Below are 72089 nucleotides of genomic sequence, written 5' to 3'. Positions count from 1 at the left end.
TAGAATGGACAGTGCAGCACTCCCTCAGTGTAATGTGAAATAGAACAACACTGACAGTGCAGCGCTCCCTCAGTGAGTGAGATGTGAAATTGAACAGCACTGACAGTGCAGAGCTCCCTCAGTGTAATGTGAAATAGAACAGCATTGACAGGCCAGTGCTGCCTCAGTGTAATGTGAAATAGAACAGAAAGGACAGTGCAGCACTCGCTCAGTGTAATGTGAAATAGAACAGCACTGACAGTGCAGCGCTCCCACAGTGTAATATGAAATAGAACAGCACGGACAGGGCAGCACTCCCTTGGTGTAAAGCGAAATAGGACAGCACTGACAGTGCATCTCTCCCTCGGTGTAATTGAAACAGAACAACACTGACAGTGCAGCGCTCACTCTGTGTAATGTGAAAGAGAACGGCACTGACAGTGCAGCACTCCCTCGGTGTAACGCGAAACAGAACGGCACTGACAGTGCAGCGGGTCCTCAGTGTATTGTGAAATCGAACAGCACTGACAGTGCAGCACTACCTCAGTGTAATGTGAATTCAAACAGCACTGACAGTGCAGCACTCCCTCGGTGTCATGCGAAACAGAACAACACTGACAGGGCAGCACTCCCTCAGTTTAATGCGAAATAGGACAGCACTGAGAGTACAGCGCTCCCTTGGTGTATTGCGAATGAGAACAGCACTGACAGTGTGGCACTCGCTCAGTGTAATGTGAAATAGAACAGCACTGACAGTGCAGCACTCCTGCAGTGTCGTGTGAAATAGAACAGCACTGACAGACCAGCACTCCCTCAGGGTAACGTGAAAGATAACAGCACTGAGAGTGCAGCACTCCCTCAGTGTAATGCGAAACAGAACAGCACTGACAGTGCAGCACTCCCTCAGTGTAATGTGAAACAGAACAGCACTGACAGTGCAGCACTCCCTTGGTGTAATGTGAAATTGAACAGCACTGACACTGTAGGGCTCACACTGTGGAATGTGAAACAGAAGCGCACTGACAGAGCAGCACTCCCTCGGTGTAATGTGAAACAGAACAGCACTGACAGTGCAGCACTCCCTCAGTGTAATGTGAAATAGAACAGCACTGACAGTGCAGCGCTCCCTCAGTGTAACATGAAATGGAACATCACTAACATCACAACGCTCCCTCAGTGTAATGTGAAGGGGAACAGCGCTGACAGTGCGGCACTCCCACAGTGTAATACGAAATAGAACAGCACTGACAGTGTAGCGCTCCCTCGGTGTAATGTGAAATAGAACGGCACTGACAGTGCAGCACTCCCTCAGTTTAATATGAAATAGAACAGCACTGACACTGTAGGGCTCCCACGGTGGAATGTGAAACAGAACAGCACTGACAGTGCGGCACTCCCTCGGTGTAATGTGAAACAGTACAGAACTGACAGTGCAGCGCTCCCTTGGTGTAATGTTAAACAGAACAGCACTGACAGTGCAGTACTCCGTCGGTGTAATGCGAAAGAGAACAGCACTGACGGTGCTACACTCCCTCGGTGTAATGCGAAAGAGAACAGCACTGACAGAGCAGCACACCCTCAGTGTAATGTGAAATGGAACAGCACTGACAGTGCAACACTCCCTCAGTGTAATGTGAAACAGAACAGCACTGACAGTGCAGCACTCCCTCAGTGTATTGTGAAATCGAACAGCACTGACAGTGCAGCACTACCTCAGTGTAATGTGAATTCAAACAGCACTGACAGTGCAGCACTCCCTCGGTGTCATGCGAAACAGAACAACACTGACAGGGCAGCACTCCCTCAGTGTAATGCGAAATAGGACAGCACTGAGAGTACAGCGCTCCCTTGGTGTATTGCGAATGAGAACAGCACTGACAGTGTGGCACTCGCTCAGTGTAATGTGAAACAGAACAGCACTGACAGTGCAGCACTCCTGCAGTGTCGTGTGAAATAGAACAGCACTGACAGACCAGCACTCCCTCAGGGTAACGTGAAAGATAACAGCACTGAGAGTGCAACACTCCATCAGTGTAATGCGAAACAGAACAGCACTGACAGTGCAGCGCTCCCTTGGTGTAATGCGAAAGAGAACAGCACTGACAGTGCAGTACTCTGTCGGTGTAATGCAAAATTGAACAGCACTGACACTGCAGCGCTCCCACGGTGTAATGTGAAAGGGAACAGCACTGACAGTGCAGCACTCCCTCGGTGTAATATGAAATGGAACAGGATTTTCAGTATGGCGGTCCGTCAGTGTAATGTGAAACAGAACAGCACTGACGGCGCAGCACTCCCTCTGTGTAAATTGAAATTGAGGAGCACTGACACTGCAGGGCTCCCTCGGTGCAATGTGAAAGAGAACAGCACTGACAGTGCAGCACTCACGCAGTGTAATGTGAAGGAAAACAGTACTGACAGTGCCGCGCTCACTCAGTGACATGTGAAATAGAACAGCATTGACAGTGCAGAACTCCCTCAGCATAATCTGCAACAGAACAGCACTGCTGCTGCAGCACTCCCTTGGTGTAATGCAAAACAGAACAGCACTGGCAGTGCAGCACTGCCTCGGTGTAATGCGAAATTGAACAGCACTGACTGTGCAGTGCTCCCTCAGTGTAATGCAGAACAGAACAACACTGACAGTGCAGCACTCCCTCAGTGTATTGCGAATTAGAACAGCACTGACAGTGTGGCACTCGCTCAGTGTAATGTGAAACAAAACAGCACTGACAGTGCAGCACGCTCGCAGTGTCATGTGAAATCGAACAGCACTGACAGACCAGCACTCCCTCAGTGTAATGTGAAAAAGAACAGCACTGACAGTGCAGCGCTCCCTCAGTGTAAGTGAAATAGAACAGCACTGACAGAGCAGCACTCCCTCGGTGTAATGTGAAAGAGAACAGCACTGACAGTGCAGCAATCCCTCAGGATAATGTGAAAGATAACAGCACTGACAGTGCAGCACTCCCACAGTGTAATATGAAATAGAACAGCACTGACAGTGCAGAGCACACTCTGTGTAATATGAAATCGAACAACACTGATAGTGCAGAACTCCCACAGTGTAATATCAAATAGAACAGCACAGACAGTGCAGCACTCCCTCAGCGGAATCTGCATCAGAATGGCACTGCCGCTGCAGCGCTCCCTCGGTGTAATGCAAAAGAGAACAGCACTGACAGTGCAGCAGTCCATCAGTGTAATGTGAAACAGAACAGCACTGACAGTGCAGCACTCCCTCAGTGTAATGTGAAACAGAACAGCACTGACAGTGCAGCGTTCCCTCAGTGTGACGTGAAATAGAACAGCACTGACAGTGCAGCACTCCCTCGGTGTATTGCGAAAGAGAACAGCACTGACAGTATGGCACTCGCTCAGTGTAATGTGAAACAGTACAGCAATGACAGTGCAGCCCTCCCGCAGTGTCATGTGAAATGGAACAGCACTGACAGTGCTGCACTCCCTCAGGGTAATGTGAAACAGAACAGCACTGACAGTGCAGCACTCCCTCAGTGTAATGTGAAGGAAAACAGTACTGACAGTGCCGCGCTCACTCAGTGACATGTGAAATAGAACAGCATTGACAGTGCAGCACTCCCTCAGCATAATCTGCAACAGAACAGCACTGCTGCTGCAGCACACCCTCGGTGTAATGCAGAACAGAACAACACTGACAGTGCAGCACTCCCTTGGCGTAATGCAAACGAGAACAGTACTGACACTGCAGCACTCCCTCGGTGTGACGCGAAATAGAACAGCACTGACATTGCAGCGCTCCCTCGGTGCAATGCGAAATGGAACAGCAGTGACAGTGCAGTGCTCCCTCGAGGTAATGTGAAAGATAACAGGGCTGACAGTGCAGCACTCCATCAGTGTAACGTGAAATAGAACAGCACTGACAGTGCAGCGTTCCCTCAGTGTAATATGAAATGGAACAGCAGTAACATCACAACGCTCCCTCAGTGTAATGTGAAACAAACCACAGACAGTGCAGCACTCCCTCAGTGTAATGTGAAATAGAACAGCACTGACAGTGCAGCACTCCCTCACTGTAATGTGAAAGAGAACAGCACTGACAGTGCAGCGCTCCCTCAGTGTAATATGAAATGGAACAGCACTAACATCACAACGCTCCCTCAGTGTAATGTGAAGGGGAACAGCACTGACAGTGCGGCACTCCCACAGTGTAATACGAAATAGAACAGCACTGACAGTGTAGCGCTCCCTCGGTGTAATGTGAAATAGAACAGCACTGACAGTGCAGCAGTCACTTTGTGTAATGTGAAAGAGAACAGCACTGACAGTGTAGCGCTCCCTCGGTGTAATGTGAAATAGAACAGCACTGACTGTGCAGTGCTCCCTCGGTGTAATGCAGAACACAACAACACTGACAGTGCAGCACTCCCTTAGTTTAATATGAAATAGAACAGCACTGACAGTGCAGCGCTCCCTTGGTGTAATGTTAAACAGAACAGCACTGACAGTGCAGTACTCCGTCGGTGTAATGTGAAATAGAACAGCACTGACAGTGCAGCACTCCCTCAGTTTAATATGAAATAGAACAGCACTGACAGTGCAGCAGTCACTTTGTGTAATGTGAAATAGAATGGTACTGACAGTGCAGCACTCCCTTGGTGTAATGTTAAACAGAACAGCACTGACAGTGCGGCACTCGCTCACTGTAATGTGAAAGAGAATGGCACTGACAGTGCAGAGCTCACTCTGTGTAATATGAAATCGAACAGCACTGACACTGTAGGGCTCCCACGGTGGAATGTGAAACAGAACAGCACTGACAGTGCGGCACTCCCTCGGTGTAACGTGAAACAGAACAGCACTGACACTGCAGCACTCCCTCAGTGTAATATGAAATGGAACAGCACTAACATCACAACGCTGCCTCAGTGTAATGTGAAACAAACCACTGACAGAGCAGCAATCCCTCAGTGTGACATGAAATAGAACAGCACTGACAGTGCAGAACTCCTTTGCTGTAATGCGTAAGAGAACAGCACTGAGAGGGCAGCACTTCATCTGTGTAATGCGAAACAGAACAACACTGACAGTGCAGCACTCCCACAGTGTAATATGAAATAGAACAGCACTGACAGTGTAGCGCTCCCTTGGTGTAATGTGAAATAGAACAGCACTGACAGTGCAGCACTCCCACGGGATAACGTGAAAGATAACAGCACTGAGAGTGCAGCACTCAGTGTAATGTGAAATCAAACAGCACTGACAGTGCAGCACTCCCTCAGTGTAATGTGAAATTGAACAGCACTGACAGTGCAGCACTCCCTCAGTGTAATGCGAAATCGAACAGCACTGACAGTGCAGCACGCCCTCGCTGTAATATGAAATAGAACAGCACTGACAGTTCAGCACTCTCTCGGTGTATTGCGAAAGAGAACAGCACTGACAATTTGGCACTCCCTCAGTGTAATGCGAAACAGAACAGCACTGACAGTGCAGCACTCCCTTGGTGTAATGTGAAATAGAACAGCACTGACAGTGCAGCACTCCGTCGGTGTAATATGAAATGGAACAGGATTTCCAGTATGGCGGTCCGTCAGTGTAATGTGAAACAGAACAGCACTGACGGCGCAGCACTCCCTCTGTGTAAATTGAAATTGAGCAGCACTGACACTGCAGGGCTCCCTCGGTGCAATGTGAAATAGAACAGCACTGACAGTGCAGCACTCCCTCAGAGGAATGTGAAATGGAAAAGCACTGACAGTGCAGCGCTCCCTCGTTATAATGCGAAATAGGACGGCACTGACACTTCTGCACTCCCTCAGTGTAATGTGAAATTGAACAGCACTGACAGTGCAGCGCTCCCTCAGTCTAATGTGAAATTGAACAGGACTGACAGTGCAGCGCTGCCTCAGTGTAATGTGGAAGAGAACAGCACTGACAGTGCAGCACTCCCTCAGTGTAATGCAAAAGACAACAGCACAGACAGTGGAGTACTCCATCAGCGTAATGCGAAAGAGAACAGCACTGACATTGCAGCACTCCCTCAGTGTAATGTGAAATCGAACAGCACTGACAATGCAGCACTCCCTCAGTGTAATGTGAAATCGAACAGCACTGACAGTGCAGCACTCCGTCGGTGTAATATGAAATGGAACAGGATTTCCAGTATGGCGGTCCGTCAGTGTAATGTGAAACAGAACAGCACTGACGGCGCAGCACTCCCTCTGTGTAAATTGAAATTGAGGAGTACTGACACTGCAGGGCTCCCTCGGTGCAATGTGAAAGAGAACAGCACTGACAGTGCAGCACTCCCGCAGTGTAATGTGAAATAGACCAGCTCTGACAGACCAGCACTCCCTCAGGGTAACGTGAAAGATAACAGCACTGACAGTGCAGCACTCCCTCAGTGTAATGTGAAGGAAAACAGTACTGACAGTGCCGTGCTCACTCAGTGACATGTGAAATAGAACAGCATTGACAGTGCAGAACTCCCTCAGCATAATCTGCAACAGAACAGCACTGCTGCTGCAGCACTCCCTCGGTGTAATGCAGAACAGAACAACACTGACAGTGCAGCACTCCCTCAGTGTATTGCGAATTAGAACAACACTGACAGTGTGGCACTCGCTCAGTGTAATGTGAAACAAAACAGCACTGACAGTGCAGCACTCTCGCAGTGTCATGTGAAATCGAACAGCACTGACAGACCAGCACTCCCTCAGTGTAATGTGAAAGAGAACAGCACTGACAGTATGGCACTCGCTCAGTGTAATGTGAAACAGTACAGCAATGACAGTGCAGCCCTCCCGCAGTGTCATGTGAAATCGAACCGCACTGACAGTGCGGAACTCCCTCACTGTAATGTGAAAGAGAACAGCACTGACAATGCAGAGCTCACTCTGTGTAATATGAAATCGAACAGCACAGACACTGTAGGGCCCCACAGTGGAACGTGAAACAGAACAGCACTGACAGTGCAGCACTCCCTCGGTGTAACGTGAAACAGAACAGCACTGACAGTGCAGCAATCCCTCAGTGTGACATGAAATAGAACAGCACTGACAGTGCAGAACTCCTTTGCTGTAATGCGTAAGAGAACAGCACTGAGAGTGCATCACGTCATCTGCGTAATGCGAAACAGAACAACACTGATAGTGCAGAACTCCCACAGTGTAATATGAAATAGAACAGCACTGAGAGTGTAGCGCTCCCTCGGTGTAATGTGAAATAGAACAGCACTGACAGTGCAGCACTCCCTCGGCGTAATGCGAAAGAGAACAGCACTGACAGTACAGTACTCCGTCAGTGTGTAACATGAAAGAGAACAGCACTGACAGTGCAGTGCTCCCTCAGTGTAATATGAATTGGAACTGCACCAACATCACAGCGCTCCCTCAGTGTAATGTGAAAGCGAACAGAACTGACAGTGCGGCCCTCCCTCAGTGTACTTTGAAAGAGAAGAGCACTGACAGTGTGGAACTCGCTCAGTGTAAAGTGAAAGAGAACAGCACTGACAGTGCAGCACTCCCTTGGTGCAACGTGAAATCGAACAGCACTGACAGTGCAGCATTCCCACAATGTAATGTGAAATCGAACAGCACTGACAGTGCAGCGCTCCGTCAGTGCCGTGCGAAATGGAACAACACTGACAGTGCAGCGCTCCCTCGTTACAATGCGAAATAGGACGGCATTGACACTTCTGCACTCCCTCAGTGTAATGTGAAATTGAACAGCACTGACAGTGCAGCAAACCCTCAGTGGAAAGTGAAATTGAACAGCACTGACACAGTAGGTCTCCCACAGTGGAATGTGAAACAGAAAGCATTGACAGTGCGGCACTCCTTCGGTGTAACGTGAAATAGAACAGCACTGACACTGCAGCACTCCCTCAGTGCAATGTGAAAGAAAACAGCACTGACAGTGCAGCGCTCCCTCGGTGTAATGCAAAAAAGAACAGCAATGACACTGTAGGGCTCCCACAGTGGAATGTGAAGCAGAACAGCACTGACAGTGCGGCACTCCCTCACTGTAATGTGAAAGAGAACCGCACTGACAATGCAGAGCTCACTCTGTGTAATATGAAATCGAACAGCACTGACACTGTAGGGCTCCCACAGTGGAACGTGAAACAGAACAGCACTGACAGTGCGGCACTCCCTCGGTGTAACGTGAAACAGAACAGCACTGACACTGCAGCACTCCCTCAGTGTAATATGAAATGGAACAGCACTAACATCACAACGCTGCCTCAGTGTAATGTGAAACAAACCACTGACAGAGCAGCAATCCCTCAGTGTGACATGAAATAGAACAGCACTGACAGTGCAGAACTCCTTTGCTGTAATGCGTAAGAGAACAGCACTGAGAGGGCAGCACTTCATCTGTGTAATGCGAAACACAACAACACTGACAGTGCAGCACTCCCTCAGTGTAATATGAAATAGAACAGCACTGACAGTGTAGCGCTCCCTTGGTGTAATGTGAAATTGAACAGCACTGACAGTGCAGTGCTCCGTCAGTGTAATATGAATTGAACTGCACCAACATCACAGCGCTCCCTCAGTGTAATGTGAAAGCGAACAGCACTGACAGTGCAGCACTCCCTTGGTGTAATGCAAAAGAGAACAGCACTGACAGTGCAGCACTCCCACAGTGTAATGTGAAACAGAACAGCACTGACAGTGCAGCGCTCCCTCAGTGCATTGCGAAATGGAACAGCACTGACAGTGCAGCACTCCCTTATTATAATGCAAAATAGGACAGCACTGACACTTCTGCACTCCCTCAGTGTAATGTGAAATTGAACAGCACTGACAGTGCAGCAACCCCACAGTGGAAAGTGATATTGAACAGCACTGACAGTGCAGTGCTCCCTCGGTTTAATGTGAAAGAGAGCAGCACTGACAGTGCTACGCTCCCTCAGTGTCCTGTGAAAGTGAACAGCAATGACAGTGCAGTAATCCGTCAGTGTAATGTGACACAGAACAGCACTGACAGTGCAGCGCTCCCTCGGTGGAAAGCGAAAGAGAACAGCACTGACACTGCAGCACTCCCTCAGTGTAATGTGTAATAGAATGGTACTGACAGTGCAGTGCTCCCTTGTGTAATGTGAGAGAACAACACTGACAGTGCAGCACTCCCTCGGTGTAATATGAAATGGAACAGCACTGACAGTATGGCGGTCCATCGGTGTAATGTGAAACAGAACAGCACTGACAGTGCAGCACTCCCTCAGTGTAATGTGAAACAGAAGGGCACTGACAGTGCAGCGCTCCCTCGGTGCAATGCGAAACAGAACAACACTGACAGTGCAGAACTCCCTCAGTGTAATGCGAAACAGAACAGCACTGACAGTGCAGCACTCCCTTGGTGTAATGTGAAATAGAACAGCACTGACAGTGCAGCACTCCGTCGGTGTAATATGAAATGGAACAGGATTTCCAGTATGGCGGTCCGTCAGTGTAATGTGAAACAGAACAGCACTGTCGGCGCAGCACTCCCTCTGTGTAAATTGAAATTGAGCAGCACTGACACTGCAGGGCTCCCTCGGTGCAATGTGAAATAGAACAGCACTGACGGTGCAGCACTCCCTCAGAGGAATGTGAAATGGAAAAGCACTGACAGTGCAGCGCTCCCTCGTTATAATGCAAAATAGGACGGCACTGACACTTCTGCACTCCCTCAGTGTAATGTGAAATTGAACAGCACTGACAGTGCAGCGCTCCCTCAGTCTAATGTGAAATTGAACAGGACTGACAGTGCCGCGCTGCCTCAGTGTAATGTGGAAGAGAACAGCACTGACAGTGCAGCACTCCCTCAGTGTAATGCAAAAGACAACAGCACAGACAGTGCAGTACTCCATCAGCGTAATGCGAAAGAGAACAGCACTGACATTGCAGCACTCCCTCAGTGTAATGTGAAATTGAACAGCACTGACAATGCAGCACTCCCTTGGTGTAATGTGAAATCGAACAGCACTGACAGTGCAGCACTCCGTCGGTGTAATATGAAATGGAACAGGATTTCCAGTATGGCGGTCCGTCAGTGTAATGTGAAACAGAACAGCACTGACGGCGCAGCGCTCCCTCTGTGTAAATTGAAATTGAGCAGCACTGACACTGCAGGGCTCCCTCAGTGCAATGTGAAAGAGAACAGCACTGACAGTGCTGCACTCTCTCAGTCTAATTTGAAATCGAACAGCGCTGACAGTGCAGCGCTCCCTCGGTGCAATGCAAAATGGAACAGGAGTGACACTGCAGCACTCCCTCGGTGTAATGCGAAACAGAACAACACTGACAGGGCAGCACTCCCTCAGTGTAATGTGAAATAGGACAGCACTGACAGTGCAGCGCTCCCTCGGTGTATTGCAAATTAGAACAGCACTGACAGTGTGGCATTCGCTCAGTGTAATGTGAAACAGAACAGCACTGACAGACCAGCACTCCCTCAGGGTAACGTGAAAGATAACAGCACTGACAGTGCAACACTCCCTCAGTGCAATGAGAAATAGAACAGCACTGACAGTGCAGCACTCCCTCAGTGTAATGCCAATTAAAACAGCACTGACAGTGCAGCGCTCCCTCGGTGCAATGCGAAACAGAACAACACTGACAGTGCTGCACTCCCTCATTGTAATGCGAAATTGAACAGCACTGACTGTGCAGTGCTCCCTCGGTGTAATCTGAAACAGAACAGCACTGACAGTGTGACTCTCGCTCAGTGTAATGTGAAACAGAAGAGCACTGACAGTGCAGCACTCCCACAGTGTCATGTGAAATCGAACAGCACTGACAGACCAGCACTCCCACAGGGCAACGTGAAAGATAACAACACTGACAGTGCAGCACTCCCGCAGTGTAATGTGAAATAGAACAGCACTGACAGTGCAGCACTCCCTCAGGGTAATGCAAAACAGAACAGCACTGACAGTGCAGCAATCCCTCAGCATAATGTGAAAGATAACAGCACTGACAGTTCAGCACTCTCCCAGTGTATTGCGAAAGAGAACAGCACTAACAGTGTGGCACTCCCTCTGTGTAATGTGAAATAGAACAGCACTGACAGTACAGCACTCCCTCGGTGTAATATGAAATGGAACATGATTGACAGTATGGCGGTCTGTCGGTGTAATGTGAAACAGAACAGCACTGACGGCGCAGCGCTCCCTCTGTGTAAATTGAAATTGAGCAGCACTGACACTGCAGGGCTCCCTCGGTGCAATGTGAAAGAGAACAGCACTGACAGTGCAGCACTCCCTCAGAGGAATGTGAAATGGAAAAGCACTGACAGTGCAGCGCTCTCTCGGTATAATGCGAAATAGGACGGCATTGACACTGCAGCACTCCCTCAGTGTAATGTGAAATTGAACAGCACTGACAGTGCAGCAAACCCTCAGTGGAAAGTGAAATTGAACAGCACTGACACCATAGGGCTCCCACAGTGGAATGTGAAACAGAACAGCACTGACAGTGCGGCACTCCCTCAGTGTAACGTGAAATAGAACAGCACTGACACTGCAGCAGTCCCTCAGTGCAATGCGAAATGGAACAGCACTGACAGTGCGGCACACCCTCGGTGTAACGTGAAACAGAACAGCACTGACAGTGCAGCACTCCCTCAGTGTAACGTGAAATAGAACAGCACTGACACTGCAGCACTCCCTCAGTGCAAAGCGAAATGGAACAGCAGTGACAGTGCAGTGCTCCCTCGATGTAATGTGAAAGATAGCAGGACTGACAGTGCAGTGCTCCCTCAGTGTAATATGAATTGGAACTGGACCAACATCACAGCGCTCCCTCAGTGTAATGTGAAAGCGAACAGCACTGACAGTGCGGCCCTCCCTCAGTGTATTTTGAAAGCGAAGAGCACTGACAGTGTGGAACTCGCTCAGTGTAAAGTGAAAGAGAACAGCACTGACACTGCAGCACTCCCTCAGTGTAATGTGAAAGAGAACAGCACTGACAGTGCAGGAACCCCGCAGTGGAAAGTGAAATTGAACAGCACTAACAGTGCAGCACCCCCACAGTGTAATGTGAAAGAGAACAGCACTGACAGTGCAGTGCTCCCTCGGTGTAATGTGAAACAGAAGAGCACTGACAGTGCAGCACTCCCGCAGTGTCATGTGAAATCGAACAGCACTGACAGACGAGCACTCCCACGGGATAACGTGAAAGATAACAGCACTGAGAGTGCAGCACTCAGTGTAATGTGAAATCAAACAGCACTGACAGTGCAGCACTCCCTCAGTGTAATGTGAAATTGAACAGCACTGACAGTGCAGCACTCCCTCAGTGTAATGCGAAATCGAACAGCACTGACAGTGCAGCACGCCCTCGCTGTAATATGAAATAGAACAGCACTGACAGTTCAGCACTCTCTCGGTGTATTGCGAAAGAGAACAGCACTGACAATTTGGCACTCCGTCAGTGTAATGTGAAATAGAACAGCACTGACAGTGAAGCACTCCCTCAGGGTAATGTGAAATAGAACAGCACTGACAGTGCGGCACTTCCTCACTGTAATGTGAAAGAGAACAGCACTGACAATGCAGAGCTCACTCTGTGTAATATGAAATCGAACAGCACTGACACTGTAGGGCTCCCACAGTGGAACGTGAAACAGAGCAGCACTGACAGTGCGTCACTCCCTCGGTGTAACGTGAAACACAACAGCACTGACAATGCAGCACTCCCTCATTGCAATGCGAAATGGAACAGCAGTGACAGTGCAGTGCTCCCTCGATGTAATGTGAAAGATAACAGGACTGACAGTGCAGCACTCCCTCAGTGTAACGTGAAATAGAACAGCACTGACAGTGCAGCGCTCCCTCAGTGTAATAGGAAATGGAACAGCACTAACATCACAACGCTGCCTCAGTGTAATGTGAAACAAACCACAGACAGTGCAGCACTCCCTCAGTGTAATGTGAAAGAGAAGAGCACTGACAGAGCAGCAATCCCTCAGTGTGACATGAAATAGAACAGCACTGACAGTGCAGAACTCCTTTGCTGTAATGCGTAAGAGAACAGCACTGAGAGAGCAGGACTTCATCTGTGTAATGCGAAACAGAACAACACTGACAGTGCAGAACTCCCTCAGTGTAATGCGAAACAGAACAGCACTGACAGTGCAGCACTCCCTTGGTGTAATGTGAAATAGAACAGCACTGACAGTGCAGCACTCCGTCGGTGTAATATGAAACGGAACAGGATTTCCAGTATGGCGGTCCGTCAGTGTAATGTGAAACAGAACAGCACTGACGGCGCAGCGCTCCCTCTGTGTAAATTGAAATTGAGCAGCACTGACACTGCAGGGCTCCCTCGGTGCAATGTGAAATAGAACAGCACTGACAGTGCAGCACTCCCTCAGAGGAATGTGAAATGGAAAAGCACTGACAGTGCAGCGCTCCCTCGTTATAATGCGAAATAGGACGGCACTGACACTTCTGCACTCCCTCAGTGTAATGTGAAATTGAACAGCACTGACAGTGCAGCGCTCCCTCAGTCTAATGTGAAATTGAACAGGACTGACAGTGCAGCGCTGCCTCAGTGTAATGTGGAAGAGAACAGCACTGACAGTGCAGCACTCCCTCAGTGTAATGCAAAAGACAACAGCACAGACAGTGGAGTACTCCATCAGCGTAATGCGAAAGAGAACAGCACTGACATTGCAGCACTCCCTCAGTGTAATGTGAAATCGAACAGCACTGACAATGCAGCACTCCCTTGGTGTAATGTGAAATCGAACAGCACTGACAGTGCAGCACTCCGTCGGTGTAATATGAAATGGAACAGGATTTCCAGTATGGAGGTCCGTCAGTGTAATGTGAAACAGAACAGCACTGACGGCGCAGCACTCCCTCTGTGTAAATTGAAATTGAGGAGTACTGACACTGCAGGGCTCCCTCGGTGCAATGTGAAAGAGAACAGCACTGACAGTGCAGCACTCCCGCAGTGTAATGTGAAATAGACCAGCTCTGACAGACCAGCACTCCCTCAGGGTAACGTGAAAGATAACGGCACTGACAGTGCAGCACTCCCTCAGTGTAATGTGAAGGAAAACAGTACTGACAGTGCCGTGCTCACTCAGTGACATGTGAAATAGAACAGCATTGACAGTGCAGAACTCCCTCAGCATAATCTGCAACAGAACAGCACTGCTGCTGCAGCACTCCCTCGGTGTAATGCAGAACAGAACAACACTGACAGTGCAGCACTCCCTCAGTGTATTGCGAATTAGAACAACACTGACAGTGTGGCACTCGCTCAGTGTAATGTGAAACAAAACAGCACTGACAGTGCAGCACTCTCGCAGTGTCATGTGAAATCGAACAGCACTGACAGACCAGCAATCCCTCAGTGTAATGTGAAAGAGAACAGCACTGACAGTATGGCACTCGCTCAGTATAATGTGAAACAGTACAGCAATGACAGTGCAGCCCTCCCGCAGTGTCATGTGAAATCGAACCGCACTGACAGTGCGGAACTCCCTCACTGTAATGTGAAAGAGAACAGCACTGACAATGCAGAGCTCACTCTGTGTAATATGAAATCGAACAGCACAGACACTGTAGGGCCCCACAGTGGAACGTGAAACAGAACAGCACTGACAGTGCAGCACTCCCTCGGTGTAACGTGAAACAGAACAGCACTGACAGTGCAGCAATCCCTCAGTGTGACATGAAATAGAACAGCACTGACAGTGCAGAACTCCTTTGCTGTAATGCGTAAGAGAACAGCACTGAGAGTGCATCACGTCATCTGCGTAATGCGAAACAGAACAACACTGATAGTGCAGAACTCCCACAGTGTAATATGAAATAGAACAGCACTGAGAGTGTAGCGCTCCCTCGGTGTAATGTGAAATAGAACAGCACTGACAGTGCAGCACTCCCTCGGCGTAATGCGAAAGAGAACAGCACTGACAGTACAGTACTCCGTCAGTGTGTAACATGAAAGAGAACAGCACTGACAGTGCAGTGCTCCCTCAGTGTAATATGAATTGGAACTGCACCAACATCACAGCGCTCCCTCAGTGTAATGTGAAAGCGAACAGAACTGACAGTGCGGCCCTCCCTCAGTGTACTTTGAAAGAGAAGAGCACTGACAGTGTGGAACTCGCTCAGTGTAAAGTGAAAGAGAACAGCACTGACAGTGCAGCACTCCCTTGGTGCAACGTGAAATCGAACAGCACTGACAGTGCAGCATTCCCACAATGTAATGTGAAATCGAACAGCACTGACAGTGCAGCGCTCCGTCAGTGCCGTGCGAAATGGAACAACACTGACAGTGCAGCGCTCCCTCGTTACAATGCGAAATAGGACGGCATTGACACTTCTGCACTCCCTCAGTGTAATGTGAAATTGAACAGCACTGACAGTGCAGCAAACCCTCAGTGGAAAGTGAAATTGAACAGCACTGACACAGTAGGTCTCCCACAGTGGAATGTGAAACAGAAAGCATTGACAGTGCGGCACTCCTTCGGTGTAACGTGAAATAGAACAGCACTGACACTGCAGCACTCCCTCAGTGCAATGTGAAAGAAAACAGCACTGACAGTGCAGCGCTCCCTCGGTGTAATGCAAAAAAGAACAGCAATGACACTGTAGGGCTCCCACAGTGGAATGTGAAGCAGAACAGCACTGACAGTGCGGCACTCCCTCACTGTAATGTGAAAGAGAACCGCACTGACAATGCAGAGCTCACTCTGTGTAATATGAAATCGAACAGCACTGACACTGTAGGGCTCCCACAGTGGAACGTGAAACAGAACAGCACTGACAGTGCGGCACTCCCTCGGTGTAACGTGAAACAGAACAGCACTGACACTGCAGCACTCCCTCAGTGTAATATGAAATGGAACAGCACTAACATCACAACGCTGCCTCAGTGTAATGTGAAACAAACCACTGACAGAGCAGCAATCCCTCAGTGTGACATGAAATAGAACAGCACTGACAGTGCAGAACTCCTTTGCTGTAATGCGTAAGAGAACAGCACTGAGAGGGCAGCACTTCATCTGTGTAATGCGAAACACAACAACACTGACAGTGCAGCACTCCCTCAGTGTAATATGAAATAGAACAGCACTGACAGTGTAGCGCTCCCTTGGTGTAATGTGAAATTGAACAGCACTGACAGTGCAGTGCTCCGTCAGTGTAATATGAATTGAACTGCACCAACATCACAGCGCTCCCTCAGTGTAATGTGAAAGCGAACAGCACTGACAGTGCAGCACTCCCTTGGTGTAATGCAAAAGAGAACAGCACTGACAGTGCAGCACTCCCACAGTGTAATGTGAAACAGAACAGCACTGACAGTGCAGCGCTCCCTCAGTGCATTGCGAAATGGAACAGCACTGACAGTGCAGCACTCCCTTATTATAATGCAAAATAGGACAGCACTGACACTTCTGCACTCCCTCAGTGTAATGTGAAATTGAACAGCACTGACAGTGCAGCAACCCCACAGTGGAAAGTGATATTGAACAGCACTGACAGTGCAGTGCTCCCTCGGTTTAATGTGAAAGAGAGCAGCACTGACAGTGCTACGCTCCCTCAGTGTCCTGTGAAAGTGAACAGCAATGACAGTGCAGTAATCCGTCAGTGTAATGTGACACAGAACAGCACTGACAGTGCAGCGCTCCCTCGGTGGAATGCGAAAGAGAACAGCACTGACACTGCAGCACTCCCTCAGTGTAATGTGTAATAGAATGGTACTGACAGTGCAGTGCTCCCTTGTGTAATGTGAGAGAACAACACTGACAGTGCAGCACTCCCTCGGTGTAATATGAAATGGAACAGCACTGACAGTATGGCGGTCCATCGGTGTAATGTGAAACAGAACAACACTGACAGTGCAGAACTCCCTCAGTGTAATGCGAAACAGAACAGCACTGACAGTGCAGCACTCCCTTGGTGTAATGTGAAATAGAACAGCACTGACAGTGCAGCACTCCGTCGGTGTAATATGAAATGGAACAGGATTTCCAGTATGGCGGTCCGTCAGTGTAATGTGAAACAGAACAGCACTGACGGCGCAGCACTCCCTCTGTGTAAATTGAAATTGAGCAGCACTGACACTGCAGGGCTCCCTCGGTGCAATGTGAAATAGAACAGCACTGACGGTGCAGCACTCCCTCAGAGGAATGTGAAATGGAAAAGCACTGACAGTGCAGCGCTCCCTCGTTATAATGCAAAATAGGACGGCACTGACACTTCTGCACTCCCTCAGTGTAATGTGAAATTGAACAGCACTGACAGTGCAGCGCTCCCTCAGTCTAATGTGAAATTGAACAGGACTGACAGTGCAGCGCTGCCTCAGTGTAATGTGGAAGAGAACAGCACTGACAGTGCAGCACTCCCTCAGTGTAATGCAAAAGACAACAGCACAGACAGTGCAGTACTCCATCAGCGTAATGCGAAAGAGAACAGCACTGACATTGCAGCACTCCCTCAGTGTAATGTGAAATTGAACAGCACTGACAATGCAGCACTCCCTTGGTGTAATGTGAAATCGAACAGCACTGACAGTGCAGCACTCCGTCGGTGTAATATGAAATGGAACAGGATTTCCAGTATGGCGGTCCGTCAGTGTAATGTGAAACAGAACAGCACTGACGGCGCAGCGCTCCCTCTGTGTAAATTGAAATTGAGCAGCACTGACACTGCAGGGCTCCCTCAGTGCAATGTGAAAGAGAACAGCACTGACAGTGCTGCACTCTCTCAGTCTAATTTGAAATCGAACAGCGCTGACAGTGCAGCGCTCCCTCGGTGCAATGCAAAATGGAACAGGAGTGACACTGCAGCACTCCCTCGGTGTAATGCGAAACAGAACAACACTGACAGGGCAGCACTCCCTCAGTGTAATGTGAAATAGGACAGCACTGACAGTGCAGCGCTCCCTCGGTGTATTGCAAATTAGAACAGCACTGACAGTGTGGCATTCGCTCAGTGTAATGTGAAACAGAACAGCACTGACAGACCAGCACTCCCTCAGGGTAACGTGAAAGATAACAGCACTGACAGTGCAACACTCCCTCAGTGCAATGAGAAATAGAACAGCACTGACAGTGCAGCACTCCCTCAGTGTAATGCCAATTAAAACAGCACTGACAGTGCAGCGCTCCCTCGGTGCAATGCGAAACAGAACAACACTGACAGTGCTGCACTCCCTCATTGTAATGCGAAATTGAACAGCACTGACTGTGCAGTGCTCCCTCGGTGTAATCTGAAACAGAACAGCACTGACAGTGTGACTCTCGCTCAGTGTAATGTGAAACAGAAGAGCACTGACAGTGCAGCACTCCCACAGTGTCATGTGAAATCGAACAGCACTGACAGACCAGCACTCCCACAGGGCAACGTGAAAGATAACAACACTGACAGTGCAGCACTCCCGCAGTGTAATGTGAAATAGAACAGCACTGACAGTGCAGCACTCCCTCAGGGTAATGCAAAAGAGAACAGCACTGACAGTGCAGCAATCCCTCAGCATAATGTGAAAGATAACAGCACTGACAGTTCAGCACTCTCCCAGTGTATTGCGAAAGAGAACAGCACTAACAGTGTGGCACTCCCTCTGTGTAATGTGAAATAGAACAGCACTGACAGTACAGCACTCCCTCGGTGTAATATGAAATGGAACATGATTGACAGTATGGCGGTCTGTCGGTGTAATGTGAAACAGAACAGCACTGACGGCGCAGCGCTCCCTCTGTGTAAATTGAAATTGAGCAGCACTGACACTGCAGGGCTCCCTCGGTGCAATGTGAAAGAGAACAGCACTGACAGTGCAGCACTCCCTCAGAGGAATGTGAAATGGAAAAGCACTGACAGTGCAGCGCTCTCTCGGTATAATGCGAAATAGGACGGCATTGACACTGCAGCACTCCCTCAGTGTAATGTGAAATTGAACAGCACTGACAGTGCAGCAAACCCTCAGTGGAAAGTGAAATTGAACAGCACTGACACCATAGGGCTCCCACAGTGGAATGTGAAACAGAACAGCACTGACAGTGCGGCACTCCCTCAGTGTAACGTGAAATAGAACAGCACTGACACTGCAGCAGTCCCTCAGTGCAATGCAAAATGGAACAGCACTGACAGTGCGGCACACCCTCGGTGTAACGTGAAACAGAACAGCACTGACAGTGCAGCACTCCCTCAGTGTAACGTGAAATAGAACAGCACTGACACTGCAGCACTCCCTCAGTGCAAAGCGAAATGGAACAGCAGTGACAGTGCAGTGCTCACTCGGTGTAATGTGAAAGATAGCAGGACTGACAGTGCAGTGCTCCCTCAGTGTAATATGAATTGGAACTGGACCAACATCACAGCGCTCCCTCAGTGTAATGTGAAAGCGAACATCACTGACAGTGCGGCCCTCCCTCAGTGTATTTTGAAAGCGAAGAGCACTGACAGTGTGGAACTCGCTCAGTGTAAAGTGAAAGAGAACAGCACTGACACTGCAGCACTCCCTCAGTGTAATGTGAAAGAGAACAGCACTGACAGTGCAGGAACCCCGCAGTGGAAAGTGAAATTGAACAGCACTAACAGTGCAGCACCCCCACAGTGTAATGTGAAAGAGAACAGCACTGACAGTGCAGCACTCCCTCGGTGTAATGTGAAACTGAACAGCACTGACACTGTAGCGCTCATACGGTATAATGTGAAAGAGAACAAAACTGACAGTGCAGGACTCCCTCGGAGTAATGCGATAGAGAACAGCACTGACAGTGCAGCGTTCCCTCAGTGTGACGTGAAATAGAACAGCACTGACAGTGCAGCACTCCCTCGGTGTATTGCGAAAGAGAACAGCACTGACAGTATGGCACTCACTCAGTGTAATGTGAAACAGTACAGCAATGACAATGCAGCCCTCCCGCAGTGTCATGTGAAATGGAACAGCACTGACAGTGCTGCACTCCCTCAGGGTAACGTGAAATAGAACAGCACTGACAGTGCAGCACTCCCTCGGTGTAATGCAAAAGAGAACAGCACTAACAGTGCAGTACTCCCACAGTGTAATGCGAAAGAGAACAGCAGTGACAATGCAGAGCTCACTCTATGTAATGTGAAATTGAACAGCACTGACACTGTAGCGCTCCCACGGTGGAATGTGAAAGAGAACAGCACTGACACTTCTGCACCCCCTCAGTGTAATGTGAAATTGAACAGCACTGACAGTGCAGTGCTCCCTCGGTTTAATGTGAAAGAGAGCAGCACTGACAGTGCTACACTCCCTCAGTGTCCTGTGAAAGTGAACAGCAATGACAGTGCAGCAATCCGTCAGTGTAATGTGACACAGAACAGCACTGACAGTGCAGCGCTCCCTCGGTGGAATGCGAAAGAGAACAGCACTGACACTGCAGCACTCCCTCAGTTTTATATGAAATAGAACAGCACTGACAGTGCAGCGCTCCCTCACTGTAATGTCTAATAGAATGGTACTGACAGTGCAGTGCTCCCTTGGTGTAATGTGAAATAGAACGGCACTGACAGTGCAGCGCTCCCTCGTTGTAATGCAAAAGAGAACAGCACTAACAGTGCAGTACTCTGTCGGTGTAATGCGAAATTGAACAGCACTGACACTGCAGCGCTCCCACGGTGTAATGTGAAAGAGAACAACACTGGCAGTGCAGCAATCCCTCGGTGTAATATGAAATGCAACAGGATTTCCAGTATGGCGGTCCGTCAGTGTAATGTGAAACAGAACAGCACTGGCGGCGCAGCACTCCCTCTGTGTAAATTGAAATTGAGCAGCACTGACACTGCAGGGCTCCCTCGGTGCAATGTGAAAGAGAACAGCACTGACAGTGCTGCACTCTCTCAGTGTAATGCGAAATTGAACAGCACTGACTGTGCAGTGCTCCCTCGGTGTAATGTGAAACAGAACAGCACTGACAGTGTGGCACTCGCTCAGTGTAATGTGAAACAGAAGAGCACTGACAGTGCAGCACTCCCGCAGTGTCATGTGAAATCGAACAGCACTGACAGACCAGCACACCCACAGGGCAACGTGAAAGATAACAGCACTGAGAGTGCAGCACTGCCTCAGTGTAATGTGAAATAGAACAGCACTGACAGTGCAGCACTCCTTCAGGGTAATGTGAAATAGAACAGCACTGACAGTGCAGCACACACTCAGGGTAATGTGAAAGAGAACAGCACTGATAGTGCAGAGCTCACTCTGTGTAATATGAAATCGAACAGCACTGACACTGTAGGGCTCCCACTGTGGAATGTGAAGCAGAACAGCACTGACAGTGTGGCACTCCCTCTGTGTAATGTGAAACAGAACAGCACTGAAAGTGCAGCACTCCCTCAGTGTAACGTGAAATAGAACAGCACTGACAGAGCTCACTCCCTTGGCGTAATGCGAACGAGAACAGTTCTGACACTGCAGCACTCCTTCGGTGTGACGTGAAATAGAACAGCACTGACATTGCAGCGCTCCCTCGGTGAAATGCGAAATGGAACAGCAGTGACAGTGCAGCGCTCCCTCAGTGTAATATGAAATGGAACATCACTAACATCACAACGCTCCCTCAGTGTAATGTGAAACAAACCATAGACAGTGCAGCACTCCCTCAGTGTAATGTGAAAGAGAAGAGCACTGACAGAGCAGTGATCCCTCAGAGTTATATGAAATGGAACAGCACTGACAGTGCAGAACTCCTTCACTGTAATGCGTAAGAGAACAGCACTGAGAGTGCAGCACTCCATCTGTGTAATGCGAAACAGAACAACACTAACAGTGCAGCACTCCCACAGTGTAATGTGAAAGAGAACAGCACTGACAGTGCAGCACTCCCTCGGTGTAATGTGAAACTGAACAGCACTGACACTGTAGCGCTCATACGGTATAACGTGAAAGAGAACAAAACTGACAGTGCAGGACTCCCTCGGAGTAATGCGAAAGAGAACAGCACTGACAGTGAAGCGCTCTCAATGTGTAATGTGAAATTGAACATCACTGAGACTGTAGCGCTCCCACGGTGTAATGTGAAAGAGAACAAAACTGACAGTGCAGCACTCCCTCGGTGTAATGCGAAAGAGAACAGCACTGACAGTGAAGCGCTCTCAATGTGTAATGTGAAATTGAACATCACTGAGACTGTAGCGCTCCCACGGTGTAATGTGAAAGAGAACAACACTGACAGTGCAGCAATCCCTCGGTGTAATATGAAATGGAACAGGATTGACAGTATGGTGTCTGTCGGTGTAATGTTAAACAGAAATGCACTGACGGCGCAGCACTCCCTCAGTGTAGTGTGAAACATAACTGCACTGACAGTGCGGCGCTCACTCTGTGTAATATGAAATAGAACAGCACTGACAGTGCAGCACTCCCTCAGTGGAATGTGAAAGATAACAGCACTGACAGTGCAGCACTCCCTCAGTGCAAAGAGAAATAGAACAGCACTGACAGTGCAGCGCTCCCTCGGTGTATTGCAAATTAGAACAGCACTGACAGTGTGGCATTCGCTGAGTGTAATGCGAAATTGAACTGCACTGACTGTGCAGTGCTCCCTCGGTGTAATCTGAAACAGAACAGCACTGACAGTGTGGCACTCGCTCAGTGTAATGTGAAACAGAAGTGCACTGACAGTGCAGCACTCCCGCAGTGTCATGTGAAATCGAACAGCGCTGACAGATGAGCACGCCCACAGGGTAACATGAAAGATAACAGCTCTGAGAGTGCAGCACTCACTCAGTGTAATGTGAAATTGAACAGCACTGACACTGCAGCACTCCCTCAGTGCAAAGCAAAATGGAACAGCAGTGACAGTGCAGCACTCTCTCGGTGTATTGCGAAAGACAACAGCACTGACAATGTGGCAGTCCCTCAGTGTAATGTGAAATAGAACAGCACTGACAGTGAAGCACTCCCTCAGGGTAATGTGAAATAGAATAGCACTGACAGTGCGGCACTCCCTCACTGTAATGTGAAAGAGAACAGCACTGACAATGCAGAGCTCACTCTGTGTAATATGAAATCGAACAGCACTGACACTGTAGGGCTCCCACGGTGGAACGTGAAACAGAACAGCACTGACAGTGCGGCACTCCCTCGGTGTAACGTGAAACAGAACAGCACTGACACTGCAGCACTCCCTCAGTGCGATAGGAAATGGAACAGCAGTGACAGTGCAGTGCTCCCTCGATGTAATGTGAAAGATAACAGGACTGACTGCAGCACTCCCTCAGTGTAACGTGAAATAGAACAGCACTGACAGTGCAGCACTCCCTCAGTGTAATATGAAATGGAACAGCACTAACAACACAACGCTGCCTCAGTGTAATGTGAAACAAACCACAGACAGTGCAGCACTCCCTCAGGGTAATGTGAAAGCTAAGAGCACTGACAGAGCAGCAATCCCTCAGTGTGACATGAACTAGAACAGCACTGACAGTGCAGCACTCCCTCAGGTTAATGTGAAAGAGAACAGCATTGACAGTGCGGCACTCCCTCACTGTAATGTGAAGGAGAACAGCACTGACAGTGCAGAGCTCACTCTGTGTAATATGACATCGAACAGCACTGACACTGTAGGGCTCCCACTGTGGAATGTGAAACAGAACAGCACTGACAGTGCGGCACTCCATCGGTGTAATGTGAAACAGAACAGCACTGACAGTGCAGCACTCCCTCAGTGTAACGTGAAATAGAACAGCACTGACAGAGCTCACTCCCTTGGCGTAATGCGAACGAGAACTGTTCTGACACTGCAGCACTCCCTCGGTGTGACGCGAAATAGAACAGCACTGACATTGCAGCGTTCCCTCGGTGAAATGCGAAATGGAACAGCAGTGACAGTGCAGTGCTCCCTCGATGTAATGTGAAAGATAACAGGACTGACAGTGCTGCACTCCCTCAGTGTAACGTGAAATAGAACAGCACTGACAGTGCAGCGCTCCCTCAGTGTAATATGAAATGGAACATCACTAACATCACAACGCTCCCTCAGTGTAATGTGAAACAAACCACAGACAGTGCAGCACTTCCTCGGTGTAATGTGAAAAAGAAGAGCACTGACAGAGCAGTGATCCCTCAGAGTTATATGAAATGGAACAGCACTGACAGTGCAGAACTCCTTCACTGTAATGCGTAAGAGAACAGCACTGAGAGTGCAGCACTCCATCTGTGTAATGCGAAACAGAACAACACTGACAGTGCAGAACTCCGACAGTGTAATATGAAATAGAACAGCACTGACAGTGTAGCGCTCCCTCGGTGTAATGTGAAATAGAACGGCACTGACAGTGCAGCACTCCCTCAGTGTAATGTGAAATAGAACAGCACTGACAGTGCAGCGCTCCCTCAGTGTAATATGAAATGGAACATCACTAACATCACAACGCTCCCTCAGTGTAATGTGAAGGGGAACAGCACTGACAGTGCGGCACTCCCACAGTGTAATACGAAATAGAACAGCACTGACAGTGTAGCGCTCCCTCAGTTTAATATGAAATAGAACAGCACTGACAGTGTAGCGCTCCCTCAGTTTAATATGAAATAGAACAGCACTGACAGTGCAGCACTCCCTCAGTTTAATATGAAATAGAACAGCACTGACAGTGCAGCACTCCCTCAGTTTAATATGAAATAGAACAGCACTGACAGTGCAGAACTCCTTTGCTGTAATGCGTAAGAGAACAGCACTGAGAGTGCAGCACTTCATCTGTGTAATGTGAAAGAGAACAGCACTGACACTGTAGGGCTCCCACTGTGGAATGTGAAGCAGAACAGCACTGACAGTGCGGCACTCCCTCGGTGTAATGTGAAACAGAACAGAACTGACAGTGCAGCGCTCCCTTGGTGTAATGTTAAACAGAACAGCACTGACAGTGCAGTACTCCGTCGGTTTAATGCGAAAGAGAACAGCACTGACAGTGCTACACTCCCTCAGTGTAACGTGAAAGAGAACAGCAATGACAGTGCAGCACTCCCTCGGTGTAATGTGACACAGAACAGCACTGACAGTGCATCGCTCACTCAGTGTAATGTCAACGTGAACAGCACTGACAGAGCAACACTCCCTCGGTGTAATGCGAAAGAGAACAGCACTGACAGAGCAGCACTCCCTCAGTGTAATGTGAAATGGAACAGCACTGACGGTGCAACACTCCCTCAGTGTAATGTGAAATAGAACAGGACTGACACTGCAGCACTCCCTGAGTGTATTGTGAAATCGAACAGCACTGACAGTGCAGCACTGCCTCAGTGTTATGTGAAATCAAACAGCACTGACAATGCAGCACTCCCTCAGTGTAATGTGAATTCGAACAGCACTGACACTGCAGTGCTCCCTCGGTGTAATGCAAAACAGAACAACACTGACAGGCCAGCACTCCCTCAGTGTAATGCGAAATAGGACAGCACTGAGAGTACAGCGCTCCCTTGGTGTATTGCGAATGAGAACAGCACTGACAGTGTGGCACTCGCTCAGTGTAATGTGAAACAGAACAGCACTGACAGTGCAGCACTCCTGCAGTGTCATGTGAAATAGAACAGCACTGACAGACCAGCACTCCCTCAGGGTAACGTGAAAGATAACAGCACTGACAGTGCAGCACTCCCTCAGTGTAACGTGAAACAGAACAGCACTGACAGTGCAGCACTCCCTCTGTGTAATGCGAAACAGAACAGCACTGACAGTGCAGCACTCCCTTGGTGTAATGTGAAATAGAACAGCACTAACAGTGCAGCGCTCCCTTGGTGTAATGCGAAAGAGAACAGCACTGACAGTGCAGTACTCTGTCGGTGTAATGCAAAATTGAACAGCACTGACACTGCAGCGCTCCCACGGTGTAATGTGAAAGAGAACAACACTGACAGTGCAGCACTCCCTCTGTGTAATATGAAATGGAACAGGATTTCCAGTATGGCGGTCCGTCAGTGTAATGTGAAACAGAACAGAACTGACGGCGCAGCACTCCCTCTGTGTAAATTGAAATTGAGCAGCACTGACACTGCAGGGCTCCCTCGGTGTAATGTGAAACAGAACAGCACTGACGGCGCAGCACTCCCTCTGTGTAAATTGAAATTGAGGAGCACTGACACTGCAGGGCTCCCTCGGTGCAATGTGAAAGAGAATAGCACTGACAGTGCAGCACTCCCGCAGTGTAATGTGAAATAGACCAGCTCTGACAGACCAGCACTCCCTCAAGGTAACGTGAAAAATAACAGCCCTGACAGTGCACACTCCCTCAGTGTAATGTGAAGGAAAACAGTACTGACAGTGCAGCGCTCACTCAGTGACACGTGAAATAGAACAGCACTGACAGTGCAGCACTGCCTCAGCGTAATCTGCAACAGAACAGCACTGCTGCTGCAGCACTCCCTCGGTGTAATGCAAAACCGAACAGCACTGACAGTGCAGCACTGCCTCGTTGTAATGCGAAATTCAACAGCACTGACTGTGCAGTGCTCCCTCGGTGTAATGCGGAACAGAACAGCACTCACAGGGCAGCGCTCCCTCAGTGTATTGCGAATTAGAACAGCACTGACAGTGTGGCACTCGCTCAGTGTAATGTGAAACAAAACAGCACTGACAGTGCAGCACTCCCGCAGTATCATGTGAAATCGAACAGCACTGACAGACCAGCACTCCCTCAGTGTAATGTGAAAAAGAACAGCACTGACAGTGCAGCACTCCCTCAGTGTAAGTGAAATAGAACAGCACTGACAGAGCAGCACTCCCTCGGTGTAATGTGAAAGAGAACAGCACTGACAGTGCAGCACTCCCTCGGTGTAATATGAAATGGTACAGGATTTCCAGTATGGCGGTCCGTCAGTGTAATGTGAAACAGAACAGCACTGACGGCGCAGCACTCCCTCTGTGTAAATTGAAATTGAGCAGCACTGACACTGCAGCGCTCCCTCAGCGTAATCTGCAACAGAACGGCACTGCCGCTGCAGCACTCCCTCGGTGTAATGCGAAAGATAACAGCACTGACAGTGCTGCACTCCCTCAGTGTAATGCGAATTAGAACAGCACTGACAGTGTGGCACTCACTCAGTGTAATGTGAAACAGAACAGCACTGACAGTGCAGCACTCCCTCAGTGTAATGCAAAAGAGACAGTATTGACAGTGCAGCACTCCCTCAGGATAATGTGAAAGATAACAGCACTGACAGTGCAGCACTCCCTTGGTGTAATGCGAAAGAGAACAGCACTGACAGTGCAGCACTCCCTTGGTGTAATGCGAAAGAGAACAGCACTGACAGTGCAGCACTCCCTTGGTGTAATGCGAAAGAGAACAGCACAGACAGTGCAGCACTCCCTTGGTGTAATGCGAAAGAGAACAGCACTGACAGTGCAGCACTCCCTTGGTGTAATGCGAAAGAGAACAGCACTGACAGTGCAGCACTCCCTCGGTGTAATGCGAACGAGAACAGCACTGACACTGCAGCACTCCCTCGGTGTGACGCAAAATAGAACAGCACTGACAGTGCAGCGTTCCATCCGTGTAATGTGAAATAGTACGGCACTGACAGTGCAGCACCCCCTCAGTGTAATGTGAAAGAGAACAGCACTGATAGTGCTGCGCTCCCTTGGTGTAGAGTCAACCAAGGTCTGTATCGTCATTGGATATCACGACCATCCCGACTCTGGGGAGTGATCCTTACGAAAGGACCTCTCTTCAGATACACAGTATCTCATTGTTTACAGGAATTCTGATTGGAAAGCAGGTTCCAACTAAATATGAAGGATAATGGTGCAGCCCTATCTCGCTGATGAATGGGACACATCACCGGTGACATTTACAACTGGGACCAAGCCAGCTCCTACAGAATGTGTGTCGCTTATAAAAAGCTTCTGGTTCACCAGTGTGAAGACCACAGGCCTCTCTCCGTACAACATCAGTACAACCTCTCAACAAAGTCCATTAGGACATCACACGATGGGGGTGACATGAGACATCAGATATTGTAACCCCATTGTTTCTCGGGCAGCGGGTATCATGAGCAAGATTGGTACATTGCTGACCATCCCTTGTTACCCCAAGAAGCTGGTGCTATGCATTAACTGAGGGCTTTACCAGGCCATTGAGAGCCAGTCATTGGTTATTGAGTCACACAGCATGGAAATAGACCCTTCAGTCTGACTCGTCCTTGTGGGCGCTAGATTCACAAGTGGGTCAGGGCAACAGATTGCCACCCCTAAACTAAGGTAGTGAACCTCATTTGCTTCCTATGACAAGCTGACAGCTTTTACTTTTACTGAGACTAGGTTATTAAAGCTAAATTTTAATCCTCAAACTGCTATGGTTGGTCAGGATTTGAACTTACGTTTGTCCTAAAGGTTAACTGAATCTAGTTTCTCAACGATTAGACCAGTAACATACCCCTTAGAGAACACCATTACAGAGTAGCATGGGTGAGGTGAAACCTTCAAATCGTTCTCTCTGCAGTAAAACCAGCCCCAGAATTCAATAATGAGTGAACTGACTGAAAGTTTCACATTTAGGTAAACTCTCTTGTTTTAACTAGGCGTGAGACAGAGGAGAGAGGAAGAGAGAGAGAGAGTGAGATAGAGAGATGGAGAGACAGGAATGGGACTCACACTCCAAGAGAGAGATGAGGAGAGAGTCTGAGACAGAAGGAGGGACAGAGGCAGAGGCAATGAGGAACATGGCCAGAAAGAGAAATGGAAACAGATAGACGCAAGGTGATGGGAGGGCCCCCACAGAGAGAGACAGAAGGATTCAGAAATGGAGAGGGACGGAGAGAGAAGGAAGTGTACATACAGAGAGAAGCAATAGACAGAGAGTAGAGAATGAGAGAGAGGCGATGGACAGAGAAAGAGAGAGAGAAAGATGGAGAGAGAAGGAAGCAGAGAAAGAGGAGACAGAGATTGGGAGAGAGATAAGTAGAGAGAGGAGGACAGTGAGAGAATGGCAGAAAATTGTGTTACATTCTTATGCAGTTAGCCCTGGCAACTGAAGCTGATTATTGTGCTGAAAGTTTGTACCTCTCTGGGTGATGCCGTGCTCAATACGTATTCAGTGCACAATTCGGAATGACTGAGGGACGAGCAGGTTCAGGCAGCAAAGCAAGCAGCAAGCAGAGATATTAAAATTCCATTCAATCTCACAGATGCCACATCTCATTTCCAAGGAGTGAGCCCTGAATCCAGGGCTATAAACTGGTCAATGTTAGGGTGTCATATTCTGGTCAATACTTCACAGAAAGCACCAGCGGAAGTTCCACATTTGGTGTCAGTTTTTGACAAATAGACCTGTACACCTCACGTCCCTGTCTTTGTAAATCTCCAGGATGTGAAACATCAACAAATTTACTTTGATGTGCCTCAGTAACTAAAATCAACCTCTCATGAATATGTTAGGGAATTGTATTTATACAGCATCTTTGACAACTCAGGACATCTGAAAGGGTTTAGCACTCCCTGGACATTAGTTTGGCCGCCTTTGGAACACTGTGTACAGTTCTGGTCTCCCTGCTAGACGAAGGATGTTGTGAAAGTTGAAAGGGTTCAGAAAAGATTCACAAGGATGTTGCCAGGGTTGGAGGGTTTGAGCTATAGGGAGAGGCTGAATAGGCTGGGGCTATTTTCCCTGGAGCTTCAGTGGCTGAGGGGTGACCTTCTGGAAGTGTATAAAATCACTAGGGATGTGGACAGGGTAAACAGACAAGGTCTTTCCCCCAGGGCCGGGGAGTCCAAAACTAGAGAGTATAGAATTAAGGTGAGAGGGGTAAGATTTAAAAGGGACCTAAGGAGCAATATTTTCACACAGAGGATGGTGCGTGTATGGAATGAGCTGCCAGAGGAAGTCGTGAAGGCTGGTACAATTACAACATTTAAAAGGCATTTGGATGGGTACATGAATAGAAAGGGTTTAGTGGGATGTGGGCCAAATGCTGGCAGATGGGACTAGCTTTATTTAGGATGAATGAATAGGCATGGGTGAGTTGGACTGAAGTTCCAAGTTATACATTTCTATGATTCTATGAATCTATGACTCCCCATTCTGATTGAGTTCAAAAGTTAACTCTGTTTCTCTTTCCACAGATGCTGCCAGACCGGCTGAGTATTGCCAGCATTTCCTGTGTGGGGTAAATGTAGTTGCCAGCATTTGCACAGCAAGATCCCACAAATGACAACATCATCAGCAGACAGTAATTATGGATATATACTCACTCGGGACATCAGGTAAAACCCCCCTGCTCTTTCTGAAGTTCAGCCAGTTAAAACCTCTAAAAACACGATGCAGCTTTAGTTTCTGGAAGTGAAGTGAAGTGAAGCCCTGAGCAACCTTTCTATTTCATTACCCATTGCCATCCTTCTGCTGTTCTCATGTGACTTTCCAGGGGCCAATGACATCCTCACTCAGTCAGGCTCTCCTCATTACTAAGGCTGGATTCCACTTTCCTCAAGGTATCGAGTCACAGGCACAATCCCTGGCCCATTAGAGGGGGGGGCTTGTGTGTCTATGTATGTGTCTGTGTATGGGCATGTGTATGGACGTGTTCGTATGTGTCTGTGTATGGGTATGTGTGTGTATGTGTGTGTATATGGGTGTGTGTATGGGTGTTTATGTGTCTGTGTATGGGTGTGTGTATGTGTGTGTGTATGGGTGTGTTTGAGTGTGTGTGTATGGGTGTGTAAGTGCGCTTGTGTGTGTGTGTGTGTGTGTATGGGTGTGTTCGTGTGTGTGTGTGTGTGTGTGAGTGTTGTCTGTGTTTGTATATGGGTGTATGTATGTGCGTGCGTGTGTTTGCGCATGTGCATGTATATGTGTGTACCTGTATGCATATGTGTGTATGTATGCCTATGTTTATGTTTATTTGTGTATGTCTGTATGAGTACATGTTTGAGTGTATGTGTGTCTGTATCTATGTCTGTGTTTGAGTGTGTGCCTATATGTCTGCATGTGTCTATGTCAGTATTCATGTGTGTGTCTGTGTGCATGTCTGTCTTTGTGTGTGACTGTTTGCCTGTGTGCATGTCTGTGTGTGAATGTCTTTATGTCTATGTTAGTGGCAGGAGTCGCCGGGTGAGATGGTCAGAGATGGAAGGTGAAATGTTGAAACCTCCAGGCTTCTGCCTGACTTGATTTGGGACCTGACGGCTTAATCCTTTCTCAGTAAATCTCATCCGAGTTCAGCGATTCTTATTGCGAGCTGGAGTAACTCCTTACCTTGTGACAGCTTTGTTTAACTGAATGAAATGTTTAGAAACTGGGGCTTGTTCAGTCATGTAAACAGACACTGATTTCAGCCCCATCTGTTCTCACACCCTTATGCCTATGTACAAACCTTCTGCACTCAACCTGTTTGCCTTCAACTCTCTGTCAGCCTGGCTGTTAACACATTGCATACCACTGCAGTTACCAGGCAGATTCTATTGATGACTTTATGATTAAAATCTGAGGAATGAGCCATCACTGCACTCTCATTACTCCCCACCCACGGCATAAAATCCAAATCCTGCTGCCAGCCACAACAGCGACCAATTACATACTTAATCAACATTAGGCTTTATACAAGATCTGTCAACCATGTTTCTTACTAAACATAGTGATGGCTTTATTATGAAATTAAAACTGATTCAATGAAGACACAATAACTGATTAATATACAAGTCTAAATCCCTAACCCTCTAAATATCCTAAAACACGCTCACAAACCTGCCAAGAAAGAGACAAACAGAATTCAGTGCAGAGATTGTACTTTCTATGAAAAGGAATAACTGAAAAATAATTCATTGGCTAAAGAGCAAAGTGTAGAATGTTCCAGAATCCGTTGCTCTGATGTTCTGGCACATGTGGTCAAGTCACTAATCACACACAGCTGACTGTAGAGCCTTTGCAGATACAGCTTGCTCAGGAAGTACAACGAAATGTTTACAGAAGAATGGCTGCTAACGGTGGTTCACAAAGGCAGCTCAGCACCACCTTCTCAAGGGCAGCAAGCAATAAATACTGGCCCAGCCAGCAAAGCCCACATCCTGTGAATGAATTAAAAACAAGATGGTATCCACTGAATGGGATAGTCAGCTCCTCATTCTCTCTGCACCCACAGGAGATCACAGAGCAGTTGATTTGGAATTGCACCTTTCACTTTGAAAAATTGCTTTTTGAAGTTCCTTTGGCACCTTTTCACATGTGACATTCCATGGATCCCCTCAGGGCTTTTCCAGACTGTCACTGAACCTGCATCCATAGTCATCTCCTGGTTGTATGTCCCCTATTGAAAACATGTATTGCAAATAACAATTCAATATTTCCATAGTTAATCTCAGACTATAGCCTAGTGGTACCCTGTTGGAATGTTAATCCAGAGACACAGATAACTTTCTGGGGACCCTGGTTCGAATCCTGCCATGGCAGATGGTGGAATTTTAATTCAATTAAAAATATCTGGAATTAAGAGTCTGATGATAAGTGTGAAACCACTATCAATTGTCAGAAAAAAATGCGTCTGGTTCACTAATGTCCTTTAGGGAATGAAATTGCCATCTTTACCTGGTCTGTGACTCCAGAGCCAAGGCAAAGTGGTTGACCCTTAGCTGCCCTCTGGGATGGATGATAAATGCTGGGCTGGCCAGTCGAGTCCTCATCTTGCAAATGAATAAAGATAAATCTGTGGTTATGATCTGTTGTCATTACACCAGCCTCCACCAGAGCAGAGTCATGCACCTGGTTCACAGAGGGGTCAAACCTCCTGCAGTTATAGTCCTTGTTCAAAAGGAAGTTTATTTATCGATTCACTCATGGGATGTGGGCGTGGCTGGCCCAGCATTTATTGTCCATCCCTAGTTGCCCTTGAGAAGGTGGTGGTGAGATGCCTTCTTGAACCACTGCAGTCCACCTAATTTGAGTTGGCCCACAATGCCGTTAGGGAGGGAATCCCAGGATTTTGACCCAGCGACAGTGAAAGAACAGCAATATATTTCCAAGTCAGGATGGTGAGTGGCTTAGAGGGGGACTTACAGTTGGTGGCCTTCCCATATATCTGCTGCCTTTGTCCTTCTGGATGGAAGTGATTGTGGGTTTGGAAGGTGCTACCTGAGGATCTTTGGTGAATTTCCGCAGTGCATCTTGTAGGTAGTACACACTGCTGCTACTGAGCATTGGTGGTGAAGGGAGAGGAGCCGAATCAAGTGGGCTGCTTAGTCCTGGATGGTGTCAAGCTTCTCAGTCTCACAGCTATGTCCTGTAGGATTTGACTAGCTCGATCAGTGGTGCTGCTACTGAGCCACTCTTGTTGTCGGACTTTGAATCCCCAACCCAGATTTTTGCCCTTAATACCCTTCGTATGTTGTTCAATGTGAAGGAGTACTGATTCATCAGCTGAGTGAAGACAAACATAGAACATAGAACACTACAGCACAGTACAGGCCCTTCGGCCCCCACTGTTGCGCCGACCTGTGAAACCAATCTGAAGCCCATCTAACCTACACAATTCCATTATCATCCAAATGTTTATCCAATGGCCATTTAAATGCCCTTAAACTTGGCGAGTCTACTACTGTTGCAGGCAGGGCATTCCACGCCTTCACTACTTACTACAATAATGGTAATCAGCAGGAGTTTTCCTTATCTATATTTAATCTGATGCCATGAGACTTTAGGAGGTCTGGATTCAATGTTGAAATCATCCAGGGCAATTTCCTCCTAACTGTATACCACTGTGCTGGCAGCTCTGCTTGGTCTGTGCTGCCAGTGGGACAGGACATATCCAGGGATAGTGATGGTGCATTTGGGAATTCTCTGTAAGGTATGATTCCATGAGATGGACTAGATGAGGCTGTTCCATGACTATTTTGTGAGACCGCTCTCCCAGTTTTGCATTAGACTCCAGATGTTAGTGAGGACAATATTATTGGGTTGTTAGGGCTGTGTCAACCAGAAGCATTTCTGGTGCCTGGGTCAATGCTAGTTGGTCCATCAGATTTCATTTCTTTGTTGAGACTTCATAGTGATTGGTATGACTGACCGGCTTGCTTGGACACAGTTACCAATCATGGATTAACTTAAAATTTGGAAGACCATAAGAATCTCAGAAAATCCAGAGGACAGATGATGAGCTTAAATGTGAAGTTTTAAAGTGGACGGATTTTTTGAGAAGTGAGGAGGTATAGATCAGTACATCAGATTACACAGAAACGTTAGATAAACAGGAACATTACATACACGGGAATGTTAGGTACATGGGACCATTAGGTACACAGGAACATTAGGTACACGGGAATGTTAGGTACATGGGACCATTAGGTACACAGGAACATTAGGTACACGGGAGTGTAAGGTACATGGGAATGTTAGGTACACAAGTACATTAGGTACATGGGACCATTAGGTACACAAGTACATTAGATACACGGGAATGTTAGGTACATGGGAATGTTAGGTACATGGGACCATTAGGTACACAGGAACATTAGGCACACGGGAATGTTCGGTACATGGGACCATTAGGTACACAGGAACATTAGGTACACGGGAGTGTTAGGCACATGGGACCATTAGGTACACAAATACATTAGGTACACGGGAATGTTAGGTACATAGGACCATTAGGTACACAGGAACATTAGGTACATGGGAATGTTAGGTACATGGGACCATTAGGTACACAAGTACATTAGGTACATGGGAATGTTAGGTACATGGGACCATTGGGTGCACAAGTACATTAGGTACACGGGAGTGTTAGGTACATGGGGCCATTAGGTACACAAGTACATTAGGTACCCAGGAGTGTTAGGTACATGGGACCTTTAGGTACACAGGAACATTTGGTACACGGCAGTGTTACGTACACAGGAATGTAAGGTGCATGGGACCATTAGGTACACATGTACATTAGGTACACAGGAATGTTAGGTACATGGGACCATTAGGTACACAGGTACATTAGGTACACGGGAATGTTAGATACATGGGACCATTAGGTACACAAGTACATTAGGTATACGGGAATGTTAGGTGCATGGGACCATTAGATACACATGTACATTAGGTACACAGGAATGTTAGGTACATGGGACCATTAGGTACACGGGAATGTTAGATACATGGGACCATTAGGTACACAAGTACATTAGGTATACGGGAATGTTAGGTACATGGGAATGTTAGGTACATAGGAACATTAGCGACTGGAAAGTTATATTGAAAACTAGCAATTGATCCACCTTCCAGGGCATTTGGTGGTCGATGGTTCTACCACACTTCACATGAACTCCCTTCGTCTCTCTGATTTTAAGATTTTATCCCCCTGTCTGAAACGCTTGCATCAAAAGAAATCTTTCATTTCCAGTCCTTACCCTATCAATTGCTCTCAAAATCCTAAATAGCTGTAACAAATCACACGTTAAGCTTCCTGGCAGCACAAAAGCCAGTGAATGTTTACTCCTTTGTACCAAGGTCATCGCCCAGTCATGTTGTGTTCCATTCCTTCCAAGATCATTGCTTGTCTTCCAAAATCTGGTTCCCTGGACAGTACACTGAGCTCAGGACATCATCTAACCAGGGCTTTGTGCTGCAGAAAAGCCTCGTCCCCATTATCTAGAGTTGTAAATGCTAGCAGTGATAATGGGAACTGCAGATGCTGGAGAATCCAAGATAACAAAGTGTGAAGCTGGATGAACACAGCAGGCTCAGGAGCACAAAAGCTAATGTTTCGGGCCTAGATCCTTCATCAGTGAGGGGAATGGGGAGAGGGTTCTGGAATAAATAGGGAGAGAGGGGGTGGTGGACCGAAGATGGAGCGAAAAGAAGATAGGTGGAGAGGAGAGTATAGGTGGGGAGGTAGGGGATAGGTCAGTCCAGGGAAGGTGGACAGGTCAAGGAGGCGGGATGAGGTAGTAGGTAGGAAATGGAGGTGCGGCTTGAGGTGGGAGGACCCTGTTACCTTCCTGCCTCTACCCTGATGAAGGGTGTGTGTGTGTGGTGGGGAGGCAACTTGCCAATGTCCTCACATGGGAAATTAATGACCCTCTAAAGGGTCTCACCCTTGCCCTGCTGTGGTTGCAGCCGGCCTATGTCAGGAGCGCATCAAGCAAATACTGCCCAGTCTTTACTGTAAGACCAGCTGCTGAAGTGTGTCACGGATAACAAAGCGTGAGGCTGGATGAACACAGCAGACCAAGCAGCATCTTAGGAGCACAAAAGCTGACGTTTTGGGCCTGGACCCTTCATCAGAAAATCCTTTCATGGGCAGTGTTATGCGTAAACTCAGGCAACAGGGTTTTCCCATTGCTGCCGTCAGAAAGATTGACCCACCTTCAGCATTCCAAGAATCTTACTTTGGATGTTCATCGCGCCGTCAGGAGTGTGGCCTCTTACCCAATTAATCTACCCTGCCCACCTAGATTTTCGCTCAGTGGACTGTGCCCAGTTCCACCCAGAGTTACCACTGCCAGCTTCCATCAGGATTGGGAATAGTTCTAGATGTAACTGGGTTTTCTGATGAAGGGCCTAGGCCCAAAACGTCAGCTTTTGTGCTCCTAAGATGCTGCTTGGCCTGCTGTGTTCATCCAGCTCCACACTTTGTTATCGTGGATTCTCCAGCATCTGCAGTTCCCATTATCTCTTATCACTGAAGTGTGTTGCGGTGGAGTCATAGCACAGGGAGCCAGCCGGGCCTGATTCTGTTCACTTCCACATGATGTCCTCTTTCCCAGTCCCCCATTCAGGCTCACCTCCAGTAAAGCCCATTAATGTTCACTCACTGTATCTCATGACATAGTGACAGTGATGCCCTCATCTACAGAACTCAAAGCAAGCTGCAAGGGTGGGTGGCAGAGGCAATGCCCGATGACAGTACCACGATGGCAGAGCCAGCTAAGCTCTGGGACCACTGAAATAGGGTGGGGGTGGGAGGGGGGGGTGAGCCTGAGGGGTGCTCCCATATCTGCACCTCCTTGAGGAGACCAGGCATATGGAAAAGGGGGAGTATCTGGTGAAAGCCAGCCACTCGCCCCCAACAATGACCCCCACTCCACCTCTGGCTGGGAGCCACGAGGATTCTGGGTCTCGGGTGTAGTACCAGCTGCTGCCTCTGCCTGCCCAGTGGCGTTACCCTTCACTGGAGTTCAGCTCTTGGTGGGTAATGATTTGTTACCCTCAGAGTCTTTGATCTCAGCAAGAACCCACTGTTATCTAACAGAAGCAACATCAGACTGGTGTGTAAGAGCCTCTTACCTACAGCCCACTCAATTTAGTAACGTCTCTGAAATGTTATATGTATCTTCATAAGCCCAGGATATACAGCTCTTACCAAAGTCATCAATGAATATCATCATTAGATGATGCCTCAGCACAGATTTTTGTGGTTTTCTCATTTTTCAGTTATTGACTCCACACTCGTACCTGATGAATGAGGGGCCGAGGTCTCAATGTGGGTTAGGGTCTGGGCTGTGTAGACCTGCATATAAACTATGCAATAAAGCAAATGCACTGATTTAGTTTCATCGTGGAACAAATATCTGTAACAATCCTTGAAGTAGCAGAAAAGCCTTTGAGCATGTTCCCTGCTGCCAGGCTTTCATGTTCAGCTTCTTCCGGTGCTGTGTGAAGGTAACTAACTGTGACCATTCAGTGGATAAACCTGTTGCGTCTGAGTGGGAGGTAAAATTCAAGGACCATTCCACGGGACCTAATGCCTCATCCAGGTTGACACTGTTTGAGGTGCTATCTGTTTGGAAACTAAAGCTCTCTCTGCTCTCTCAGGGCCATCGAAAAAATCTACAGTGCTCCTTTGAAGGAATCCAAAACAACCCTCTCTGATGTCCTGGTTAATATTCACCCTTCGACCAACTTCACTACAATGAACGATCTAGTCATTATCAGATTACTGTTAGTGGGAGCTTGCTGTGCACAATCTGGCCGACGTAAGAATGTGGACCAGACATCACTGGCTGTAACATGCTTTGAAAACTCATGAGAGGCGCCACGGAAATGCAAACGCTTTCTTCATAGTTTTCCTAACTGCATTAGTACAGAGCTATTTAGAAAGGAAGGTTGGCTGGGCAAAATGACCGAAAGGCAAAGCAGGATGTTGTGAATACACAGGCAGAGAAAGAAGCTCCAAGAGATTGACAAGGCATCATCGGCCCAGAGTTTGCTGGGAGAGTCAGTGTCACTTTAATAGCATTCACCAGTCGGTGATAGTAAATTGTGGTATAAATGCGAGACAGTGCAAATTGCAAATCACTGCTTGTTGTTGGAAAGTTTCTATGCTGCTCTACCTCATGAAATTACCATCTCACCATCAAAACCGTAAATTATCCACCTCAGGAAGTTAGGCCTGGTACTTTGCAGGGTAAGGACCTTCTTAATGAGGAGTTGTATGTGCCTGCATTGTCACTCAATCTCTCCAGCTCAGGGAAAAGAAAAATGATTTAAGCCATTGACTGTCATTCCTCCAGACAGTACATTGTTGTTAGAAGACTTTCAAAGCTTTAAATTTAGCGTTTTGTTTATTTTCCTTCCTATCTCTCGCTCCAGTCTTTCCTTTACCCTTTCAGACATGGGCATGTCATGGACAAATGCTGCCAAAGTGGGTGAAGCAGCAGCTACTTATTGCATAATCTAAGAAGGTGTCTAACCTTGCCTGCTGCTCACCATATCAATGCAGCCATGAACCTGAAGCTATGTATTGCTCCCTTGTGTTTGCAAAGAGGAGCCTGAATGAGGTTTGCTGATCCTTTAATGGGCAGTGTAATGTGCAAACTCAGGGACAGGGTTTTCCCATTGCTGCCATCAGAAAGATTGACCCACCTTCAGCATTCCAAGAATCTTACTTTGGATGTTCATCGCGCCGTCAGGAGTGTGGCCTCTTACCCAATTAATCTACCCTGCCCACCTAGATTTTCGCTCAGCGGACAGTGCCCAGTTCCACCCAGAGTTACCACTGCCAGCTTCCATCAGGATTGGGAATAGTTCTAGATGTAATTGGGTTTAACCAAATAGAGAGGCAAAAGGGGCAGGTGAAAGGGAAGGTCTACGATTGGATTGGGCAGGCAGGAGAGACTGGATGATACAAGGCAGGATGGTGAAAGGTCAAAGGGGGCTCTGAAGGGGTAAGTAAATAGGTTCACCAGCTGTGACCGCCAAGCACACCAGGCGAGGTCTCTCCCCGACTAGAATGAGTTTACTGATTGACCAGTCTGTTCAATCCATGTATAGTCATAACGTGTGAACGAGTTCCTACAATCACCCGGGGTTGTGTGGGAGCCGGGGAGGTGTGGGGGTTGGTGGGCGGATTTCCCTCTTTCCTGCCTAACCAACTTCAGCTGCTGTGAAGGCAGATTACGCTGAGCAGCAGACAGCTACCCAGGATCCACTGCCGACGTCAGGCACAGCACTGGTGAAGCAGGTTTTCGAAGATTACAAAGGATCTTGTTCAAATGGGTCAATGGGCTAAAGAATGGCAACAGGAGAGATATTGCATTTTGGTACAACAAACAATGGTAGGGCTTATATAATTGAAGGTAAGGCCTTGGGTAGTGTTGTACAACAGAGGGATCTAGGGCTGCAAATATATAATTCTTCGAAGTTTGCATCATATGTAGACAGGATAGTTAAAAAGGCATTGGGCATGTTTGCCTTCATTGCTCAGTCCTTTGACTTTAGGAGTTGGGAAGTCATGTTGAGGTTGTACAGGACATTGGAGCTTCTTTTGGAGTACTGTGTCCAGTTCTGGTCACCCGGTTAAAAGAAGGATATCACTTAGCTGGAGAGAGTTCAGAGAAGATTTACCAGGATGCTGCAGGGTATGGAAGGTTTGAGTTATAAAGAAAGGCTGGGTAGGCCGGGACCTGTTTCACTGGAGCGTAGGATGTTGAGAGGCAACCTTATTGAAGTTTATAAAATATTACGGGATATTGATAGGTTTAATGGTAGTTGTCTTTTCGACCATTAAAGAAAACAGGGGGATATCAAGACCAAGGGGCACTTTTTTAAAGTGAGAGGAGAAAGATTTATAAAGTCTGAGGGGAATTTTTTTTTACGCAGAAGGTGGTTTGTATGTGGAATGAACGTCCTGAGGAAGTAGTGGAGATGGGTACAGATGGTTTAAAAGACTTTTGGATAAGTCCATGCATAGGAAAGATTTGGAGGGATATGGGCCAGGTGCAGGCAAGTGGGTCTAGTTTAGTTTGAGATTATGTTTGGCATGGACTGGTGGGACCGAACGGCTTGTTTCCATGCTGTTTGACTCAATAACCCTGTGACATGGCAACGTAATGTTCACTATGTTCAAGATCTACCACAGGCATACCATCAGAAAAATGTCTAGTGTTTATACAGTGCCTTATCATAAATATCAGTCGCACTTCAAAACAAGATAATAAAATGTGAGGCTGGATGAACACAGCAGGCCAAGCAGCATCTCAGGAGCACAAAAGCTGACGTTTCGGGCCTAGACCCTTCATCAGAGAGGGGGATGGGGTGAGGGTTCTGGAATAAATAGGGAGAGAGGGGGAGGCGGACTGAAGATGGAGAGAAAAGAAGATAGGTGGGGAGGAGAGTATAGGTGGGGAGGTAGGGAGAGTATAGGTCAGTCCAGGGAAGACGGACAGGTCAAGGAGGTGGGATGAGGTTAGTAGGTAGGAGATGGAGGTGGGAGGAAGGGATGGGTGAGGAAGAACAGGTTAGGGAGGCAGAGACAGGTTGGACTGGTTTTGGGATGCAGTGGGTGGAGGAGAAGAGCTGGGCTGGTTGTGTGGTGCAGTGGGGGGAGGGGACAAACTGGGCTGGTTTAGGGATGCAGTGGGGGAAGGGGAGATTTTGAAGCTGGTGAAGTCCACATTGATACCATTGGGCTGCAGGGTTCCCAAGCGGAATATGAGTTGCTGCTCCTGCAACCTTCGGGTGGCATCATTGTGGCACTGCAGGAGGCCCATGATGGACATGTCATCTAGAGAATGGGAGGGGGAGTGGAAATGGTTTGCGACTGGGAGGTGCAGTTGTTTATTGCGAATCGAGCGGAGGTGTTCTGCAAAGCGGTCCCCAAGCCTCCGCTTGGTTTCCCCAATGTAGAGGAAGCCGCACCGGGTACAGTGGATGCAGTATACCACATTGGCAGATGTGCAGGTGAACCTCTGCTTAATATGGAAAGTCATCTTGGGGCCTGGGATAGGGGTGAGGGAGGAGGTGTGGGGGCAAGTGTAGCATTTCCTGCGGTTGCAGGGGAAGGTGCCGGGTGTGGTGGGGTTGGAGGGTAGTGTGGAGCGAACAAGGGAGTCACGGAGAGAATTGTCTCTCTGGAAAGCAGACAGTGGTGGGGATGGAAAAATGTCTTGGGTGGTGGGGTCGGATTGTAGATGGCGGAAGTGTCGGAGGATGATGCGTTCTGAAGCACTTCAAAACACTTCACTTACCGAGCTGCTCCAATACAATCCTCTCTTGTTGCTGTTCCTTTACTTCTTTTCTTACCCTCCGCAGTGCTCAGTATCAGGCCATGAATGACATTCCTGAGCACAGGAAGGCACATGTGTACGAAGCTCATGTGAGTTCTAACTGGCTTCTGTGATTGCATTGTGATGCCTGCTGCTATCTGTAAGGCAATTTGATTAAAATATCATTTGAAAATCTCCTGAAATACTTCCTTTGGTCACTGGATGATTGACATTGATTCTGGCAGACAACTATCCACTCAAAAGAGTTGGTGTCTCTACAAGTAAAGAAAACGTCAGTGGAGAAATCTGTTGCTTTGAGAAAAGATAACAGCCAGGCTATCGGGTAAGGTAAAAGTTAAAAACCAATGAAGAGGAAATTAAGAACCAGTATCAGAAACGTGTTAAGAGATAAACCACTTAGTTACCTAACATACAATAGACAGTAAAGATGACTGAACTGAGGTTTCTTTGTGAATCTCTAATTAAACATTTCAATCGCGCAGTTAGGCCCAGTTTTTAATTCTGGACAAGTTTTTCCCCCGTTTCTCCTACCTGTCAGCTCCAAAAGATTAAAACTACTCTAAACACTGAGAATTGGTGAGTTTATTCTTCTCTGTAGTTGTACGTTCCAAGATTAGACTATGTCTGTCACTGACACTGTGTTGTCATGACAATGCAGTCAGCTTTGTTCTGTGTCAGTACAGTACTAAAGGAGGAAACAGAAAGCCCATTTCTCACAGCCAGGCCGCAGGACTGGAAACCGTGTGATAAACCCGCAAAGAAAGTGACAGAGAATAAAATGCTGGGAAATGGTTTACATTAGGATGAAAACAGGAAGTGTTTTATTTGAAAGCACAAGCGAATGGATGTATTTTGGCGAATCTGGAGAAGTATATCAAGAAAGCAGTTACATTCACATGGCATGTTCCACAACCTCACTGTTGTAGAAAATGCAACGGCCTATTTGTACACAGGGATATCCAACAAAAAACAATTTGACTGAAAAAACAGATAATCTGTTGTTTAGTGATTTTGGATAGGGATAAATATAGGCCCAGAATTGAGATGGGGTGAGAGGAAGAGGGGTGGGAGGAGATTCAAGTTGGGGTAATAAAGATGGCAATATTTACTTGAATAAAATTTCCTGTTTCAGTTCTGGAAACGGTATGCCATGTGGAGATTTTCTTGAGGATATTTCTCCATTTGAAGGAGCACCTTCTGTATCACACCAGAGCAGTCCATCAACTGAGGCCTGGGGCCTAGTTTCCATTAGTGTATGGAAATCGATCCAGCTGACGTAACACTGACTCAGTATTGTATCATGGGAATAGATCCAAATGCCAGGTCAAGTCTCTGTGTGCCATCTGGTGCATTTATTTCACTTTCGTGTTCTCTGAGCCTTCCTGGGGAGGTTTAAAAGGAGATTTGAAATGCCAATTAAAAACACTGGCAGTTGCTGGGAGACTGATTATTGATTCCGTTTTGTTCATTTAAAAGGGGGAATATTCGGCATTAAAGAATTTCTCTGCTGCGCTGTAGGATAAAGCAGGGGCCGAGCCATACACAGTAAGATCCCAGAACAGCAATAATGACCCGATCAGCTGTTTCTTTTTAGAAAAATATGTGATATTGGTGAGGGATCAGCATGGACTCCCTCACTCTCCTCCCCAACAGCACATAATCTGGCCATGATGGCACTGTTGCCTGTGGGATCTTGCTGTGCAGAGACATGTCATGCCAGGTTTCCTGCAGCACAGCAGTGACACTTTGCAGTCAGCGAAGTGCCTTTGATGTGTCCTGGGACATCCTATCTTTCTTGGTCTCTCTTATTTTCCTTCCTTGCCCTTTCATCCATTTGCAGCAGTAATGAGAAAGTGAGTCATCTGTTTGGAATGTGTTGCTGTCTGGTTGTGAAACATATCGCTGCGCAAATAGTGCAATTCAGTGGGGCAGTACACACTCTCTGCAGATTGTTTGAACACACGGCACACGCTGAAGGCAATCCAAACGGCAGCGACGAATGGGGTAGCTTGGGCAATTGAAATCAGATCTCTTCTGGTTAATAATTTCCCATCAGTGCTGACTGAGCTGTTGAACCCAGAGCTGCAAGCTATCTCAATAGGGCAGGCAACAAGATTGGGAGAAAACATCATGGCCATCTCTTCACTAGCACTGCCATAGCGGCCTACATCTGTCCTTTCATCTTCAATCTCATGGACTGCTTCCATAACAAGGAGCTCATGAAATCGAAGAAAGAGAAAGATGGTGGATAAAGCGTGCACTCTCTGGGCTTTGAATAGGGGCAGCACAGTGGCTCAGTAGTTAGCACTGCTGTCTCAGCGCATCCGAGACCCAGGTTCAATTCCATTCTTGAGTCTTTGTGGAGTTTGCATATTTTCCCCGCATCTGCATGGGTTTCCTCCTGGTGCACCCATTTCTTCCCTCATTCCAAAGATGTGCAGGCTAGGTGGATTAGCCATGGGAAATTGCCCGTAGCGTTCAGGGATGTGCAGGCTAGGTGGATTAGCCATGGGAAATTGCCCGTAGCGTTCAGGGATGTGCAGGCTAGGTGGATTAGCCATGGGAAATTGCCCGTAGCGTTCAGGGATGTGCAGGCTAGGTGGATTAGCCATGGGAAATTGCCCGTAGCGTTCAGGGATGTGCAGGCTAGGTGGATTAGCCATGGGAAATTGCTCGTAGCGTTCAGGGATGTGCAGGCTAGGTGGATTAGCCATGGGAAATTGCCCGTAGCGTTCAGGGATGTGCAAGCTAGGTGGATTAGCCATGGGAAATTGCCCGTAGCGTTCAGGGATGTGCAGGCTAGGTGGATTAGCCATGGGAAATTGCCCGTAGCGTTCAGGGATGTGCAGGCTAGGTGGATTAGCCATGGGAAATTGCCCGTAGCGTTCAGGGATGTGCAGGCTAGGTGGATTAGCCATGGGAAATTGCCCACAGTGTTCAGGGATGTGCAGGTTAGGTGGATTAGCCATGGGAAATTGCCCATAGCGTTCAGGGATGTGCAGGCTAGGTGGATTAGCCATGGGAAATTGCCCGTAGCGTTCAGGGATGTGCAGGCTAGGTGGATTAGCCATGGGAAATTGCCCACAGTGTTCAGGGATGTGCAGGCTAGGTGGATTAGCCATGGGAAATTGCCCATAGCGTTCAGGGATGTGCAGGCTAGGTGGATTGGCCATAGGAAATGCAGAGTTACAGGGATAGGATAGGGCTGTGGGTCTGGGTGGGATGTTCGTCAGAGGTCAATGTGGGCTTAATGGGCCAAATGGCCAGCTTCTTCACTAATAGTGTGCAGAGAACTTTTACATTCACTTTAGAGAGCTGAAAGGGCATTGGTGTATAGATCCCATGAAGAGTGGCACGTCTGGCAGTGCAGTATTCCCTCAACACTGCACTGTTGGGCTGGATGGAGTTTTGGAACCAGCCTTGGAGTGGGATTTGGTCTCATGACCATAGGAGGCTGGAGCACTAGCCAATGAGACTCAGCTCAGTACATCCAGTGAGTAGGAGGCACTTATTATCATCCCCTCCCCGGTCTCTAATTCTACCCAGGGGTTGCAATCTTCAGCTTCTGCCTGCCTTGGTACAAGGTTTGCCAGAACGTTGGCACCAGTCCCACTGTGGCACTCTTGCCAGCTAGTTCATCAATCACCATCACCAGGAGAGATCAAGTGGTTCAGTCAGTTCCCAATAAGACACCGAGCCCCACACTGCGTGTCCCAGCCTCAGCACTCAAACTGTGTAGGCAATGGCAACGTTAGAAAGGAGAAATTATAATTAACTTAATCACACCTTGATGAAATGGCTGAAGGGTGCTATTAATTATGCAATAGTAGCCCTGCAGAAACACAGTAGCTTGTAATTGACGGCAGGCAATTTGACAAAGATGAGACTCTGGGTTCAGTTCTTTAATTATGCCACTTACTTTCAATTACAACCCTCTCCAAGGTAGTGGGTGGGCTGCTGCTTTTTATTAAATCACATCTTAAAGGGACATGCCATTCAGAAACATAACCTTTCAATACCGAGACTGTGCTACCAATCCGGGCTGTTTAAAATGTTGGGAACCACCAGCTATTTTAGTCATTGTTACTTCAACTTTCAGTCTGACTGCACAAAGTGCTGGCCTTCTTCCCCGTGCAAACATCTTTGTGATTTCATCCTTCATGTGTGTTCAGACCTTCTGTACTGCCTCTCACATTCTCATTCAGTTTCCTGTTGCATTTTGATGAAAAGATAGTCGTCTCTCATCTGGTCTTGACATCACTGAGCGAGCAGGTGGCAGTTTTAAATAACTTGCATTTATGTAGCGCCTTTCACTATCCCAACATGCTTCATAGCGACTTTTGAAAAGTGTTGTCAAAGTTGTAATGCAGACATTATGGTGGCTAATTAGAACACAGCGCACGTCTACAAAGATTGATGTTAAAGGTACAATAAAAACTAAAAGATTATTACTGAATTCTTCGATGGGAGCTCTAATTTAAAATCCGGTTCCCAGGATAATATTGTCAAGCAATGGCAGCGAGCTCGCTGAAGAGGAAAATGACAGATATACTGTAGCTGTCCTCTCTGAATAATTCTTATTATATGCTACCAAATATTGTACATTGTGTGAACTAATAACTGCTCAATAAAGATAAAAGACCAGGTGATTTTGTTGATCATCTTGTGCTCTTTAATCATTTTAAAGTATACTCCCTAAGGAGAGTGATCTGTTAGCTCTTGGAAGTTGACAATATACTCCATCAAGAGGTCAAACTTGTCAACATGTTGCTGTTGTAATAGGAGATTGCCGTGGACTCTCCAGGAATTAAAGATGAATCTCTGATAATAAAATCTGTTGTCAATACTTTGATCAGTTCATTGAGAATTTGTTCATTTTCAGTTGGCGTGGCAAGACTTACGAGGCTATAAAAGAGGACAGTTCTTATGAACAATAAGCTTCGAGTCACTGAGGTTAGAGGCTAGAGAAAGTGTGATGAAACCTCCAGGGCAATGGCCAACCAGAATTGGCAACTCTAGCGTGAGATACATTTTTGTCAATCCATGTGCCTCATGGTTTGACTGCGCACATTCTCAAATCTAGGCCCAGATCTCAGCCACTGTGCCAAATAGTGCTGAAGTACATTGTACTTTTTGTCTTTAATCCATCTTGTACAAGGATCATTTCCTCAAAAGTCCTTCATTCAAGGAGGCCAACCACCTTGCTATACATAGAATAGGTTCCCATGTTTCTGACATTGCAGCAGCAGCAATTGCCTGCAAAAACTATGTCATTGATTGTAAAATGCTTTGGGACGTTGTGATGTAGTGAAAGGTGGTGCAGAAATGCCACACTGTCTTTTCTATATATAGATTTAAACAGCAATAAAGCCTGCAATCGCTCATGGTGCAAATTGAAAGCTTGCTGTTTTAGAAGATGAAGCAGGATCTTGTATTACATGTCTCTGTCATCAAAAACGCTGCTACACACTGTGTGTGTGTTTGTGTGTATTTATGTCTGTGTGACAATGTGTGTGTGTGTCTGTGTTTATGTCTGTCTGTGTGTGTGTGTGCCTGCGTGTGTATGTTTGTGTCTGTGTGTATCTGAGTGTGTTGTGTGTGTGTGTGTGTGTGTGTGTGAGAGTGTGTGTCTGCATGTGTGCCTGAGTGTGTGTGTGTGTGTCTATATGTGTATGTGGCTGTGTGTGTGTGCCTGTGTCTGTGCATGTGTCTGTGTATGTATGTGAGTGTCTGTGTGTGTATGTGTCTGTCTGTATGTGTCTGTGTGTGTGTGTCTCGATGTGTGTGTCTGTGTGTCTATGTGTATGCTTGTCTGTGTGTATGTCTGTGTGTGTGCTATGTGTGGGCGTGTTTGTGTGTGTGTGTGTGTGTGTGTGTGTGTATATGTGTGTGTGGGTGTTTGTGTGTGTGGGTGTTTGTGTCTGTGTGTGTATGTTTGTGTATATGTGTGTCTGTATCTGTGTGTGTGCATATATGTGTGTGTGTGTGTGTGTTTGTGTATGTGTGTGGTGTGTGCCTGTGTGTATATGTGTGTGTGCGTATGTGTGTGTGTTTGTGTATATGTGTGTTTGTGTCTGTGTGAGTGTGTGTTTGTGTGTATGTGAGTGTCTGTGTGTGTGTATATGTGTGTGTGTGTTTGTGTGTATATGTGTGTGGCGCGTGTCTGTGTATGTGCATGTGTGTTTGTGTATATGTGAGTGTCTGTGTGTGTGTGTGTGTGTGTGTTTGTGTGTCTGTGTGTGTTTGTGTATATGTGTGTTTGTGTCTGTGTGCGCGTGTATATGTTGAGAAGTTATAATTGAGACCCTTCAGAAAACCAGGCAGCTCATCAGATCCAAGAAAGCTGCCTTTAAAAGGGAAGTGCTAAAAATATCAGGGCTTTTAGCCAGCTGTGGGTGCTGACGAGACACTGCGAGTTCGGTTTGGCTGGAATGTGTCTGCACATAGCAAGCCTGTGAGAGATGACAGGCTGCTATAAAAAGCTGGCATCATCCTCCCATTGTTTAATCCTGTCACAACAGCTAATTACTCAAGGCAGCTCTGATTCAAGCTCCCTTCTCCTGGCAGGGGGTTCAGGAACCACAGCACACAGATCACTGACAAAAGAACCAGGGGGAAGATGAGGAGATTTTTTTTAAATGCAGGAAGCTGTTATGCAAGCAGATTAGAAAAATGAAAACCTTGACATGTAGAACAACTTATCACCAATTAAATACTTCTGAACAGTGGTCATAATAATAAGTAAACACAGCAATAATATTGTCCCACCAAAACAGCCATGTAATTATATCTAGGCCTTTTCTTTAATGAGAGATAGTAGGAAGTGCCGATGCTGGAGAATCTGAGACAACAAAGTGTAGAGCTGGATGAACACAATAGGCCAAGCAGCATCAGAGGAGCAGGAAAACTGAGTCTTGACCCGAAACGTCAGCCTTCCTGCTCTTCTGATGCTGCCTGGCCTACTGTGTTCCTCCAGCTCCACACCTTGTTATCTCTTTAGTGATACTGTTTGAGGAATAAATAGTGGTTGAACACCCCGCCCCACCCCCCCACACACTCTCCTCCTGCTGTTCTGTAATATAACACCAATTGATCTTTCAGGCATGTGCTAGCAGGTACAATATTTCTATCTCCCTCTCATCACTTGTTTATCCCTGTTCCCTGTATTCCTTTTTCCCTTGCACTATCTTTATGACCTGAATCTTCTGATTCATTTGCAGGTTGCCCACCATTGAATTAAACCGCACAAAAGGAGGTCATTCAGCCCATCACGTCAGTGCTAGCTATTTGACAGAGTCTGCCTTCTCTTTTCCCATGGCCCCTATTTTTAGAATTCCTTTTGCAAATTACTTTGATCATGCTTCTCCCAGTAGTTCAGGCTCACTGCGCAAAAGTATTTCCCTTCATGTTACCTCTGGTTCTCTTGCCGATTATCAAATTAATTCAGTGTCCTTTGGTATCTGATCCTTCTGGCGGTCTTTTTATGGAGTTATGAAGAAGGATCACTGGACCCAAAATGTTAAATCTGCTTTCTCTCCGCTGATGCTGCTTGATCTGCTGAGTTTTTCCAGCAATTCTGACTTTGTTTCTGATTTCCAGCATCCGCAGTTCTTTGGTATTTTTAAAACTGTTTTTCGTTATTTACCCCTTCAAACTAGTTCATGATTTTGAACATGTCTTTCAAGTCTGCAAACCCGCTCCGTTATAAGGAAGAGGGCCCAATTTCTTCTTTAAAGAAGATAAAATGTGTTGACTCATTTTTTTTCTCCTTTTGTTCAGTCCCTTCCTATTTACGTTCATGATCTTTCTGACACTTTGTGTCAGTTTCAGAATTTCCAGTTTGTGGGTCCCAGCCTGATTGTTTCCTCACCCCATCACCCCAGGACTTGACATCACACATGTTACTTTCAACACAGCCAACCTATTTTCACCTTCTTTCTCCATGGCTCACCATTATCCATCTCTTTGTCAGTCTAACTGTCTTTCTCTCCCATTGGGCTCCATTTCCACCTATTGTTCACTCCTTTACCTCCCCCAACTCTGTTTTCAGCATATATACCACCATTTCCTGGCTAACATCAGTTCTGAAGAAGGATTGTCACTGGGCCCTGAATGTTAATTCTGCTTTTTATGAAGTTCCTCCAGCAATTTTGGTTTTGTTTAAAATAAAATACCTACTCACTTTAGGAATCCAAGGTATAAAAATAATATTTCCAGGAATATTTAATTTAGTGTTGGGTGCTGGATTGGGCAGCTCGGAGAAAACAATTCTTGAGATATTTGATACTTTCTGAGCTGAACACTAAATTAGAAGCTGAACAAGTAATGTACTTCTATACACAGTTAGGTATAGTACAGTTATTGGGTGCCAAGAGATTAAATAAATAACAGATGCTTTGAAGGGGTACTGAAAGATTGACAATTATTTCAACCTCAGCACTAATGGTCTTCATGAAAGAACAGGCTTTATCAGAAGAGTACAATATTCAAGGAATCCATTGATTATTTCATTAATGGCATTGACAGACTAGAGGAAAGATATGACAATGATGGCTTAAAATCACAATTCATCAGAGGCTGAATTGAGTATTCATCAGATATATTACAGTCCAAAGAAGACCTGGCTATAGATAAAGCCATTCAAATGTTAAGTGATGTAGAGACCTGGAAGCAACACTACTCAGTCCTAAGGGAAGGAGACCAAATTTGAGTTGGGTGGTTTTTTGAGCCCATTTAATTCCTATAGTACATAACTACAAACAGACTCATAAAAAACCAAAGTAGCAGGCAGGACAGATAACCAACACCAAAATTCTTGCCAATTCAGTCAAGCAAAGAAACTTCATGTGCCTGAACAGTACCCACATTCAAATCGAAAACATAATATAATAAGCCAATAGCTCAACATTTGAAAATATGCTGAAGCAGGGCACAGCTGTCGAAAATCAAAGAACTAAGAACTATTCATACAAAAAGATAGAGGAGATAAAGGATAAATAAATGATAAATCTAAACTTTTCCACTGAATAATGGGCTTTCCAGACCAAACATTTTGGCAAGTGAACCTTTATGTCAATTGGCATTTCAAAAATGTCAAGTTAAACTCAGGAGCACGTATCATAATATTAGCAGATTGTAAGGCATTTGTTGACAACACACAGTTTACAGACAGCAGAAGTTCATCTACATATCTGGGAGCATCACATTAACATTAAAGGCATGCTACTTCGCGATCAGGATTCTCACTCCTGGGTAGAAAATATGCGATGACCTCAATCTCATTCAAAAGCTAGGAGGGATCAAACAGCAAAAAATCAAGGAACAGCTGTAAGTTCCTCCCACTGTGAAAATGCCACGAGGACAGTGAGGGAGTAAGGAGGGCTCAGAGAGGTCAACAAATCATTTACCTTCTCCACCCACTGTCTCCCTCTGCAGCAAATGTGACAGAGGCTGGGGCATAGCTCCTGAACCTCACCCAGCCTTGCTTAAGAGTATAGCCCATTGTCTGACAGGAGGGAAAGCTGCCATCACCAGTATACACCCAGAATGGCCTTTTTACCATCCGCTGAGAAAAGTGACTGTCTGCTTCTCTCTGGTTAGACACTGACTGTTCACCAGTAGCTCGTGTGAGGAAGGCTCCTTCCTGACAGAGAATCTGATACATCTTGTGAAAGGTACTCCGTGGAAATAAAATTACAGGAATAGCTCCTAGACTGTTCAGTTAGATAATGCAGGACAGGGATTGTGATTGTTCACAACATCCTGTCAACTTATGGAAACGCTTCCACTTTCCAAATCTACTAAATCATTGTTCATTGATAAAAAGAAAAGAGGGAAGAAAAGGAGAATGAGAGGGAGTGAGAGGGAGGGAGAGACGATATTTGGGCTGGATTTATACTGATAGGCAGAAATATAGGAGAGTGGATGGCCAGGAATAATTGGACGAGAAGGTACAAACTTACTTCACTCGCCATATCTCCTTATATTTACACATTCCCAATTTAAATGCCAGATAACAAAGTGTGGAGCTGGATGAACACAGCAGGCCAAGCAGCCTCTCAGGAGCACAAAAGCTGACGTTCTGGGCCTAGACCCTGCCAGTGCCTCGGTTTACGATAGAATTGTCCATGTCAGCAGGTCACACTGTAATTACATTCACCCACCACTAGTGGCACTGCAGGGGTGACCTTCTCCCTCTGAATAGGAAGGTGATCAATCCCTGTCGCAATTCTGATTGGCCTCCCTGCAAAAGATAAAAGCTGCTCACCTTCATGCTCACCAATTCCCAGAGGCCCTGGAAAAGCCAGACTCTGTGTTCTAACAACAGGTACTTTCTCCAAGGCAACCCCCAAGGCAATAAAAATCACAAGAGGCTTCACAGGGCTTGTCTCAGACAAAGCTGAACGCCAAGAAGGAAACATCACAACAGGTCTTGAGAACGATGAACAAGGCTGGCAGAGGCCGAGCAGTGCTGAGAAAATGCCGCACTGTCAGAGAGATGTTCTTTGAGATGAAGCATAAAACTGAAACCATATGTCACGTACATGTCATGGTACTATTTCAAAGCACAACATTGTACCTCGATCAGGGCCCTGGTCAATATTTCTCCATGAGCCAATATTAGCACAATTCCGTTATCTGGTCATTTTGACATTGCTATTTTTTGGCAGCTTTCTGTGAGTAAACTTATTGTTTCTTTTTCTACAACACAGCAGCAATGACACTTCAAAACTCCCCCACTGGCTGTGAAGCAGTTTGAGAGGTACCGACAATGTGAAAGATTCGACATGAATGCAATTCATTTATTTTCTTTCGCAGGTGTTAAAAGAGAAGTGGAGAGGTTTGGATACAACATCCAGAAGCGAGGGCCCACACAGCTGAAGGCACAGTCAGAAATTGTTGAGGAATGTGCAAGACACTGCGCTCGATAGGGCAGAGAACTCCTACAGAGTGTTGTCGGGCCTGGAGGAGAATACAGAGAGAGGAGGGTTGTAGGGGATGGAGGAAGTTACAGAGAGAGGGAGGGTTGTAGGGGCTGGAGGAGGTGACAGAGAGAGGGAGGGTTGTAGGGGCTGGAGGAGGTTACAGCAAGAGGGAGGGTTGTAGGGGCTGGAGGAGGTGACAGAGAGAGGGAGGGTTGTAGGCGCTGGAGGAGGTTACAGAGAGAGGGAGGGTTGTAGGGGCTGAAGGAGGTTACAGAGAGAGGGAGGGTTGTAGGGCCTGGAGGAGGTTACAGAGAGAGAGGGAGGGTTGTAGGGGCTGGAGGAGGTTACAGAGAGAGGGAGGGTTGTAGGGGCTGGAGGAGGTTACAGAGTGAGGGACGGTTGTAGGGGATGGAGGAGGTTACAGAGAGAGGAAGGGTTGTAGGGGCTGGAGGAGGTTACAGAGAGAGTGGAAGGGTTGTAGGGGCTGGAGGAGGTTACTTTGGAGGAGTGAGTGTGAGTGAGTGAGTGAGGGTGTGACTAAGTGAGGGTGAGTGAGCGAGTGTGTGAGGGTGTGAGTAAGTGAGTGAGGTTGTGAGCATGATTGAGTGAATATTAGTGAGGTTGAGTGAGTGAAGGTGTAAGTGAGTGAGGTTGTGAGTGAGTGAGGGTTAGTGAGATTGAGTGAGTGAGGGTGTCAGTGAGGGTGCGTGAGTGTGTGCGAGTGAGTGAGTGACGGTGTGAGTAAGTGAGGGTGTGAGTGAGTGTGAGTGAAGGTGTGAGTGAGTGTGAGTGAGGGTGTGTCAGTGAGAGTGTGTTAGTGAGGGTGTGAGTGAGGGTGTGTGAGGAAGTGTGAATGAATGAGAGTGTGTGAGTGAGTGTAAATGAGTGAGAGTGTGAGTGAGTGAGTGAGGGTGTGAGTAAGTGAGTGTGATCGAGTGCATGTGTGAGTGAGGGTGAGTGAGTGAGGGTGTTAGTGAGTGTGTGTGTGTGAGGGTGTGAGCGTGTGAGGGTGTGAGTGAGTGAGTATGATTGAGTGTGTGTGTGATAGTGTGAGTGAGTGACGGTGTGAGTGAGGGTTTTGAATGAGTGAGTGTGAGTGATGAGGGTGTGAGTGAGTAAGTGTGAGTGAGTGAATGAGTGTGTGAGAGGGTGTGAGTGAGTGTGAGTGATGAGGGTGTGAGTGAGTGTGTGAGTGGAGGTGTGAGTGATGAGGGTGTGAGTGAGTGTGAGTGATGAGGGTGTGAGTGAGTGTGAGTGAATGAGGGTGTGAGTGTGAGTGATGAGGGTGTGAGTGAGTGAGTGTGTGAGTGATGAGGGTGTGAGTGGGGGGGGTGAGTGAGTGAGTGACGGTGTGAATGAGTGAGGGTATTAGTGAGTGAGTGTGAATGACTGTGCGTGAGTGAGTGAGCATATGAGTGAGTGACGGTGTGAGTGAGTGAGGCTGTGGGTGTGAGTGAGTGAGTGAAGTGCGAGTGAGTGGGGTGTGAGTGAGTGAGGGTGTGAATGAGTGAGGGTATGAGAGAGTGAGTGTGAGTGACGAGGGTGTGAGTGAGTGAGTGTGTGAGTGAGGGTGTGAGTGATTGAGGGTGTTAGTGAGTGAGTGTGTGTGTGAGGGTGTGAGCGAGTGAGGGTGTGAGTGAGTGAGTGTGATTGAGTGTGAGTGAGTGATGGTGTGAGTGAGGGTGTGAGTGAGTGTGTGAGGGTGTAAATGAGTGAGTGTGAATGAGTGAGGGTGTGAGTGAGTGTGAGTGAGTGTGACTGAGGGTGTGAGTGAGTGAGGGTGTGAGTGAGTGAGTCTGACTGAGGTTGTGAGTGAGGTGTGAGTGAGTGAGGGTGTGACTGAGTGTGTGTGAGTGAGTATGTGAGTGAGGGTGTGAGTGAGTGAGTGTGAGTGAGTGAGGGTGTGAGTCAGTGAGTCTGAGTAAGTGAGGGTGTGAGTGACTGAGAGTGTAAGTGACTGTGTATGAGTGAGTGAGCATGTGAGTGAGTGAGGGTGTTAGACAGTGAGTGTGAGTGAGAGTGTGAGTGAGGGTGTGAGTGAGTGAGGCTGTGAGTGAGTGAGGGTGTGCTTGAGTAAGGGTCTGAGTGAGGGTGTGAGTGAGTAAGAGTGTGAGTGAGTGTGTAAGTAAGGGTGTGAGTGAGTGATGGTGTGAGTGAGTGTGTGTGTAAGGGTGTGAGTGAGTGATGGTTTGAGTGAGGGTGTGAGTGAGTGTGTGAGTGAGTGAGTGTGTGAGTGAGTGACCGTGTGAGTGAGTGAGTGTATGATGAGTGAGGATGTGAGTGAGTGAGTGAGTGTGTGAGTGATGAGGGTGTGAATGAGTGAGTGTGAGAGTGAGTGACCGTGTGAGTGAGTGAGTGTATGATGAGTGAGGATGTGAGTGAGTGAGTGTGTGAGTGATGAGGGTGTGAATGAGTGAGTGTGAGTGAGTGAGGGTGTGATTGAGTGAATGTGAGTGATGAGGGTGTAAGTGTGAGTGAGGGTGTGAGTGAGTGTGTGAGTGATGAGGGTGTGAGTGAGTGAGTGTGAGTGAGGAGGGTGTGAGTAAGTGAGTGTGTGAGTGGTGGTGTGAGTGAGTGACGGTGTGAGTGAGTGAGTGTGTAAGGGTGTGAGTGAGTGATGGTTTGAGTGAGGGTGTGAGTGAGTGTGTGAGTGAGTGAGTGTGTGAGTGAGTGACCGTGTGAGTGAGTGAGTGTATGATGAGTGAGGATGTGAGTGAGTGAGTGAGTGTGTGAGTGATGAGGGTGTGAATGAGTGAGTGCGAGTGAGTGAGGGTGTGAGTGAGTGTGTGAGTGATGAGGGTGTGAGTGAGTGAGTGTGAGTGAGGAGGGTGTGAGTAAGTGAGTGTGTGAGTGGTGGTGTCAGTGAGTGACGGTGTGAGACAGTGACGGTGTGAGTCAGTGAGTGTGAATGAGTGAGGGTGTGAGTGATTGAGGGTGTGAGTGAGTGCGTGTGATTGAGTGTGAGTGAGTGATAGTGTGAGTGAGTGACGGTGTGAGTGAGTGATGGTGTGAGTGAGTGTGTGAATGAGTGAGTGTGAGAGAGTGATGTTGTGAGTGAGGGTGTGAGTGTGCAATTAAGGGTGTGAGTGAGTGTGTGAGCGAGTGAGTGATGGTGTAAGTGAGTCACGGTGTGAGTCAGTGAGTGTGAGTGAGGGTGTGAGTGATTGAGGGTGTTAGTGAGTGGGTGTGTGTGTGTGAGGGCGTGAGCGAGTGAGGGTGTGAGTGAGTGAGTGTGATTGAGTGTGAGTGAGTGATGGTGTGAGTGAGTGTGTGAGGGTGTAAATGAGTGAGTGTGAATGAGTGAGGGTGTGAGTGAGTGAGTGTGACTGAGGGTTTGAGTGAGTGAGTGTAAGTGATGAAGATGTGAGTGAGTGAGTGTGACTGAGGTTGTGAGTGAGGTGTGAGTGAGTGAGCGTGAGTGAGTGTGTGTGTGAGTATGTGAGTGAGGGTGTGAGTGAGTGAGTGTGAGTGAGTGAGGGTGTGAGTCAGTGAGTCTGAGTAAGTGAGTGTGTGAGTGACTGAGAGTGTAAGTGACTGTATGAGTGAGTGAGCATGTGAGTGAGTGAGGGTGTTAGACAGTGTGAGTGAGTGATGGTGTGAGTGAGTGTGTGAATGAGTGAGTGTGAGAGAGTGATGTTGTGAGTGAGGGTGTGAGTGAGTGTGCAATTAAGGGTGTGAGTGAGTGTGTGAGTGAGTGATGGTGTGAGTGAGTGACGGTGTGAGTCAGAGTGTGAGTGAAGGTGTGAGTGATTGAGGGTGTTAGTGAGTGGGTGTGAGTGTGAGGGCGTGAGCGAGTGAGGGTGTGAGTGAGTGAGGGTGATTGAGTGTGAGTGAGTGATGGTGTGAGTGAGTGTGTGTGTAAGGGTGTGAGTGAGTGATGGTTTGAGTGAGGGTGTGAGTGAGTGTGTGAGTGAGTGAGTGTGTGAGTGAGTGACCGTGTGAGTGAGTGAGTGTATGATGAGTGAGGATGTGAGTGAGTGAGTGAGTGTGTGAGTGATGAGGGTGTGAATGAGTGAGTGTGAGAGTGAGTGACCGTGTGAGTGAGTGAGTGTATGATGAGTGAGGATGTGAGTGAGTGAGTGTGTGAGTGATGAGGGTGTGAATGAGTGAGTGTGAGTGAGTGAGGGTGTGATTGAGTGAATGTGAGTGATGAGGGTGTAAGTGTGAGTGAGTGTGTGAGTGATGAGGGTGTGAGTGAGTGAGTGTGAGTGAGGAGGGTGTGAGTAAGTGAGTGTGTGAGTGGTGGTGTGAGTGAGTGACGGTGTGAGTGAGTGAGTGTGTAAGGGTGTGAGTGAGTGATGGTTTGAGTGAGGGTGTGAGTGAGTGTGTGAGTGAGTGAGTGTGTGAGTGAGTGACCGTGTGAGTGAGTGAGTGTATGATGAGTGAGGATGTGAGTGAGTGAGTGAGTGTGTGAGTGATGAGGGTGTGAATGAGTGAGTGCGAGTGAGTGAGGGTGTGATTGAGTGAATGTGAGTGATGAGGGTGTGAGTAAGTGTGAGTGAGGGTGTGAGTGAGTGAGGGTGATTGAGTGTGAGTGAGTGATGGTGTGAGTGAGTGTGTGTGTAAGGGTGTGAGTGAGTGATGGTTTGAGTGAGGGTGTGAGTGAGTGTGTGAGTGAGTGAGTGTGTGAGTGAGTGACCGTGTGAGTGAGTGAGTGTATGATGAGTGAGGATGTGAGTGAGTGAGTGAGTGTGTGAGTGATGAGGGTGTGAATGAGTGAGTGTGAGAGTGAGTGACCGTGTGAGTGAGTGAGTGTATGATGAGTGAGGATGTGAGTGAGTGAGTGTGTGAGTGATGAGGGTGTGAATGAGTGAGTGTGAGTGAGTGAGGGTGTGATTGAGTGAATGTGAGTGATGAGGGTGTAAGTGTGAGTGAGTGTGTGAGTGATGAGGGTGTGAGTGAGTGAGTGTGAGTGAGGAGGGTGTGAGTAAGTGAGTGTGTGAGTGGTGGTGTGAGTGAGTGACGGTGTGAGTGAGTGAGTGTGTAAGGGTGTGAGTGAGTGATGGTTTGAGTGAGGGTGTGAGTGAGTGTGTGAGTGAGTGAGTGTGTGAGTGAGTGACCGTGTGAGTGAGTGAGTGTATGATGAGTGAGGATGTGAGTGAGTGAGTGAGTGTGTGAGTGATGAGGGTGTGAATGAGTGAGTGCGAGTGAGTGAGGGTGTGATTGAGTGAATGTGAGTGATGAGGGTGTGAGTAAGTGTGAGTGAGGGTGTGAGTGAGTGTGTGAGTGATGAGGGTGTGAGTGAGTGAGTGTGAGTGAGGAGGGTGTGAGTAAGTGAGTGTGTGAGTGGTGGTGTCAGTGAGTGACGGTGTGAGACAGTGACGGTGTGAGTCAGTGAGTGTGAATGAGTGAGGGTGTGAGTGATTGAGGGTGTGAGTGAGTGCATGTGATTGAGTGTGAGTGAGTGATAGTGTGAGTGAGTGACGGTGTGAGTGAGTGATGGTGTGAGTGAGTGTGTGAATGAGTGAGTGTGAGAGAGTGATGTTGTGAGTGAGGGTGTGAGTGTGCAATTAAGGGTGTGAGTGAGTGTGTGAGTGAGTGAGTGATGGTGTAAGTGAGTCATGGTGTGAGTCAGTGAGTGTGAGTGAGGGTGTGAGTGATTGAGGGTGTTAGTGAGTGGGTGTGTGTGTGTGAGGGCGTGAGCGAGTGAGGGTGTGAGTGAGTGAGTGTGATTGAGTGTGAGTGAGTGATGGTGTGAGTGAGTGTGTGAGGGTGTAAATGAGTGAGTGTGAATGAGTGAGGGTGTGAGTGAGTGAGTGTGACTGAGGGTTTGAGTGAGTGAGTGTAAGTGATGAAGATGTGAGTGAGTGAGTGTGACTGAGGTTGTGAGTGAGGTGTGAGTGAGTGAGCGTGAGTGAGTGTGTGTGAGTGAGTATGTGAGTGAGGGTGTGAGTGAGTGAGTGTGAGTGAGTGAGGGTGTGAGTCAGTGAGTCTGAGTAAGTGAGTGTGTGAGTGACTGAGAGTGTAAGTGACTGTATGAGTGAGTGAGCATGTGAGTGAGTGAGGGTGTTAGACAGTGTGAGTGAGTGATGGTGTGAGTGAGTGTGTGAATGAGTGAGTGTGAGAGAGTGATGTTGTGAGTGAGGGTGTGAGTGAGTGTGCAATTAAGGGTGTGAGTGAGTGTGTGAGTGAGTGATGGTGTGAGTGAGTGACGGTGTGAGTCAGAGTGTGAGTGAAGGTGTGAGTGATTGAGGGTGTTAGTGAGTGGGTGTGAGTGTGAGGGCGTGAGCGAGTGAGGGTGTGAGTGAGTGAGGGTGATTGAGTGTGAGTGAGTGATGGTGTGAGTGAGTGTGTGAGTGAGTGTGTGAGGGTTTAAATGAGTGAGTGTGAATGAGTGAGGGTGTGAGTGAGTGAGTGTGACTGAGGGTGTGAGTGAGTGAGTGAGTGAGGGTGCAAGTGAGTGAGTGTAAGTGATGAGGATGTGAGTGAGTGAGTGTGACTGAGGTTGTGAGTGAGGTGTGAGTGATTGAGCGTGTGAGTGAGTGTGTGTGAGTGAGTATGTGAGTGAGGGTGTGAGTGAGTGAGTGTGAGTGAGTGAGGGTGTGAGTGAGTGAGTCTGAGTAAGTGAGGGTGTGAGTGACTGAGAGTGTAAGTGACTGTATGAGTGAGTGAGCATGTGAGTGAGTGAGGGTGTTAGACAGTGAGTGTGAGTGAGAGTGTGAGTGAGGGTGTGAGTGTGTGAAGCTGTGAGTGAGTGAGGGTGAGTGAGTGAGGGTGTGCTTGAGTAAGGGTCTGAGTGAGGGTGTGAGTGAGTGAGTGTGTAAGTAAGGGTGTGAGTGAGTGATGGTGTGAGTGAGTGTGAGTGAGGATGTGTGAGTGAGTGTGAGTGAGTGATGGGGTGTGAGTGAGTGAGGATGTGAGTGAGTGAGTGTAAGTGATGAGGGTGTGAGTGAGTGACTGTGTGAGTGAGGGTGTGATTGAGTGAGTGTGAGTGATGAAGGTGTGAGTGAGTAAGTGTGAGTGAGTGAGGGTGAGCGATGAGGGTGTGAGTGAGTAAGTGTGAGTGAGGGTGTGAGTTTGAGTTAGGAGGGTCTGAGTAAGTGAGTGTGTGAGTGGTGGTGTGAGTGAGTGACGGTGTGAGACAGTGACGGTGTGAGTCAGTGAGTGTGAATGAGTGAGGGTGTGAGTGATTGAGGGTGTGAGTGAGTGCGTATGATTGAGTGTGAGTGAGTGATAGTGTGTGAGTGAGTGTGTGTGAGTGAAGGTGTGAATGAGTGAGGGTGTGAGTGAGTGAGTGAGGCTGTGATAGTGTGTGTGAGTGTGTGTGAGTGAAGGTGTGAGTGAGTGAGGGTGTGAGTGAGTGAGTGAGGCTGTGAGTGAATGAATGTAAGTGAGTGGGTGTGAGTGAGTGATGGTGTGAGTGAGGGTGTGAGTGAGTGTGTGTGAGTGAAGGTGTGCTTGAGTGAGTGTGAGTGATGACGTTGTGACTGAGTGAGTCAGTGAGTGAGGGTATCAGGTACAGTCACACTCTGCCTTATCCACTATGTCCTGCTGCCTGTTCCCCAAAGCTGGGGCTTCCTCAGTTCAGTTCCAGCTCCCTGTCCTGTCCCATGGGTTGTGCCCTGATTGTATGTCTGGCTTCACCAGTTCTCAGCAGTACTGGTGCAGTACCATCCCTAAACCAGCCCAGTTCATCCCCTCCCCCCACTGCACCACACAACCAGCCCAGCTCTTCCCCCCCACCCACTGCATCCCAAAACCAGTCCAACCTGTCTCTGCCTCCCTAACCTGTTCTTCCTCTCACCCATCCCTTCCTCCCACCCCAAGCCGCACCCCCAGCTACCTACTAACCTCATCCCACCTCCTTGACCTGTCCGTCTTCCCTGGACTGACCTATCCCCTCCCTACCTCCCCACCTACACCCTCTCCACCTATCTTCTTTTCTCTCCATCTTCGGTCCGCCTCCCCCTCTCTCCCTATTTATTCCAGTTCCCTCCCCCCATCCCCCTCTCTGATGAAGGATCTAGGCCCGAAACGTCAGCTTTTGTGCTCCTGAGATGCTGCTTGGCCTGCTGTGTTCATCCAGCCTCACATTTTATTATCTCAGCAGTACTGGTGTTTGTCAGGTCGCTGATCTGTCTGTAACTCTCCAGGCTCTGGCCACTACTGAGTCCTGCAACTGGAGGATAAACTGCACTGGAGATAATGGGAAGGGTCTAGGCCCGAAATGTCAGCTTTTGTGCTCCTGAGATGCTGCTTGGCCTGCTGTGTTCATCCAGCCTCACACTTTATTATCTTGATAAACTGCACTGGAACCAGTTACATCCTTCCGCATCTCTGCCTCACTTGGTACGACCCTACATGTAGAGAAGTCCCTGCAATTTTGTTTTCTGCAAAAAAAGATGAGGGGAAGGAATGGAACAATGAACATGATGGGATGGAATCCATTTAGTGAATGGCTCGTTTACAGCCTGTGAAATCAGCGGTACGGATTTCAATGCTGGCTGTAATTCTGTCAGGCGCCTTGCTCTGGCAAACAGGTTCGATAATACAGCCTCAGAGCCAACAAGCAATGACGAGTAGCTGCAACAACAACGTTCCAGCAGTGCAGGAAGCTGGCAGTCAGCCAGGGCTGGCCTCATTCACCACCCCCCCCCCCCCCACCCCCCCACCTCCCTTCGCCACACACCTGAACCCACCCAGAGGTGATGACTCTCACTGCAGCTGGCTGCTCAGATCTGGAGCTGGATTTCCTGGTTTGCTCCTGGCATGTACCAGTTCGATGCAGGTTACACGCAGTTTTAACTGATCTTCCCTTCTGGGATGTGAGACTCACATTGCCGAAAGGCAGAGTGAAAAAACCTGTTTGGCTTTGTTCCTTTGTTGGGTTTCAGAACAATCGAGACAATTTACTTGCAGTTTTCAACTTGGTGGTGATGCTGTGTTTTTGTGTGTGTTTGCTGCACTCCTAAAGCTGTTTTGTTTAAGTATGTGTTCACACTGACCCCTGGTGTATATGTTGAAACACATTACAACAAAACCCGATGGTTTAAACTTGTATTAGAGATAACAGGAACTGCAGACGCTGGAGAACCCAAGATAATAAAGTGTGAGGCTGGATGAACACAGCAGGCCAAGCAGCATCTCAGGAGCACAAAAGCTGACGTTTTGGGCCTAGACCCTTCATCAGAGAGGGGGATGGGGTGAGGGTTCTGGAACAAATAGGGAGAGAGGGGGAGGCGGACCGAAGATGGAGAGAAAAGAAGATAGGTGGAGAGGAGAGTTTAGGTGGGGAGGTAGGGAGGGGATAGGTCAGTCCAGGGAAGACGGACAGGTCAAGGAGGCGGGATGAGGTTAGTAGGTAGGAAATGGAGGTGCGGCTTGGGGTGGGAGGAAGGGATGGGTGAGAGGAAGAACAGGTTAGGGAGGCAGAGACAGGCTGGGCTGGTTGTGTGATGCAGTGGGGGGAGAACCCTCACCCCATCCCCCTCTCTGATGAAGGGTCTAGGCCCGAAACGTCAGCTTTTGTGCTCCTGAGATGCTGCTTGGCCTGCTGTGTTCATCCAGCTCCCCACTTTATTATCTTGGTTTAAACTTAGATTTTCTGCTGTCGACCAACAAATTGCAGGGTTGCTGGTGAGTGGAATTATTCACAGTTTTATAGGATTGCTGCTTATCAATCACAGTTAAATTCATGGAGCAAGTCAGTCTCAATTTATTCCCATTTATTCATGGAGTTGTAGGTAGGAGAGGTATCAGCGCATCATACTGGCCAGCAAACTGCCTGACAAGTTGTCATCAGTGTCATAGAGTCATACAGCATGGAAATAGGCCCTTCGGTCCAAACAGTCCATGCTGACCACATTCCCGAACTAAACTAGTTCCACCTGACTGCACGTGGGCCATATCCCCCCAAACATTTCCTATTCCTGTACTTATCCAAATGCCTTTTAAAAATGGTAACTGTACCCCAATCTACCACTTCCTCTGGGCGTTCATTCCACATACGAACCACTCTCTGTGTAAAAAAAGTTGGTCCTCATGTCCTTTTTAAATTTTTCTCCTCCCACTTTAAAAAAGGCATCTCATTTTGTACACCCCCTCTCTAGGGAAAAGATCCTTGTCCATGCCACTCATGATTTTATGAACTTCAAAAAGGTCACCGTACAACCTCCTACATGCCAGTGAAAAAGGCCCCTGTCTATTCAGCCTATTTTTGTATCTCAAACCCAGCAACAACCTGGTAAATCCTTTCTTAACCCTTTCTATTTAATAATATCCTTCGCAGAACAGGGCAAACAAAACTGGACACAGTACTCCAGAAGAGGCCTCACTAATGTCCTCAACATGATGCCCCAACTCCTACACTCAGAGGTCTGAGCATTGAAGGTAAGCCTACTAAATGCCTTCTTAATCACCCTGCAAACATATGATGCAAACTTCAAAGAATCATGTACCTGAACCCCTCAATCTCTCGGTTCGTCAACACTACCCAGGGCCCCACCATTAATTGTATAAGTCCTGCCCTTGTTTGTCTTACCAAAATACAATACTTTGAATTTATCCGAATTAACCTCAATCTGCCACTCCTTGGCCCATTGATCAAGGTCTCATTGTAGTCTTAGATAACCTTCTTCACTGTCCACTACCCTGCCAGTTTTGGAGACATGGGAAAATTTGGTAACCGTGCCCCCTATATTCTTATCCAAATTGTTTACATAAATGACAAAACAGAAGTGCTGATCCCTGAGGAACAGTCCAGTCCAAAAAGCAACCCTCTACCACCACCCTCAGTCTCCTACTGTCAAACCAGCTGTCTGTGTGTGTGCTGCTGGCCCACTCACTGAGTCTCAAAGATGAGAGGAAGAGGACAGAGGGATCAAGACCATTGCTGCAGAACAGAATATACCTGAGAGAGAAAGATAACACAGTCACAGTCAATATTTTGTGCAGAATGTTTCCATGTGAAAAGTGCCCTCATTGTCGACTGAACTGTCTTGTTCCTTCTGAATTTAACCTTCAGATTCATCCTTTTGTTACCCCACTTGATAAGAAATGACATTAGAATCTCTCAGTCTCAAAATTAGGGAATGCCTGACAAACAGAGTCATGACAATGTCTGTTACTGAGTCTCAGAGGGGGCACTGGCCAGAATCAGGGCTAGACAAGATTAGCCAATCCCAGAAGGGGCATTGACTCTCAGAGTGCCTCAGCCAATACCATTACCTGTTGCCCAGTCCATGAGATGTTCGCAGTCAGTGCTAGGCTGAGATTCAGATCAGACCCAGAGCTGGGCAAGATCCGGGGTTGGATCAGACCTAGAGACGGAGCAAATGCAGAGATGGAGCATGCTGCTGATAACAAATGTGGGCACCATTGAATCCAGAGGTGAAGCCACTCATCCTTTGAGTTGAGGGCGAGATAGTGTCAGACCTTTGCTATCAATCCCTCGTTGATGTGATGAACTCTTATCCCCATTAGCCTCTCAACCCAGGCTCCAGCCCTTATCTGGCCTTCTTTATTCATTGCTGGGCCAGCATTTGTTGGCCATCCCTTGTTGCCCTTGTGAAGGTGGTGATGACCTGCCTTCCTCAACTGCTGCAGTCCACCTGCTGAGGGTAGACCCACAATGCTGCTAGGAAGAAAATTCCAGGATTTTGATCAGCAATGCTGAAGAACAGCGATAGATTTCCAAGTCAGGATGGTGAGTGGTTTGGAGGGGAACTTGTAAGAGGTAATGTTCCCATATACTTGCTGCTCTTGTCCTTCTGGATGGAAGTGGTCGTGGGTTTGGAAGGTGCTGTCTGAGGATCTTTGGTGAATTTCTGCGGTGCATCTTGTAGATAGTACACACTGCTGCTACGGAGCATTGGTGGTGGAGGGAGTGAATACTTGTGGATGTAGTGACAATCAAGTGAGCTACTTTGTCCTGGTTGGTGTCAAGCTTCTTGAGTGTTGTTGGGGCTGCACTCATCCAGGCAAGTGGGGGGTATTCCATCACACTCCTGATCTGGGCCTTGTCGATGGTAGACAGGCTTTGGGGAGTCAGGAGGTGAGTTACTCACCGCAGTATTCCCCAGTCTCTGACCTGCTGTTGTAGCCACTGTATTGGTGTGGTGAGTCCAGTTGGGTTTCTGATCAATGATTAACCCCAACTTTGATAGCACAAGACTCATGATGGTAACACCATTGAATGTCAAGAGGTGGTGGCTGGCTTGTTTAATATTTGGAGATGGTTATTGTTAAACAGTTGTGTGGTGCATGTATTAAATGATCAACTTGTGGCTTTTTTTGGTGTAGGCCGGAGTGTTGATAAGGAAAATACTGAGTGAGACTTCTCACGGTCTGAGCTGACTTTTGGTTGGATTCTGTGTGTGGGTTAATCATTTTACATCAGACCAAGTCAAGCAGTTGGATACAGCCTGGCACACAATGAAGGTTGACCAGTCAAGCTGGATCACATGATGATAATTGACCAATCAGCTTGGATCATGTGATAAAGACTGACCAATCAGCCTGGGTCACATGATGATGACTGACCCACCAAACTGGATCACATGATGATCATGACCAATCAGACTTGATCAGCTCAGCTTGATCAGGTGGGCCAAATGGACCAAGCAGTAGCAGGTGGAGTTTAATTTAGATAAGTGTCAGGTGCTGCATTTTGTTAGCGCAAATCAGGGCAGGACTTATACACTCAATGGTAAGGACCTGGGGAGTGTTATTGAACAAAAAGACCTTGGGGTACAGGTTCATGGTTCCTTGAGAGTGGAGTCCTAGGTAGACAGGATAGTGAAGAAGATATTTGGTATGCTTGTCTTTACTGGTCAGTGCACTGGGTGTAGAAGTTAGGAGGTCATTTTGTGGCTGTACAAGATATGGTGTAGGCCACTTTTGGAATATTGTGTTCAATTCTGGTCTCCCTGCTATAGGAAAGAAGTTAAACATGAAAGGTGTTCATGAAAGGTTTATGAGGATGTTGCCAGGGTTTGAGACACAGGGAGAGGCTAAATAGGCTGAGGCTATTCTCCCTGGAGTGTCACAGGCTGAGGGATGAGCAGGTAAAAGTTCATAAAATCATGAGGGGCATGGAGAGGGTAAATAGACATGGTCTTTTCCCACAGGTGGGGGAGTTCAAAACTAGAGGGCATAGGTTAAAGGTGAGAGGGGAAAGATTTTAAAAGGCACCTAAGGGACAATGTTTTCATGCAGAGGGCGGAGTGTGTATGGAATGAGCTGCCAAGAGGAAGTGGTAGGGGCTGGTACAGTTTCAATATTGAATAGGCATCTGGACGGGTAGATAAAGAGGAAGATTTTAGAGGGATACAGGCCAAATGATGGCAAATAGAACTTGACTAATTTAGGACACTTTGTCAGCATGGATGAGTTAGATCAAAGGGTCTGCTCCCATGCTGTACAGCTCAATGCCTCTGATGATGATGATGATGATAATAACTTGTCAGCCTGGATGATGTGATAAAGACTGGCCAGTCACTCGATCTGCCCCTCAAAGCTGCTAACATCCAGATCCCACATGTTTGCCTCCACACAACCTGCAAAAGCCACGCCCCTGACTGGGGGAAAATGTGAGTCAAAGCTTCACTCAGTTAACGCACAGGAGAAGCTGAGGCCAAGAGACTTAGGGCTAGGTTGGAGAAATAAACAGGCTGCAGTAACCACGTGTGACAGGGAGTAAACTGACTTAGCGCTTAAAGCAGAGAGGAGCGATTTGTTGGCAGACTCGGAGTACTCTGGCCCACTGGACAGAGCAGGTTCAAAGCCGGAGCAGGGACTCGGTATGGCGGACTTGCTCACACAAAGAGCTGGCAAAACCTGCCTACCAACAGGCTGATGCACAGGCCTAGTTAGGCTGGAGTGTCAGAGCACCGAGAGGAGGGAACCAGGTCAGCAGACAAACACCTCTCATAGGCCCCCCCACCCCCCCCCACTGTCACAAGGGCAGAGGAGTACACTGAGCATCCTGGGAGAGAGCTCCTTTTGTGAAAGCATGCTGGATATCCAGACATGGCCATTCTGCCAATGGGCTCGGGGTTAGGGCTTTGGGCTGAGTGTCTGGGAACCAAATACCTGTCTGTCACAGACACCCTGAACAATGGCCTCAGCTCATCCACTCTTCAGCATTAGGATCCAGGATGTTAGGCCTCAATCCCATCAGAGCCGGAAGCTGGTTTTGTAAAGAGCGCCATCCTGTTTTCAAGATCAAATCATCCACCACTAGGTCACAGTTTTTACACCAAACTTTTGATTTCTTTTTGACAGGCTTAAAGACAGTGGAATCAAGGTTTTACTGATTGTGGATGATCAGCCATGATCATAATGAATGGTGGTGCTGGCTCGAAGGGCTGAATGGCCTACTCCAGCACCTATTGTCTATTGGCTTCTCTCCTGACCTACGTGGCAGAGCTGTTGGCCTTGCCATCAAACAATCACAGAACCGTGGAGTACAGAATGAGGTTATCCAGTTCACACTGGTCTTGTTACTCTTTGAAAGGATTCTCCCTCATCCCAAACCCCTGCTCCTTTTCCATGACCCTGCATTTTAAAAGAAGAAATATTTCCCATCTTCATTTGAACGTTACCATTGAATCAGCTTCCATCAGCATCTTGGGTTGTAGCCGACAGTGTTGGGAAATTCTCCTCCAGTGCCAGTACAGAAGTAGTGCTGCACTGTCAGACATGCAGTTTCTCAGGTGCAACTTTAAACTGAGGCCCTGTCTGCTCTTTCAGGAGAGAGCAAACGGTCCCTCAACAATATTTGAAGAAGTACATGGACAATTCTCCTCATTTAACTGACCTTATGAAAATAAAACAGATGATCAGGCCACTATCTCATTGTTGTTTATTGGAGCTTGTTATGCACACACATTGGGTAAGCACAAGTGGGAACCAATGACGAAGCAATATAATAGTGTGGGGTCGTTCATCAATCTGTAATAATCGCTTGATTGTGAATTCAAAGGACACAGTGGCAGTTTGAGAATTTAAAAAGCTGTTGAGATCCCAAAAAAGTCTGATCTCGGGTCAAAGTGACATAAAGCTATTGGTTCGTCATCAGATCTTGTCTGATTCACTCAGGAAATGGGAATCCACCGTTGTGACCTGACCTAGCCTGGCTCCACGTGTGAGTCCAAATCGACACCAACACAGTCAGGCTTTAATTGCCCTCACAGGGAGACAATCGGTTGGAGTCATAGTCATAAAGTCACGCAGCATGGAAACAGACCCTTCAGTCCAACACATCCGAACTGCCCAGATATCCTAAACTAATCTAGTCCCTTTAGCCAGCATTTGGCCCATATCCCTCTAAACCCTTCCTCTTCATATACCCATCCAGATGACTTGTAAGGCTGTAATGGTACCAGATTCCACTACTTCTTCTGGCAGCCCATTTCATTCACACACCACCCTCTGAGTAAAAAAGTTGGCCCTTCCGTCCCTCTAATATCTTTCCCCTCTCAACTTAAACCTACACCTGAAAAATTTCTGAAGAAGGGTCTAGACCCAAAACGTCAGCTTTCCTGCTCCTGAGATGCTGCTTGGCTTGCTGTGTTCATCCAGCTCCACACTTTGTTATCTCAGATTCTCCAGCATCTGCAGTTCCTACCATCTCTGCCACAAATAGAAAGTGGGTACAAAGCTGAGATATTGACCAGTAGTGAATGCAGGATCACAGGGAGAAGGCAGGAAAGTGGATGTGAGGAACATCAGATCCAAATGAATGGTGGAGCAGGCCCAAGGGGCTGAATGGTCCACTCCTGTTCCTATTCCTTAGGGGTGTTATCAATAAATCAAACAAGGAATTTGAAGGTGGAGGAACGAATCCCTGGAGAGAGTGAAATTGAATAACACAGGGAGTGGTTGAGGTGAATACTGTAGTTATATTCAAGAGGAAACTCAATAAAGAAATAAAGGAGGGAGGAGTGAGCATACATATAATTTGTAAATTGACTTGCTTTGACACTCGTCTGTGACCATTGCACCTGACCTCCTGGCCTGGAGGTGGGTGACTGCCTGCTAGAAGACTCTCTGTGTATAAATGTATAAACACACATCCTTTTGTTTGGAATTAGCAATGGTTTTTTTGTTCAGTGGGATTGATCTGAAACCCTGGCAAGCAGTTGATTGCAAATGAATGCTGCCGTGCTGCCACAGATTCCTTCTGGCTTTGTGGAACATCACGATATCAAAACTGCAATTCAACATCCAAATTTTCAAAGAGAGGACTTTCCCTGAAGGAAACTATTTGCTGACAGGAACAGTTCCTCAACCCATTGTTGTTTCCATCTGTTCACACATGGCAGGTTTTGTAGACATTACCTAATGCTCACAGCCTCGGCCAGGCTGTCGACCAATTAGCTCACGGCCCACTGAAATAAATCTCAGCACTTGGTGGGGAGAGTGAAAGAGCTTGGCTCAGCCTCCTTGTGGTCCTAGTGCCGCACCACCCAGCCACTCCCAGCTGGGCCTTCAACAGCGCCTCCAGGCATCCTTGTTCACTCCTAATTTCCGCAGCCTTCACATTTCCCCGGGATTAGGCAGGCCACAGCTACATCAAAGGAGAGCTGCTGGCATATCCTGGCTTTGTGCCACTTACACACGGCCAACATGGAATTTACCAGCTCAGCAGACAAACCTGACGGGAAGATGCCAGGTTCATGAGCTACAAAGGGTCTGGGCCCGAAACGTCAGCTTTTGTGCTCCTGAGATGCTGCTGGGCCTGCTGTGTTCATCCAGCCTCACATTTCATTATCTTGGATTCTCCAGCATCTGCAGCTCCCATTATCAAAGAGCAGGGTGGTCTTGGAGACAAATATCTGTCTGACTGTGTGCTTTACAGAGATAGTACCGGTAGCAGCTCTCTGCTAAGGCCTTATATTTCAACAGGTTTCTCTCTACAGCTCAATGCCCTTCAATGGGGCCATTTGCCATGAAAACAAAATCAACACATTGCATGATCATCCATATTACTAACCCACTGAATACTGTCCTATGCAGCTTCCAGGAACAATCGTTCTGAGGACAGGGATGGCCAGCAGTGACAATGCATCTCACCCAAGTGCGCTGATGATTTCTATCAGCAATTCCAACTTTGCAAAGCCCTGAACGCTGCGTAGCCGGTGGGAAAAGATGGGGAATGGGCTCTCGTTTCTCCATTGACCTCTCGTGACTTCAGGGCATCCTGGTGCTCCCAAGTCACCGAAGTATCTCTGAAACATGGTCACCATTGTAATGTAGGAAATTCAGCCACCCAGTGTGGCACAGCAAGATCCCACGGGCAGCAAGGTGATCATAATTAGGCAATTGTTCGAGGAGTTGGTTGGTTGCTCTTCTTCAAAAAAGGCGCTGTGAGATCCCTAGACATTTACCTGAGCCTTGCTTTAACATCTCATCTGAAAGGTGGCACCTCTAGCAGTGCAGCACTCCCTTGGTGCTGCCCGAGCTGTATCATCCTGGATTGTCTGTTCAAGGGTCTGGGGTGGAACTTGAATCTATGACCTTCTCCAGGAGAGGAGAGAGTGGAGAGAGAGTCTGATCCATAACTGGTTCCAAATGTACTGACTTGGTGGTGTTGATCCATCATTACAATAGCAGCACCCTTTAAAAGTACATGCTTCACTGCAAGGCACTTTGGGAGATCTCAAGGTTGTGAAAATCACTATATAAATGCAGGCCTGTCTGTTTTCTTTCTTCTTCGAGTACCTTACATCATACTGCTCTGCAGATAGCCATCTGGACATCATGAAAAGGATCTTTATCCAAAGCTTAACAAATGCTGGAATCATTAGGCCACACGAGTTGGTCATCACTTGTGTCAACACGTTTTGCATTGTGGAGAAGATTGGCCAATCGCGAGGTGACGAGCTTCACTGGGACCAATAGGACAAGAGGAATCTCTTTGGGACGCTCTGAATGAACCACTTGTAGATCGATGACTTCACTGTCAACCAGCCCTGCTCCTTTTCAGCTCACAGTTCATGCCTCACTGGAAAGACATATTAAACTGAGATAGAAGAAAGGGATAAGAATTATGAGAAAGTATGCAATGGCAGACCTTTCAAAAGACACAATACCATCAGGCAGTGGCAGCATGGCTTTGTGATGGGAAAATCACGGCTGACAAATTTGCTAGAACTCTTCAAGACAGTAACTGGCTGGGGAAAGGGGATAGATAAAGGGGAGGAGTAGATGTAATATATTTGGATTTTTAGGTGGTGTTTGATAAGGTACCACGGACTGTGCTACTTAATTAGGTAAGAGCCCATGGTGTTGGAAGTGGTATGTTAAAATAAATAGATGAGTGACTAACTAATAGAAGACAGAGAGTTGTAATAAAGGGGGCATTTTCAGGATGGCAATGTGTAACTAGAGATGTGCCACAGGGATCAGTGCTGGGAGCCACTGTTATTTACATTATATATTAATGACTTAGATGGGGAAAGTGAATGTTCTATAGCCAAGTTTGTCGGATTTTACAAAAATAATCTGCAGAGGGACATAGACAAGTTAAGCAAACGGGTGAAAAACTTGGCAGATGGAATATGGTGTGGAACTGGATAAACACAGCAGGCCAGGCAGCATCAGAGGAGCAGGAAGGTTGACGTTTCGAGTTGGGACCCTTCTTCAGCATCAGCAGTTCTTACTGTCTCAGATCTGTCTCAGATTTGATTTATGATAGTCATGTGTTAAAGCTTTATTTGCAAGTAGTACAGACAGATCATAGTAAACAGAGCATACAGGTTACACTGTACGGGATTGCATGAAGCAGGATCAACATTAACACGATCAACATTACATAGAACACAGAACGTAGAACCACATTGTACAAGCCCTTCAGCCCACGATGTTGTGCCAACCTATTATCCTACTCGAAGATCAAACTAACCTGCATACCCTTCAGTTTACTATCAACCATGTGCCTGTACAAAAGTCGCTTAAATGTCCTTACTGTATCTAACTTTACTGGCAGTGCATTCCACGCACGCACCACTTTCTGTGTAAAGAACTTACATCTGATAGCCCCCCTACATCTTCCTCCAAACACTTAAAATTATGTCCCCTCATGATAGCCATTTCTGCCCTGGGAAAAAATCTCTGACTATCCACTCTATCTATGCATCTCATCATCTTGTACACCTCTATCAGGTCACCTCTCATCCTTCGCTCCAATGAGAAATTTCCTAGCTCCCTCAATCTTTCCTCATAAGACTTGCCCTCCAGTCCAGGCAACATCCTGGTAAATCTCCTGTGCACCATCTCTAAAGCTTCCACATCCTTCCTATAATGAGGTGATCAGAACTGAACACAATATTCCAGTGTGATCTAGCCAGAGTTTTATAGAGCTGCAGCATAACATCATGGCTCTTAAACTCAGTTCACCTGCCAATGAAAGCCAACACACCATACGCGTTCTTTACAACCCTATCAACTTGGGTGGTAACTTTGAGGAATCTATGGATGTGGGCCCCAAGATCCCACTGTTCCTCCACACTGCTGAGAATCCTGCCATTAACCCTGTCTTCTGAATTCAAATTCGACCTTCTAAAATGTATCACTTCACACTTTTCTGGGTTGAATTCCATCTGCCACTTCTTTGCCCAGCTCTGCATCCTGTCAATGTCCCACTGCAACCTACAACAGCCCTCCACGCTGTCCACAACTCCACCAACCTTTGTGTCATCGGCAAACTTGCTAACTCACCATTCCGCTTCCTCATCCAAGCTATTTGAAGTTAGAATCCGTTCATCAGTCTAATAAAGCAGGGAAGAAGCTGCTCCTGAATCTGTAGGTGCATGTGCTCAAGCTTCTGTATCTTCTGCCTGTAGAAAGAGGTTGTAGGAGAGC

The 72089-nt window shown here is 47.4% G+C and overlaps 1 long non-coding RNA gene across 1 annotated transcript; it reads left to right on the top strand.

Annotated features, from left to right (window-relative positions):
• Nucleotides 1–52065: 52065 nt before the first annotated feature.
• Nucleotides 52066–67068, top strand: LOC132209552 (uncharacterized). Its single transcript, XR_009445701.1, has 3 exons — nucleotides 52066–52120; nucleotides 62512–62612; nucleotides 66507–67068. It is a non-coding gene; the product is annotated as an uncharacterized LOC132209552 (long non-coding RNA).
• The last annotated feature ends 5021 nt before the right edge of the window (nucleotides 67069–72089 follow it).

This window comes from Stegostoma tigrinum, chromosome 4 (genome assembly GCF_030684315.1).
Source record: "Stegostoma tigrinum isolate sSteTig4 chromosome 4, sSteTig4.hap1, whole genome shotgun sequence".
In the NCBI taxonomy this organism is placed as follows: Eukaryota; Metazoa; Chordata; class Chondrichthyes; order Orectolobiformes; family Stegostomatidae; genus Stegostoma; species Stegostoma tigrinum.
This window is presented reverse-complemented; position numbering and strand designations above follow the sequence as displayed.